The 68,881-nt window shown below is 40.5% G+C and overlaps 3 protein-coding genes and 1 long non-coding RNA gene across 6 annotated transcripts in view; 1 reads left to right on the forward strand and 3 right to left on the reverse strand.

Annotated features, from left to right (window-relative positions):
* Positions 1-15,067: 15,067 nt before the first annotated feature.
* On the reverse strand, positions 15,068-30,391 carry si:dkey-16p21.7 (serine/threonine-protein kinase BRSK1). Of its 2 annotated transcripts, none has more exons than XM_027014724.2 (19): positions 28,973-30,391; positions 27,526-27,620; positions 27,172-27,257; positions 26,704-26,844; positions 25,901-26,017; positions 25,760-25,793; positions 25,045-25,113; positions 24,314-24,460; positions 23,988-24,019; positions 23,497-23,661; positions 22,986-23,083; positions 21,619-21,769; positions 18,113-18,173; positions 16,988-17,270; positions 16,823-16,871; positions 16,597-16,720; positions 16,296-16,497; positions 16,048-16,137; positions 15,068-15,571 (listed from the first exon to the last, which is right to left on the reverse strand). In XM_027014724.2, exons 1-19 carry the CDS (start codon positions 29,058-29,060, stop codon positions 15,381-15,383), a joined length of 2,223 nt encoding a protein of 740 aa, XP_026870525.2. In that variant the 5' UTR covers positions 29,061-30,391; the 3' UTR covers positions 15,068-15,380. The 2 variants fall into 2 exon arrangements, with proteins under 2 accessions (XP_026870525.2, XP_035386310.1); XM_035530417.1 differs by having other exon boundaries at positions 16,988-17,582.
* A 3,027-nt stretch (positions 30,392-33,418) lies between these two features.
* LOC113580271 lies at positions 33,419-43,876 on the reverse strand. Its single transcript, XR_003410956.2, has 4 exons — positions 43,862-43,876; positions 41,768-41,886; positions 34,548-34,653; positions 33,419-33,851 (listed from the first exon to the last, which is right to left on the reverse strand). It is a non-coding gene; the product is annotated as an uncharacterized LOC113580271 (long non-coding RNA).
* Positions 43,877-47,160: 3,284 nt separating this feature from the next.
* prl (prolactin) lies at positions 47,161-49,522 on the forward strand. Its single transcript, XM_027014715.2, has 5 exons — positions 47,161-47,272; positions 47,487-47,608; positions 48,001-48,105; positions 48,377-48,559; positions 48,705-49,522. Exons 1-5 carry the CDS (start codon positions 47,233-47,235, stop codon positions 48,891-48,893), a joined length of 639 nt encoding a protein of 212 aa, XP_026870516.1. The 5' UTR covers positions 47,161-47,232; the 3' UTR covers positions 48,894-49,522.
* A 16,119-nt stretch (positions 49,523-65,641) lies between these two features.
* Positions 65,642-68,881, reverse strand: part of prmt1 (protein arginine methyltransferase 1) — a 5,672-nt gene continuing 2,432 nt past the window's right edge. For both annotated transcript variants that reach the window (XM_027014727.2, XM_027014726.2), the window contains exons 5-10: positions 68,839-68,881; positions 68,608-68,695; positions 68,378-68,493; positions 67,905-68,055; positions 67,318-67,439; positions 65,642-67,231 (exon numbers count right to left, since the gene is read on the reverse strand). The exon at positions 68,839-68,881 is cut by the window's right edge and continues 100 nt beyond it. In XM_027014727.2, coding sequence (XP_026870528.1) covers positions 67,148-67,231; positions 67,318-67,439; positions 67,905-68,055; positions 68,378-68,493; positions 68,608-68,695; positions 68,839-68,881 — 604 coding nt within the window. In that variant the 3' untranslated portion in view covers positions 65,642-67,147. The remainder of the gene's footprint in view (positions 67,232-67,317; positions 67,440-67,904; positions 68,056-68,377; positions 68,494-68,607; positions 68,696-68,838) is intronic.

The following is a 68,881-nucleotide window of genomic DNA, read 5'->3' on the forward strand; positions in this document are numbered from 1 at the left end:
TGAACTTGAACGCCACTGCCTGGTGGGCTTCCGCCATTACAGCAAATACAGTCGAACTTTGTGGAGTGTGCGCACACGCACCCACACACACACACACAAATACACACATATATACAGAAACGCACATGCAAAAATACATACACACAAACTTGCAAAACACACACGAATCACACACACACACATACATGCAAACATACACAAATCACACACGACATCAAAATACATTTTCTATAAGATGAAACCTTTGGCAAACAGACATGAATATCAGACAAAAAAGTGAAATCAGCCCGACAGAGTGAGACCAGCCTGGAAGAGTGAGCAAGCCTAACCAAACAGATAAACCTGGTCCAAAATAGTGAAACCATCCTAACGGAGACTGACACAAGAAAATGCTAACTTAACGCAGTGACAATAATATATCACTCTGCTTTGACTTTGCAGAGTGTATCCCTGTGTAACAGTGGTTGCTCAGTGGTTAAGGTACTTGACTTGTAATCAGAATGTTGCTGGTTCAACCCACTGCCAAGTTGCCACTGTTGGACCCCTGAGCAAGGCCCTAAGCCCTCAAGGTCTACTCAGTCATAAAAGTAAGTTTTTTTGGATAAAAGAGTCATCTAAATGCCAAAAATGTAACAGACCAGCCCAATGTCTTGGCCATCTGCTAGGCCACCTTAGGCCACCAGATGGAGGCAGAGGATAGCTGCTAGGTAATCAGGGAAATTAGTTAAACCTGTCCTCCTGGAAACTTAAGAGCAGCTCACAGGCTTTTTTGCTGCTCACTCTTTGTTCACTGTTCTGGCAAATGATTAGGTTGGTAGAGCCCTCAAGGTTTGCTTCTTGGGTCTGTGATGGAAATTATTATTTGATCATGTATTATCATGTGATTCATATATAATCATGTTAATCCTTTCTCTATGTAATCCTATATGAATAGTTTAGTCTGCACATTCTGTCTTTGTATATTGTGTGAACAAAACGACTGCTGAATCAGCTGCTTCGTGATCTTGCATGTGTCGTGCAACTAATGCTGATAAAGAGGAACTAGCAAACTGTGTCTGTCCTGGTGGAACAGAGCATCCTGGTATGTGCAAAAGTGTTTAGCACGATAAGGAGCAGGAAACGGGTAAACAGGATGATGGGACATCCCTTCCAGGATGTGAAGTTTAGGTATAAGGAGCAGAGCCAGTCTACCCCTTTAGAGCCTTTGCTTTAGAGCATTAGCTCTCACACAGCTGCGTTTTGTATGTCTTATTTTCTTTATTAAATTACTCTTTTAATCACGTCTGACTTGCTGTTTATTCAAAATTCCACCACAGGTCTTGTTTGCTCTTTCACCCAACTTCACCCAAAAACTTTAAGCCAGGAGTGTCCAAGTACTGTCCTGGAGGTCAGGTGTCCTGCAAACTTTGATTGTTCCAAGAGGGGCAGAGACCAGTGTGGTTTGATTGCATACGTAAAACACACCTGATTCAACTCATAAGGAGGTGGGATTGCATTCTCTCTTTAGACCAGCTTTGATCCTTTTTAAAATGTCATGCAAGGTTTATGATCAAATTCACTGAAGGGGTACTGGACAATTCTTTAAACAAAAACATTCACAATCATGTTCAGTAGCTAATGTCTAATGGCAGTTTCAACTGAAGTATTATACAGCTGCTCTCCAAGGAAAGTGGGGGGTTTTTTGTTTGTTTTTTTGCTCATGGCAAATTACATAATTTATTTTATTTTCCTTTAGCTATGACCATGGATTCTGAAAAAATGCAATTATTCTTGTTTGTAGAGGAGTTTATAAAATTTTACAGAAGCTTTTGATGCCATTGTTTACTAAAATATATAATTAAGCAATAGCCTTCTGGCATTGAGTCCATAAATCTATGGATTTGAAAGGGACAGCACAGATTATCTGCAACTTTGATCCCATAGTCAACAGAGCAGTAAAGTTGATGCACATATCATTAAATCATGGAATGCAGTTTTTGAGACTGCACAGGAAAGTGCCACCAAATGGCACCCAGCTGTATTACAATCACAACAACCTGCTAGGAAGGGTCTTCTGGAAACCTGCTTTGTTTGTTTTTCTGGTTCTCTAATGCTATTTGTGTAGAGTTATAACAAAATAATGAGTGTGCTATTGTCAGTACACAGTAACACATTCCTGAGAGGATTTCCTTGTTCTCTTATGCACATGCTTTAACACCTTACATTTTGTTTTTGATTAAAATATGAGATATTTAGGATCACTGTTACAAAATTGCTAGCCACACTTGCATGCAGATTGATTTTAAAACATCCTGTCAAAAGAAAGTTAGGAACAGAGACATGGTTAATTAATTCTCAGTTCTAGTCCTGTACATATAATAAACACAATTAAACTAGTTAAAACAGTTGGACAGCATCGGTTAAAACAACTGACCTGGACCTAGAAGACCGGAGTTTGATTAAAAAGAAATTAAAAAAAACACTACTAATATTTAATATGAGTCCTTCATCAAAGCTCATAATACTACAGTTCACCTACCTTTAAAACATGAGAGCATGAGCAAAGAGAATCATGATGTCACCAAGAATACACCCATCAAGCTGAATGAGCATTTGAGCACTACTCAGAAGGGAAACACCAGAGGCTCAAAGCACCACCTACTGACAGGTGGAGCTCACACCAGGACTCCAGACAGGACCAGACAGAACAACCTAAGCATTGCCTACACTGAGTATAAAAAAGCATCACAATGCAATACAGCTGGATACCTTAATGCCTGGCTATATATAAAGTCAATAAGACCACAAGAGCCTTCACCCAGAACTCAGTGGCACATGGGATGTCAACTTGAAGACAATCGCTCAGGTGACCATAAAGTGTGGTGTATATAACAAGGACATACAACTACTGTTCTGAATAGGCCAGAATCCTCTCAGCCAGATCAATAAAAGTGGGTATGGATACATATTTAGTAATGGTAACATCATCAGCCACCTCCTTTACAAGGATGACATAAAGCTGTATGCCAAGATGGAAAGGAACATTGACTGATCCAAAAATAACACTTCTCAAGATCACTGATACTGGAATGTCATTTGGGCTGGAGAAGTGAGGTCGGTCCATAGTAAAAAGAGGAAAAGTGTTCAGGACAGATGGAACTGATATACCAAAAGGCCATATAACAGTACTGGAAGACAATCACATTAATGCCAAGGTTTCCCCAGTTCTGAAAGGGGCATTTGGAGTTATGGCCCTTAAATTGGAAGAGCAGCTCCATCAGATCCCAGGAATGACATATTCAATCTCAGTCCAGAAGAGCATAATCCTAGAAACAGCAAAAATACTGTTCCACACCCTCCAACTCTTCTGGTAGAAGAGTGTGAGGAAAATGGATGACCACTCACTAGAAATTATAATATAATAATAATATATAATAATATTATACATTTTAATAAACTATAAACTAAACTATAATAAAACTATCTTAACTGTTTTTAACAGTAACTAAATTGTAAGGCTCTATTGTGTTGCTCTAGCACTATTGTGTTGCTCTAGCACTTGTCTTGATCTAACCCCCATCCATCAGGCTCACTGCTGTATATCACTACACAAAAAAAAATAGTAGTGTGTCTACCTGCCACAACAGTAGACAGAGGATGAGCCAGCACAGAAATGACAGACATAGTGCATATCTAAATTTACAGAGACAGGAAATACACTGAAATATAGGGAAAAGACACACGCAAACATAGACATACTGTTTCTTCTCTCTGCCTCTGGCTCACAGACAAGCTGCTTTGCTCTACCCATCCTAATCCTATGGTGAATTGAATAGCTCATCCACAACAAGAGACATCTGTGAGCCAGGTGGGTGGCTATGGTGATGGTATGCCAAGAGCACTAAGAATTCTTTGATACTGTCGACTGGATGCAGCCAAAGTCACTGCACATATATGGGAGGATTTGCTTGAATCACCACAGCCAGTCACCTCCAGTCACACCTTCCTCCACACAGTGTGTCATGAAGAAATGCTCTAGATGTTGTTTTTCATCAGTAAACTCATAATGGACTGGAGCAAGACTGGGAGCCAGCTGTGATCTCTGTCAAAGTCAATTGCCCAGTCTGCAAAGGGAAGGCAGTCAGCTTTCCAAACTATTGTGCCCATTAAGTGGAACAAACAAGCTGAAACTTAATACCAGGTAATACCTTCCACTGTGGGGTTTGTGAGGATTTACTGTTCATCTGATCATAGAGGTTTGCAAGATTTTAAGATGCTTTTGCGGACAACAACCTTTTTACTATCAAAAATAATATTGAATCCATACAGTAATTTTGGCTAGAACTCTTAACGAATATGAATGGCACAATACAGACCATCAGCAACGCAACAAAGTAGAGAAGGGACATCTGAAAACCTCACCTCCTGTAAACGAACAGTCTCTGGACTCCGCCTATGTAAATGACACAAAATTTTCACATTAAATTTAACAATGCGAGATAATGCTTGTAGATAATGCGCCACTGCACCAGTTACGATAATCAGTCTATAGACTTATTTTGCTTCGTTGTCGTGTAAGCATTTTACTTTTAGTAAGTTATATACATCAAAGCGATGTGTATGATGTTATCTATAGTATGCATTTGAATAAAATGTATAAAATGGTGTTGGTGCAAATTTTGTTTTCGGGAGTTTAAACTATTTGTGACTCGCATGAGAAGCAGTCACATTTCTGTTTTTGGCTAAAACATGAACTAAACATTAATTCAGATTTGAGTGTTGAAATATAGCTTACTTAAATAACCTTGTTTAAGGAACAACGCTAATTTAAGGGGGTTTTGTTGTTGTTGTTGTTGTTGTTGTTGTTGTTATTTCTGCTTTAATTTTTACTTTTTGAGGGATGGGGATTGCATACTTTTAAACGTCCTTAAAATAATTACAAGAACTATCAAAAAAGCCCCGAAAAGCAAGATCTATTTCATCCTGAAGTAATAATGAATCATTAAAAGTAGTCCGTCATACCTGTCAACCAATACGAATATCAGGACAGGAATTCCAGAAGATTGCCAAAACAGATTTTCCTTTCACACTTTCCCTCCTGCATGTAACACAAAACACAACTGAAGACTCATGGTCGATGGCCTGTCGTCGTAAAATTCACTGCGATAATTTCCTTATTTACGGTGACCCGGAAAGGCAACAAACAAACAAAAAACCACCAACTTTAGATAAAAGATCATAAACTAGGAGAAAACGAACGGAGTGCAGAATAAACACGTGACTTATATACTTTTGTATTATAGCCAGGAATCTAATAAGCTATAGCAAAAGTGGCTGCTTATTGGAACATCAAAAAGCAAAGTCTCAAACTGCTATTATCTCTCTTCTATTCAATCACTCTACAACAAATTATAGTGCAATGGCTGTGGTAGCTCAGTGGTGAAGGTACTTGACTTGTAATTGAAAGAGTGCTGGTTCAAGCCCCCCCACTGCCAAGTTGCCACTGTTAGGCCCTTGAGCAAGGCCCTTAACCCTCAAGTTGTACTTGCTCATAATTGAAATTCGCTTTGGATAAAAGCATCAGCTAAATGGAAAGTTGAACTACAATACCAATAATGTTGTTTTTATTACTGCATACATTTTATTGATTGTGCACTTAAATAAACCTGCATGTTTATACTGCATTTATCCTGCAGTACTAAAACTGCATTTTTATTTATTTTTTACTTCTGCAGTTGTGCTGTGTGCATTTTTACTACATTTCTACTGCAACCCAACTAATATCTAACCAATAACTAATAATAACTAACTAATGCTAATAAAGTAACTAAAACTAATAATAGACAATTCTGGCCTTAGATACATATAACATTTCACAATGTAATTAATTGTTCAACTAAAACTAAGCCAAACACAGTAAGCATGTGGGAAGATTAATAACACTCTTCCTGCTTCACATATTAAATTAATTAGTCACCAGATACTGCTACCACTGCACAACCTTACTGTTGCTGTGCGTCCTTCAGGCAAACATTACAAGGGCAATTCCAAGCAGTCTGAATGCTGGTACTCCAAGTCCACATATATTTCCACTTACCAGTTTCTTGGTACACACTCAACAGGTGCAGTTTCTTTAAACTTGTGTGGCCTCCTGCCTTTGAGTGAGTAACTGGCCAACACGTTCCTTCTGTCATGGCTTCCAGCTGTTCTTTGCACTATATTACCCACAAACCATTAGTTCACTCCAAGTCACCTGACAGGTGATCAGACCTATTGCTAGTTACTCTTTATCATCTCCCTATATAAGCCTAGCTTACTCTATTAAACATTGTGAAGTCTTGTCTGCCAGTCACACAGTTCTGAGCATTTGTATTTACTCCTGTAGGTATTTCTATTTCTAATACCTGTAGGTATTTATATTCTTTTGGATTTGTTTGCTCATTGCTTGCTATCGGGATTATACCCATGCCTGTATTCTGACTATATCTTTAGATTGTTCCACTGTGTCACGGCTAGTCCATCCTCGCTTCCATATTCCAGGGTTTCCCTGTTGTGTCTGTTTTCCTTTACTTCCTTGCTGTTCCGTTCCTTAGTTTCGTTTTCTCTGCCCCCTTGTCTGTTTTTCCATGCCTGTCATTACTTTCACCTATGTCTGGTTAAGAGTTGATTATTTCATGTATTTAAACCCTGTCTGGTTCCCTGTGACTTCGCTTTTCACTGGATGTAAGTCTGGATGTCTTTGAAAGACCATATTTGTATCTAGCTTTGTACTCCGTGCCTTTGTGATTCATCCCAGCCTCTATTATAGCCCACTTCCCCAATTACCTTTGTGTGTTGTTCTTTGTTTAATCATGTATCCTCGTTCTCTTTGTATTGGCTCAGTGACCCTGGACTACTCTGACGACTATGACTCTGGATTTGCTCCTAATAAATCTCGCTCTTCTCCGCACATGCGTCTGCCTCCTTACTGTTCACCAGTACTGTATCATCACTGTATCCTGTATCATCTACATACCTGCACTTGATTCTGACTCGTTCTGACAAACCTGACAGATTGAGTCGGCAGGTACGGGATCACTACCAGATACTCTAGCTGCTCAAGGTCATCTGTTGAACCAACATCATCAGAGGCTTGAATCATCAGAGACCATGGCTGATGAACTAGTGAGGCAAACCCAACAACTTACCACCTTGGTTACATTGGTAACAGAATTAACATAGCGCCTGGCAGCTTTGACGTCGAATGAGGTGAGAACTCCTAGTGTTGTGCCTCTCTCTCCCTCAACCGCTAGTCCTTCTTCTTTCCATCTGGCCAGATGAGTGTCATGGTCATTCTGCTTGCTGCAAGGGATTCTTGCTCCAATGTTTGCTGTATTTTGGCCAGCTGATAGATGGAGATATTCCTCCTAGAGTTTGTCTTTACCCCTTTGTCCGTAGCAGAGAACCAAGCCATAGAGGATTACATAACACAGGCTTTAGCGCAAGGATATATCAGACCATCCAAATCTCCTGCAGCAACTGGATTTTTTTTTTATTTTTTTTTTTTAAGAAAGACAGAGGTTTACGTCCATGTATAGATTATAGCGCGCTCAATGATGGCACAATAAAATACCCTTACCCAAATAACAGGGGTGCATTTCTTTACAAAGCTGGATTTGAGAAGTGCATATAACCTAGTGCAAAAAAAGGAGGGGATGAATGGAAAACAGACTTTGTAACGACCTCTGGACACTATGAGTACCAGGTACCATGCCTTATGGCATAACCAATGCACCTCACCAATTCACCTTCAGCCTTCCAGGCTTGCATAACTGATGTGATGAGGGACACTATTTGGAAGGTTCATTGTGGCATACATGGATGATATCTTACTCACCATCACTTTTGGAGCATGTCGATCAAGTAAGAAGGGTGCTAAAGAGACTACTGGAGACTACCAAATGTTTTTTTTCCATGCCAGGCTCGATAGTCACTGTTCTTTAATCTTTCATTTACAGATCACAGTCAGACCCGGCTCCTGGAAGCCCAAGGCAGATGCCCTCTTGCATCCACGAAATGAATAGTTCTTAAAATGTGATTGAACCATTAGCTATTTTGCCATCTGAGTGAATTATAGGAGCTGTACAATGGGACTTTGATGAGGACCTAAGGAGAGAATGACACAATACTACTGTCCCATCATCCTGTCCTGTGGAGAAGTTATATATGTTACCTTCTTTCCGAAATAGATTGATAAGTTGGGTTCACTCTTTGCTTACTGCCGGCCATCCTGGAGAGATTAAGACACAACATCTGATTGCATGCCAATACTGGTGGGAATCGATGAACAGGGACATACATGAGTTACATCTCTTCTTGTTTGGTTTGTGCCCAGTCCAAAACACCAATGACATTATCTGGTAAGCTGGTAAGTTGGTAAGCCTCTTCTCATATCAGTGAGACCTTTGTCACATACAGCTATAGATTTGCAACTGACCTCCCTAAATCAGAAAACAACACTACTGTGCTTACTGTGGTAGACCTTTTTTTTAAGGCAGTGAGATTTGTGCTTGTATCTGGTCTCCCATCTGCCTTTGAGACTACAGAGCTATGGTTCCAGCATGTGTTTAGGGTTTTGGGGATACCAGAGGATATCGTTTCTGACTGTGGACTGCAATTTACATGTCAGGTATGGCGAGTGTTTATGGAAAAGCTGGGAGTCATTGTCAGTTTAACCTCAAGTCATGACCAGCAAGGCGAGTGGTCAAAATACCTGGTGTGGACAGAGATGGCCCAAAATTCTATTGTTCATTCTACAACAGGTCTCACTCCCTTCCAGTGCATCTTAGGTTATCAGCCCCCGTTTGTGCCTTAGGACTTCAGCATCGCGTTCAGTTGATGAGTTGATGAGTGGATGCGAAAGATGAACACATATTGGACATGCCATAAGGAGATTTCAATGCAATGCAAACCATCAAAGGGCAACTGCTCCTGATTTTAAGCCTGGTGATACAGTGTGGTTATCCCCCAGAAAATTGCACCTCAAACCTGACACCTTCAAAAATGATAACCGGTAGCTCTGCAATGTACCTCCTGTAATTTGAAATATTAATGATTTAGGCCTTCTTAACCTTAAGAATCCTGTAGTTAAAGCAAACACAATCAAACATACACTCTGCTTTGAACCACAAACTTCACCTTAAGAGGAGAATTTGCACTTAGAGATAAAGAAAATGTGAGCCGTAAGTAATGTAGTAAAATGGTAAACTACAGAACAGAAATCTTTGAGATTGATGAGAAGAAGCAGGGGCAAAGAGTTTGTACATACAGGCACTAACCACTGTCCAAATTCAAAATGTGTCACTGGAGAGTGAAACCTTCTGCTTGAGTCCTTGACAAAGAAAAGTTTTCAGAAAAGCTTTGTCTAAAACTCAAGTGATTGTATAATTTACAATAGAATGCATAGAAGAATCATGGAAGGACTTAAGTAGGTTTAATAGTCTTTGGGTTTATCAGCTCTTAAATCAAAAATACTCTAAAAACTTTATTTAAAATTATTTATTTATTTTTGGAACTTTATTTGTTTATTTAAAAACCAAATTTATTACATAAAACATGTAATTGGCTCTGGAAGACTTACTATTTTAACAAACTCAATCTACAAATCAGTTCAATGTATAAAACCTTCAATCGTCACATCAGCAACACCATGCCACGCTTTACTCTGGACATACTGAAATGATCCCAAATCTTATACTGTCAGCTACAGTTGTGCTTGGAAGTTTGTGAACCCTTTTAAAGTTTATACATTTCTCAATAAATTTGACCTAAAACTTCATCAGATTGTCACACAAGTCCTAAAAGTAGATAGAGAACCAAATCAAGCAAATGAGACAAAAATATTAGACTAACACTTATTTATTGAGGAAAATGTTTCATATCTGTGTGGCAATAGTATGTGAATCTTTGCTAATCCACCTGCCCAGGATCTACATCAAAGATGTAGGAATGTCATTCGGGCTGGAGAAGTGAGGTCAGATAATAGTAAAAACAGAGAAAAAGATCAGGACTGAATTATAGCAAGGCCATATAACAGAGCTGGATGACAGCTACAAATACCTGAGGATTCTCCAATCACATGGGAACCATGAGGCTGAAACCAGAAGGACAGCAACATCCAAGTAAGATATGTCCTCAAAAGTCAGGTGAATGAGGTAACAACTTTCATTGCTTATGCTGAAAATAACATTTTCATTATAAACACATATGCCCTGCCAGTCATCCAATATTCAGCAGGTTTCCAGTGGCTGGCCAGTTGAAGAGCTGAAAGCTGCCACATCAAAACCAGAAAACCTCTCCCACAGAGCACTCTACCCCAAACTGAACATACACAGGCTACACACCAGCCGGTAGATGGGAGGAGGAATGAGGGGGGGAAAAAACCTTCAAAAGATAGGGGATATGGATACCATGGAAACAGAGGAGGTGCTATGGCAGAATAAGCCTCTCCCTGGAATGTGTCACCAGCAGATAGCAGGGGGCTGGCAAAATCCAGTCATACTAGTGGCTGGAAAAGGCAGGATTGAAGGACAGCGCATAATGTACTAATCATGGCAGCATAATATCAACACTAAGAGAAGACCCAAGATGTAGACTGTGCAATGGAGCTTTGAGAAAATTACGCACCTAGTAGCAGGACACACACTGCTAACAAGGAAAACACACACTGAGAGACACAACTAAGTGGCAGGGATCATACACAGGAACATATGCAAAGCAAATGAGTTGGACACCAACCAGTCCAAATGGAAGGAATCTTAGAGAGTGGTGGAAAATAACACACAGGAAATCCTGTGGGACCTCCAGATCCAGACAGATAAGCAGATAGTGATGAAGCAACCAGATCTCATGATAGTAGACAGGATGCAGACAACAGCAGTGGTAATAGATATGAGATTTCCAAGTGATGGAAACATCCAAGGAAAGGAAAGTGAAAAGTTAGGAAAATAATAAGGACTGAAAGAAATCGAGAGAATGTGAAAAGTTAATACCAAAGTTTTCCCAGTGGTGATAGGGGCACATGGGTCTGTAACAACTATATTGGAGGAGTGGCTCTAACAGATATCAGGAATGATAACATCATTCTCAGTCATAGAAACAGTGAAGGGTCTATGCTGTACCATCAAACTCCCTGCCTTCTGGTAGAAAAAAAGAAATTTCCACAATTTCCAATGGTGAGAAAGGAATTCTATATATTTATATATACTTCATGTTTACAACAAAGAAATAAGGACCCCCACCCCCCACCCCCACCCAAAAAGAGAGATTTCAGAAGAACACTGGGTCATTTTTATTTATGTTTATGATTCTTTATTTATCACAGGCAATAATAATAGTGCACTTTTATTTGTATTATAATACAGACATTTCTTTTTCCTCCTTAATGTGTTTTTTTCCCCAACTTAATGAATTCCATCCTCATTTGAAAAACATTGTTTCTACTGTGCGTGGGGATTGGGGGGAGAAAGAGAGTACAGATTTACAATCTTATCTGTTATAATCAATAATGATGCCGACAGTAATCAGTAATCATCAAGTAAGCATAGCATGAATAAAGAATGAAGACATGAGTAATGTTTACATCTCATAGTGATCAGATTTGGGGAGATGAGCATATATGTAGGGCAGACTGGGGGATTACAATGCTAGAAAACAGAGAAAGAGACAAAGTATACTGAGAGAGTATACTGGGAGAGTATACTGAGATAGTATACTGAGAGTATACTGAGATAGTATACTGAGAGAGTATACTTGGAGAGTATACTGAGAGAGTATACTGGGAGAGTATACTGAGATAGTATACTGAGAGAGTATACTGGGACAGTATACTGAGAGAGTATACTGAGATAGTATACTGAGAGAGTATACTTGGAGAGTATACTGAGAGAGTATACTGAGGTATATAAATTGAGCGTAAAAGAAACTGGGCTGAAGAAGCATGTGGAGCAGAGAGAATGTGAGCATGGGCATGGATTTAGTGTCCATGTGAAGGGGAAATGGGCAGGGCTAACATGGGTGAGGATAGGAAGGAAGTTGAACATTCAAACCCAAGAAAAAGTCAGACAAATGGGCAGAGTGATGGCATGTATAATTGAGCTTCACATTCACGCACACAGCCAGGGTCTCGGCCCTGAGACCCACCTCGCCACATCTCAACCCTCTGAGAGTTAACATCTATATACACTGCGTGACCTCACAGGCTTCTCCTGCTGCATTCCTTCATGTTCTTCTGGACATTTTTGTGCAAGTTTTTGCTGAACTGTGCCCATGTGTGAAGGCGGGGCGCGCGGGTGCCAACCATTTCGTGTGTCTGTGATTAAGGCATTGAGAGTATAATTCAGCCTGGACCAAATTCTCCTCTTTCTCATAACTGGTCCCCAACAGCAAACACGTCAAGCCAGCAGGTGGTGCTGGCTGTGTCAGACTTCACTGTGCCAGGCACGGTTTCCTCATTGTGCTGTTTATCATGTCTCCTCTTCATCAGAAAAACTTCATCAGTCTTTCTCTTTACATGATTTTTATTTTTTTTTTTGCCACTGTGATGGTCTGACTGTATTGCTATTGTCCAAATTTTCATTATATATGTTATTCTTAACGGTGGTATGTGTACACAGTAAAATTATAAATTATATATTAACTCATACAACCCGAATATAGTCTTCACTGTGTTTTTTTCAGTGTACACTGGAGGTGTTGATTTCAGACTAGAGGTTTTAAAATGCACACAAAAAATGTGGTGTTTGGGGGAGTGAAACAGGAAAAGAGGTGGGATCAGGATAAAAGGGTAGAAGCAAGGATGGATCTAGGAGAAAATCTTAATTTCCTTTTTCTGTTCATTGCTTTCCTTGTATGCATAAGTTCAGGGAGACATGTGTAAGAAAGAAGCTTGTTTGGGGGAGGAAGAAGGCGAGGAGTATTCTGATTGAGTCCTGAGCAACAGAACAGTAGCTCATTGGAGAAAGCAGCTTTAGGTGGATCAGTTTTCCTCCAACCCCACACCTGATTTGAGCCTAATGAACCAAAAAGCCCCTCAGATCTGCACCCAGTCGTGCACTTCACTGGTTACCATGGGAGGGACTGGGCAGGGACAATTGGATGTCTTTTTCTTTTCTTGAAACAGTGCATTCCATTTTTTAAAAGTCCAGTTATCATTTATTTCATTTCAGTTATGTGAATGTAGAGGCAGCGCTTTCTCACTGGCACCAACTTCTGTTCAATGAGACTTTGTGTGCATGTGTGTGTTGGTTTGCGTGCTGGGTGTATGTGAGAGAAGGTGAGAATACTGCTTGCATTCAGTACATGGGTCTAGCCTCACGTATGCACGAGTCCAAAGCTTTGGGTTCTTTTGGTTAACATTCTCAAAGATGGAGAGAAAACAGAGGGTTGAAATGCTGACCTCCTTCTCGACCCCCTCTCTGGGTCTCCTCTGACTCTCCGATGGTCCTTCTCTGTTTGTAATGGTTTTTATTTCTTGGAGGATCTGTGATGTTTTCCCCACCAGGGACATAAAAAGTGTGAAATTCTTACTCAGTAGCTTTCTGAAGGTTCCTTTTTTGCTATTTTTTTTCCTTGTTATTTTGTCTTGTTTTTATTTTCTTAAAAGAAATGAAGTGAAATGAAAATGAAATGAGGAAACTTTAACAAAACTGAAATGGGAGGTTTAAGAACTTTTTGCATCATTGTTTTAATATATTTGCAAAAAAACAAAAAGCAAAAACACATATAACATTTATGCATTCATTTCTCTATTCTGGTTGCTTCACTGGTGCAGTGAACCTATTGGTGTGCCTGCTATGGTAAACTAATCCGAACAAACAAACAAATAATAAATAAATAAAATTAATATAAATGTAAATATATAAATAAATATCTTTTTTGTTTGTTTTTGACATTCGCTTGGTTCAGCTGCAAACACTTTGCTCCAGGGATAACAGCAGACAAAGTGTGTTTGGACCATCATTCATTGTCAGATGCTTGCCGTTTCTCAGTGGAAGACGAAGAGAGCGTTTCCATTCTCCTCATCTTTCTCTTCTTCTCCAAAACTCATACTCTGGATTTTTGTTCGTCTCTATTAGAGCTCCTTGTTTCCCTGTTCTGTCTCATTCTGGAGGCCTGTGAGAAGCTTTAAGCCTCATGAAACCTGTTCATGTTGGGAGCTTGTTAAGACTCTGCCACAGGTTGATGAAAGTATACAACTCCCCACACTATGTTTTATGATGCCAGTTATTATTTTCGATACAGTCCTAAATCTGCTGAGCATGCTTAATGGGTCACTGTTCTCAGTAAATTCTCAATATTTGAACCACTACACTCATTTCATTACATGAAGGCTTTGGTGTACTATAGTTTTATCATTTATGTTTTTCCTATGCTGATGTAGATGCATCACACAGGATAAAATACAGAGTCTGCAGTGCTTTGTAGTCTACAGTGCGTTGTAGTCTATAGTTCCTTGTAGTCTACAGTGCTTTGTAGACTGCAGTGCCTTGTAGACTGCACTGCCGTGTATTCTACAGTGCCTTGAAGTCTACAGTGATTTGTAGACTGCACGGCTCTGTATTGTACAGTGCTTTGTAGACTTCAGTGCTCTGTAATGTACAGTGCCCTGTAGACTGCACAGCTCTGTATTGTACAGTGATTTGTAGACTGCACTGCTCTGTAATGTACACTGCCCTGTAGTGCACTGCTTTGCTTTGTTCACAGTTATTTAACTCAAGCTGCTGCTTAGGAAGTGGGGATTCACAAAATTCTCGATTCACACTGATTTCTCTATGTTGATCCAGGTCATTCTCTTTGTTTTCATGATTCCCATCATTTCTCTTCAAAAGTGCAGACTACTGTGCTAAGCGAGATTTCTGTGTTCCACTCGTGTCAAATGACAGTGATGAAAATGGTGATGATGACGATGATGAGGATAAACAAAGAAACAATCATATTTCTCCCACCTTCTGAATAATCTCCTCTGTTGACTGATAGCTAGTTTGAGGATGGTGCAGCTTACTGTTGGCTTCAGATCACATTCAGACACCCATGGACCTCAAAAGCCTCGAAAAGTCCAGTGTTTTAATGAAGTTTATAATGAGAGCCTCTGTACTTTTAAAGTGTGAGTGACATCATAGTAGTTCCAGCTCTTTGAGTGTTTCTCATATATCCAGGTCGGGGGGGCTATAGTGGGTGAATAAGAACATCCATTTCCACGTCGATATGCTCCTAGTCCTTTTATAGCTGAATCTGGAATACAGGTTTACATTAAAGATGAATGAATGGGTGTGTCTGCCTGAGGGACTGTGAACAAAGAGGAAATTTCCTGGGTAGGGGTATAGGAGGGGGGAAAGGAGCAGGTGCAGTTCTGGAAAATTCCCTCAGGGCTGTGTTCCGTTGGAGGATAGCAGGCGGGTTTTGTCCTTGCCAGATCCCCTGCGTTGTAGCACACCCCCACTGCCTCCCTCTCCACGCTCCACCCTCTCACCACGGTCCCCGCCCCCTTCGGACCGGCGAGAGTTTTGGCGGGTAGGTGTGCCGGGGGGACGAGAGGAGAGCCCATTTTTCTCATCTGAGGAAAAGAGACAGAATATCAAGATATGCTACCATGGAAGTAATGTCCAATAAGTCTGAAATTACATCCCATTGCCTATTGTATCTTTGTCTCTATCCTCAGGAAAGGAATCCACCATCCTTTGCATTTACTAAACTGACCAAATTGTGCTAGACCACTTTCCCCTGATGGGACTCGCATTTGGACACAGCTGTCAACCGGCACATTATCCTGTCCTTCAGTCACACTGTGTCTTTGTCCTGAGCTGTATTTAAACACCTCACTCAGCTGAATCTCACTGTGACCGTGTCCCATGTATGTGTTTGAATTCAAGCAGCTGCCCCAAACATCTCCTACTCTGAAGTGAATTTTCTTCCTATGTAAGTACTTATTTTTCCTCTAAAAACAGTAGATTAGGTTTTATGGGACTGCATATATTGGCTAAGTTTTGGCAACCCTATTGAAGCAAATGCAGATGTTTTGGAAGGGCTCACCAGCTAGTGCCTGCACAGACGGCTGGTCATGGGTACAGAGCAGTTGGGCCTGAATGGTCTCAACCACCCTCTTAAACCTGCGACTTGGACCTATGACAAAATAGGTCAAAAATGGGTCCAGAACAGGTCCAAAACACGTCAGATGAAATACATCCCCCCCACCCCTCGACAGAATGACTCAGACCTCATTACAATGCATCAGTGTACACAATAGCAACGAAAATGTGTCTCTTTGTGTGTTTACGTACCTGATATGAGGGTAAAGGTGACACTGTAAATGCCACTCTCCCTCTTTCCTTCTCTTTCCCTCTCTCGCGCCCTCTCTCCTTCAGAAAAGGCAATGTCCACCTGAAATTTGACAGGCTTCTGGAAGACAGATGACCCCCCCGAGGATTTGTATTCCGCCCGGAAACTGGTCTGAGAAATTACACTGTGGCTCAGGGAGGGGATCTGGAGAAGAGAGACCACATGTTTAGGGACCGCCATTCTATGTGAGTTTTGCAAATAAGATCATCCTCCATGTGAGAAGAGGAGAGGAGAGATACTAACTGATAGAAAGGCATGGACAATGTCAGCTTTGATAGAACTGAGAGGCTTGTCTCTGATCACCACAAAAATCTGCTCCTCCTTCTCCAGACTGATAAAATTCCCAAACCAAGACTTCTTAGCCAGTCTACAGGGAACAGAAGACAGCATTAACACATGGGACTCTAAGGCACATTTCAATGCAAAAAACCACACAATCATTCCACCACTCCTATTGCTAATTACTCACTCTGGGCTTGATTCTGGGGTTAGACTGGACATGTCTTCTGATGTAGGAACTACAGAAACAGAAGTGAAACAATTCTGCTATGAGCACAGAAAAATGTTATGGGTGCTGTTAAAAACAGGTAAAGCATGCTTGTGGATACGCTGGATCCCATAATGCACATCTCACCTTGCAGCTTGCGGCGGTGGAAGCGAGGTGACCCCAGCAGGTTGTTCTTGAATGAGTTGAGGCGGGTCCTCCAGTGTGCGGAGCTGCTGGCAGCCATTCCGCTCCCTCCACCAGGGCTGGTGGGTGGGGTAAGAGACAGGGAGCCACCGCCCACACCGCCGCCCCCTTCGGCCCGTGAGGAGGAGGATGAGGAAGAGGAAGAGGGTGGGGTGGGAGGGGGGTGCTGCGGGTGATGCACGGGGGTCCCCAAAGGGGTGGTGAGCGGGGAATCCTGCGGGGTGACCTGCGGTACATGGGCAGAGTTAGGATAGATGGTCTTAGTGACAGACTTCAGGACGGAGGGGGCGGGGAAGAAGAAGAAGCGGGGGATGGGGGAGAGGAGCGGAGAGGGAGAGGGGGAGGAGGAAGGGGGCGTCTGCAGAGGAAGTGACTTCATGGACTGCAGGTGGGGTCGGTCGGAGGCCGCTTTGGAGGGCAGGGTCTGGGTTTTTGGGTCGGGCACGCGTTGGGTTGCCCGGGGTGCGGTGGCGCTTCCTGCTTTGGGGTCTTTGGACTGGGTGGTGACTTCTGATTGGCTGAACGTGAAAACTGGACTCTGACATGGCGGAAGAGAAAGGACAGAAGAATGGAGGGGGCAGAAGAATGGAGAGATGGAGAGAGCAATGGTGATGAAAGTTAATGAAAGCTATGGTTTATGATTAGCAAAGAACAGAGTTAAACTGACCATGAAACTGTGTTAGGAAAATGGTACGTTTGACCAGACCAAAAACAAATAGGTCCATGAAAACAGTCATTTGTTATTGTGTTTGCTGCAAGTTAATTGATTAGTGGTAAAAGATCAAGTGTGTGTGTGTGTGTGTGTGTGTGTGTGTGTGTGTGTGTGTGTGTGTGTGTGTGTGTGTGTGTGTGTGTGTGCATGTCTGAGTCAGCAGGGTACATGGCATGAATCATGACTCCAAATGGAACAGTATGAAGTAGACACATACTAACAAAACAGAGCAACTAACCGCAGTCAGGCTTAACTGCCCTTGACAAAGGACCAAAGCCAGAGTCAATCACTGTAATTCTCTAGTTCAGTGGTGTGGAGAAGCTGCTCTAGTGCATGTAGAGGAGTCAGTAACTTACTCTGGGGCTACTGAGGGGACTGGAGGAGAGTCCCGTGGAAGCACCGCTGACGGAGCGTGATCTGCCCAAACACAGAACAAAACAATGTTACAGTAAGACAGGACACTGCCCAAACACAGATCAAAACAGTGTTACAGTGAGACAGGACACTGCCCAAACACAGATCAAAACAGTGTTACAGTGAGACAGGACACTGCCCAAACACAGATCAAAACAGTGTTACAGTGAGACAGGACACTGCCCAAACACAGATCAAAACAGTGTTACAGTGAGACAGGACACTGCCCAAACACAGATCAAAACAGTGTTGCAGACAGAGAAAGGACATACACTGATCAAAACAGTGCTGCAGTGAGACAGAACACTGCCCAAAGACAGAACAAAACAGTGCTGCAGACAGAGACAGGACATACACAGATCAAAACAGTGTCACAGTGACAGGACACTGCCCAAACACAGATCAAAACAGTGCTGCAGTGAGACAGGACACTGCCCAAACACAGATCAAAACAGTGTCGCAGTGAGACAGGACACTGCCCAAACACAGAACTAAAAAGAGTGCTGCAGTGAGACAGGACACTGCCCAAACACAGAACTAAAAAGAGTGCTGCAGTGAGACAGGACACTGCCCAAACACAGATCAAAACAGTGTCGCAGTGAGACAGGACACTGCCCAAACACAGATCAAAACAGTGCAGCAGTAAGACAGGACACTGCCCAAACACAGATCAAAACAGTGCAGCAGTGAGACAGGACACTGCCCAAACACAGATCAAAACAGTGCAGCAGTGAGACAGGACACTGCCCAAACACAGATCAAAACAGTGCAGCAGTGAGACAGGACACTGCCCAAACACAGAACTAAAAAGAGTGCTGCAGTGAGACAGGACACAGAACAAAACAGCGCTGCAGTGAGACAGGACACAGAACAAAACAGCGCTGCAGTGAGACAGGACACAGAACAAAACAGCGCTGCAGTGAGACAGGACACAGAACAAAACAGTGCTGCAGTGAGACAGGACAGTAACATACATGGTGTTTCAGATGAGGAGACAACAATGAGGTAAAGAATTTTGACTACTGATATTTGTAAGTGCATGGTTCTTTTGAACCTGGAAATGTTTTTGTTGGTTTTTGCTGGACCACCTAGCCAGCCAGCCTAGAAGTTTAGAGTTGAGCTAGAGTTAGAGGTGAAAGTTAGATAGTTAAGATGTGCTGTTTGTGTGGGTGTGTCTGCTTGCTTCAAATAAAAAGCTAAGTAAAGTGGTGCAAGGATGTGCGAGTTTGTTTCTAACAACATAGCTACTGGCCAAACTTCTCGATCATTATGTCATTTACTTTCACAAAGATAGAGAATGTTGGATATAGTTATTTCAATATTCCAACATTTTAAAATAATGTGGGATGTTTGTGACAACATAAATAGTGATATAATAATTATTAAGCATATATATTAGTATATAATAATAATGTATAATTATAACTAATAGTAATATCATTGTTATTAATTCAGCCTGTTCCACTTTGTGCAGTGTGAAAAATAATATACATGTTTGCCATTAGACAAACACAAGCCACTTTCAGGAAGTCAACAGGCATATTCATGAGTTAGTGAGCTACATAACTGTCATGATTGGTCCCTTCTTGCTTCCATGTTCCATGATTTCCTTGTCATGTTTCTTTCTCCATTTCGTTCCAGTCCTTGTTTTGGTTTTCACCGTTCATGATTTGCACCTGCGCCTTGTGTTCATTAGTTCATGTATTTAGACCCTATCTTGTTCCCAATGTCTTGGTTTTTTTAAGCCTTCGTTTATGTTAGCCCATGTGTTATTCTAACTGTTTGCTTATCATTACTACCATGTGTTATAGCCTGCTTCCCCTGTTTGCCTTTGTGTGTTTTTGGTTTGTTTATCATGTATCCTTGTACTCTCCGTAATGACTCAATGACCCTGGACCATTATAACGACTCTGAATCTAGATTTGCCCCCAATAAATCTCACTCTTCTCTGCACATGCGTCCACCCCCTTACCACTCACCGTTACAATAACAAGACACATTTTACCATATCAACTATGTGTCAGCCACTGCATTCAAGCAGTTTGGTGAAAAACCTGCTCTGTAATTATCTTATTTTCCCCAGGCTTTATGGTCTTTTTATATTCCACACCACTGCCACAGCATAAACAAGCAATCCTATTTAACATTTATTGCAAGCTGTGGTTATAACTAACTAAGTACAGAGTGGACTAATATTTTTGGCCCTCTACACAGCATATTAGCTTGCCAGATAGCAAGCCTCTTGAAACCAAGGCACAAAACTCTTCAATTCTCTCGCATTTCCGAGCTTTTCAGATGCCGTAGAGTGGATCCTTGTTTTGTTATTGAAAGTTGCTGTGCAGTGGATGGTGGTCTGGTGAAACCAGGATCATTTATATATTCATCCACACTAAAATGGTGTTTTATACCCCTGAAAACACATATTTTCAAATCAGTTCTCCAAACTGTGATATGCTGAAAATGCAGCTTTGGTGTTGGTAGTGTGGACAAGGGAAAGGTAGCTTTTAGAAAACACTTATTTACAGTGGTCATCTGACCACTTTTATTTTCAGGGGATCTGGAGCAGGAATGTGCAGCTGTCAAATCTGCAGCAATTACACGATGCAATCATGTCAACATGGATCCAAAGTTTAAAAGAATGTTTCCAACATCTTGTGGGGAATCCATAACACAAAGAATCAAGGAGGTTCAGACAACAAATGGGGTCCTACCCAGTATTGTAACGGATGCCCGAGTGCCGCAGGGTGTGGAACAGGACGCACAGACTCCCTCAACTTTGTGCAACATTTAATGACATTGAACACATAGGAAAATGGTGGCACTCACACGTAACATTAATAGTGAACATAAACACAATTAACGCTAAGCATTAACATAGGCTAGGCAAACAAATATAATGGCTACACAAACCTGGTACGCAGCTTGCCGTACCACGTGACTCTTGGGGTGGGGGGGTGGGTAGCGTCGTAACAAGTATAAGTACTGGGTTTCTAACACAGTGGTCAGTGTTAACACTAGTTAGTTGACCAGCCAACAGCTAATTGTTTAAATTATGCAGCAGTCTCTGATAACATTGAATTAATTGACATTAGCCTGTGTTACTTGCTAGCTGAAAATCACTGTTACAATTTTGGAATAAGCAAAAAAAAAATGGTTTTATGGTATTATGTTTGCCTGCATCCCTAGTACCCTTTGGAATTTAGATCTCTCTACTTACAATACAGACATATTCATGTAGTAATTTCCATCAAGATAAATTAAAGAGACCTAATCTGTATTTTATCTTACAGTATTTTCAAGAACCTACTCAGTAACATTATCAGTACTTTCATCATTCGTCATTACAATTTTTGTTACCAAAATTAACACTGACCATCTATATCTGTGTGCGTGCTTGTGTGCACGTGTGTGCTTGCGCATATGTATGTGTATGTGTGTGTGTCCGTACCTCTGGCTGTGTGCGGAGTTGTCCAGGGCCCTGCGGGGTGGGGAGGGAGATCCCTGCTCTGTCACACTCAGCACCTCTAGGCTCTTCCTCTCCGGCCGACAACGGCCATGACGGCTCAGCATGGGTGAGTCCACACGTTTACGCGGAGGATCTGAGACACATGCACACACACACACACACACACACACGTATCCATACTCTGTACCTCATACATTTACATTTACATCTACATGTACAGCATTTGGCAGTCGCCCTTATGCAGAGCGACTTACAGAAGTGCTTTGGAGTCTCTATAAAATACACATTCTCATGTGATAGTAGGTCCGTGTTAAGAATACTATCAAATCCTTTGCTCGAGTGGAAACAGTAAATGGTTTTTGTGCATATTTATGTGCTCAGTGACTTAGCGAAGAGGGGAGTCTTAAGTCTTCATTTGAAGACTGCCAGTCACTCAGTTGTACAGACAGCCAGGGGAAGTTCAGTTCATCACCTGGATGCCAGGACAGAGAAGAGTCTTGGTGCGTGTCTTCTTTAGTGCAAGCTCACTATGTCTGCGTGAGCCTCAAAGCCTGAACGTTTGCTAACAAAGTATAAGAATGCTTTTCTGACAGTGATAAGCACCTCCTCCATATGATTATGCTCATGGACTTACATGTATGTTGGATGACTTTAGTCTTTCGTTACGCAGAGACTGAAGTCTGGGATAAAGACCCTGAGGAAAATACCCCCTTTTAGCTGTCCATTCCCAAACTCCCTTCCACTCTTTGGGACCCCATCTACCCTTCTCCTCTCTATGTGAGTTTTGGCTTCTGCAGATCACGTTTAAAAATACCAGATGTGGTCATTGAAAATGTTCCACTGGCAGAGTGTTGACCCTACCTGTAACATGCTTCATGAGACTTTACTGCATTTCCTGCAAATACCTAACTGGCGGTATGTTTGGTATATGACCTTTGACCCAGCCTTCTGGTCCACATAAAACCGTGCACCAGTCAACTTGTCTCACAAATCACGCCCTTATGTCCCTGCACTCACAACTATGTTACCTCCAGAACTACAGATGGACGTACTTCTTCAGTGGCTGCATGTGTCAGCCTAGGCAGACAGAGCTCCCACCTCTGCTTACTCAGCAACTTCCATCTTTAATCTTTCTTTGATTGGTCAGTAATGTGATGTGTGGTTTTGTATTTTCTCTCTTATGAATTGTCATTTTTTATTAGTAGTAGACAAGTAACTTCTAAATATGTCTTGTCGTTTTCGTTATTTGAATATCATCCACTTAAATATCATCCACTCACTCAATTGGGGGTATGCTCTTACATAGGGTGGTGTGTCATATGTTGTCATAGCAACATCTGCTCTCTCACCAATATCATTTCTGGGAGGAAGGTCCTCATCCTCATAACTGGGGTAGCGCTCCTTCCTGTCCAGCAGCAAATAGTAGATCATCTTCTCCTGATTTTCTCTGAGAGACAGGGAGAGAGGGAGACAGAAACAGAAAGAGAGAGCAAGAGAGAGTTGAGAGGGAGGAAGTGACAGTGCTATAACAATCTATGATGTTATAATATGTGCATTTCCCATTTCACCTTGATTTCCTATTTGTGGAGACTATGGAGACTAAGCAATGTTGTGAAAAAGGTGATGTCATGCCAGGTGTCACCAGGTTAAATATCTTAAAATTGAAGATGTGATAATAAAATTATAGCCATCAAGGAATGAACACAAAAAAAAACTTTCAGAGCACAGTGTTACACACCCACATTAGTTTTAGATTCCCTTTTCTTAACCAACTAAATGTTTACAGTGATCCATGGGCTTGACTGTCTAACAGTTACCATGGCACCATAGCCGTGTGTGTAGACATAAACACAGACTCACTCTTCACACTGAAGGTCCCGGGTGAGTTTCACGCGATCTCTGAAGCAGCCCAGAGAGTGCATGCTTTCCAGTACATCAGGATCCAGCTCTGTCAAAGACAGAATCCTCCTCACACACACCCGCCTCGGAGGGGGCCGCTCGGGACATGGCTCATTCCTGCCCCCCCTGAGGGTAGGAGGTGGGTAGTGAGAGGGGGAGAAAGAGAGGAAGAGAGGTATAGTGTGAGTGAGAGATAGAGAGAGAGAGAGAGAGAGAGAGAGAGAGAGAGAGAGAGAGAGAGAGAAAGAGAGAAAGAGAGAAATATATAGTATGTGTATACTGGTACTATAAACTTAAATATTAGTCCATAGCTTCCATAAACAAACTTGGAACATGTCACTACATGTCAGAACAAATGTAATACCAAACTCAAAGGTAACTATAACTGTAACTATATATCTGCAATCTACATATGCAAACTTCAGAAACATACAGGTGTAGTCAGTACTTACTGATACCAGGGGTGTTTTTGTATTGCTTCCAGCTGTGAATAGACAAACAATAGAGTTCTTAAACATACATCATATATATTGCACAGTCACAAAGTGTGTTTTGTGTCTGTGTGTGTCTGTGTTTGTGTGTGTTTGTTTGATGAATGTATATGTATGTGTGTGTGTGTGTATATGTGTGTGTGAGAGTGTGTGTTTGATGAATGTGTGTGTGTGTGTGTGTGTGTCTGATGAATGTATGTGTATATGCGTGTGTGAGAGTGTGTGTTTGATGAATGTGTGTGTGTGTGTGTGTGTGTGCGTGTGTGTACTCGCGAGTGTGCCAGTACCGTGAGGCGTTTCTCGGGGTCCACCTCAATCATACCCCTCAGGAGGGCCTGGCAGTCCGGTGGGATGAAGTGGGGCATGTGGAACACACCACTCTTCACCTTCTCCAGCAGCTGCCGCAGGTTATCATGGTCAAAGGGCAATGCTCCCTGCAGGGGTCAGGGGTCAGAGGCCAAACACTCCTACACTCATTCTGTAAAACTAATGTGTCAGCTGGAGCCATTTGGACCAAGTTCATAAGCACATACATATGTTAGAGAGAAAGTAGAAGCAGTCATAAAGGGACATGTTAGACTGAGATGAGAGAGAGGAGAGAGAGAGGGGCGAGAGAGGGGAGAGATGAGAGAAAGAAGACAGAGGAGAGAGGAGAGAGAGATGAGAGGAGAGAGAGAGATGAGAAAGAGGGGAGAGATGAAAGATGAGAGAGAGAAGACAGAGGAGAGAGATGAGAGAGGGGAGAGATGAGAGAGAGAAGACAGAGGAGAGAGAGGAGAGAGAGGGGAGAGAGATGAGAGAAAGAAGACAGAGGAGAGAGGGGGAGAGAGGGGAGAGATGAGAGAGATGAGAGAGAGAGAGATGAGAGAGAGGGGAGAGATGAGAGAGGAGATGAAAGATGAGAGAGAGAAGACAGAGGAGAGAGAGGAGAGAGAGAGTGGAGAGAGATGAGAGAAAGAAGACAGAGGAGAGAGAGGGGAGAGAGGGGAGAGATGAGAGAGGAGAGCTGCCCACTCACCACCAGCAGAGCAAAAAGGATGACCCCACAGCTCCACACATCCGCCCTGCGGCCATCATACTTCTCCCCCTACCCCAGCACAACACACATCTGTTACACACACTTCCTCTCTTCCCCTCACACACACACACCTCCCGCTTTAACAAAAGTGTTTACTTAAAAACCACCTCATAGGTGTACAATTAGCGTTCACGACCTATGCAGTGACGTGCACATTGTGTGTTAGCTTTCTTTCAGCTTTACATCAACATGTCATCAACCTAGTAGAGACACAGACAAGCTTAATCACCAGAGAGCCTGATGAGCTCCTACCAAGTCAGGTCAGACCTCCTGATAAGCACCTACCTAATCCAGCCCCTGTACCACATCCATGCCAGAGTCAATGCTGTACTGAGAATGATCTGCCACCCAAATAGTATCTGATTCAGCGGTAGTGCTGTGACCAATTTGTCATTAATGGGAAAGAATCTTGCTGGCAAACTGCACATGCCAACAGACAAGGGTCATAGTACAGTATATAACTGCAAACTTATAAAATACACCTGTAAGAATGGTAGGTGCAAGGCAGGTGTTTCTAAATGCAGTGGGTGGTGAGTGTTCACGACTGTATATAATATTAAAATTAAAGACAAATATGCATGTAAAGTCCTGCTTGAGACTGGAGTGCAAGTAAGCACTGATTCCAGTTAAGCAACAGATGAAGGGGTGGTCTTACCCTAATGACCTCAGGGCACGCATAATGAGGAGATCTGAAATTACATAACACACAGCATGAGTGCCATTTCAGGTGTAACATTTTATTTGGCAGCCCCGGCATGGCCACACCCCCATTAGGTCGCACGCACAGAAAACTCACCCACAGCTGGTCTCCAGCAGACTGTCCCCCACCTGCAGAGAAGCCATGCCAAAGTCAGCAACCCTGATATTATTCTTTTCATCCAGCAGGAGGTTCTCTGGCTTCAGATCTCTATGACTGAGAGAGAGAGAGAGAGAGAGAGAGAGAGAAAGCCAGATAGAAAGGGAGAAAAAGGAAGGAACAGAGACAGATAGAGAGACAGACAGAGGGAAAACAGTTCAGTATAGAAGATGAGTGACAGAGAGAAAAGGTGGTAACTAGAAAAGTGTAAAGGAAAAAGAAAAATGATCAAACATAAAATGAATGTGCGTGAAAATGCTGGATCTGTACTCTCTACTGGTAGCCTTGTTTCTATAGATGAGCCCAGTAATTCCATATAAAAGTGGAATTGTTTCATTAACATGGTGCATGGTGTAAGAAAACTTTAACAAATGTTAAACATCCCTTCAAATCTGTCACATGCTGTAATGCAGAACATCATTATGAACAAAGACACAAAAATCTAATGAAAAAATAATGCTTACAGATTATCGGTTTAATAAAACCTCGCATCTCGCATGATTATATTCTGGATTTTTTTCAGCAAATAAATTAGAGTTAGTTGCATCAATTAGTAGTAGTGAGATTACCAATTCCAATTAAACAATATTACATAAAATAAATTTGCATGCACACTTCACAAACAAATTTTTTTAATAAGAACAATTAAACACAGACCAGGTCTTAAATGCAGCAGGTCTTATTTGTAGCATCTAGACACTGCTGAGATCTTTGTAAGAAAGGTTTTTATGTGCTGGATTTACCATATGGAGTGACTGTGGCAGAAGTCCAGAGCTGAGATGATTTGTCTGAAGAACTTTCTGGCCTCTTTAGGAGTCAGTCTGCCTTTCTTCACCAGGTAGTCAAAGAGCTCACCACCAGATACATGCTCCAACACTAGATACCTGAGACAGAGAGAGAGAGAGAGAGAGAGAGAGAGAGAGAGAGAGAGAGAGAGAGAGAGAGAGAGAGAGAGAGAGAGAGGAGGCAAAAGAAAGTTACAGAAAGCAAGTAAAAGAGAAGGGGAGGGAGAGCAGATGGAGGAGTGAGAGAGAGTGAGGGAGACAGGGAGACATACCACAAGGTTCCAGTAATGCACAGACAACATACAATCATACAAATTTACATGCATGAACACATGCTTAAAATCATAAGTATATATCCATACACATGCACACACACATCACACACACACATACCCACGAAGAACAGGTGTTTATATTTCTACTTACAGGTACTTGTTGTTCTCATACACGTCGTGAAGCTTAAGAACATGGGGATGCTCGATTAGTTTCAGAATGGCTATCTCTCTCTCCACCTGCCAGTATGGTGGGTGCAGAAGAGGATGGAGAGTGACGAGGGAAGAGGAAAAATAGAGAAAGCAACTACGTTGAGTGCACAGAATAACAAAGAAAGCTGAGAATGTCAGGACCACGTTTGTATTCTCAGATTTGCAAATTACTTTTAATTCCAGCAAAATATACACAGACAAAGCAGAAGTTAGTATTAATGTGTAGGCGCACGCGCGCGCGTGTGTGTGTGTGTATGTGTGTGTGTGTGTGTGTGTGTGTGTTCATAACCCCTACCTTCATTAGAACTGATTCTGATAGCTTCTCTCTGTTCACTATTTTTATAGCCACCTTCTGTCCTGTAATGCAGTGAATTCCCAGCTTCACCAGGCCTGATGAAAAAACCACAGAATCCATTCTTTAATCAGTATGCTTCTTATTACTGACTTCCCAAACTGTTTCATACACATTTTTACAGAGGACATTGGATACTGAGTCTGTACAACACAACTCATTCATTCATCATCTTCTAAATTGCTTAATCCAATCAGGTTCGCAGGGGACCAGAGCCTATCCTGGAATCACAGGGCAGAAGGTGGGAACGAATATTGGACAGGGCACGAATCACAGAGTACACGCACACACACCAGGCACATGCACCCACACACCCAGCCAATTTAGAGAGACCTAGCATGCACGCCTTTGGTACATAGGAAGACAGTGGAGTAGCTGGATGAACCTCACGCAAGCACAGTGTTAGATACCCAGATGAACCTCACGCAAGCACAGTGTGAGATACCCAGATGAACCTCACGCAAGCACAGTATGAGATACCCAGATGAACCTCACGCAAGCACAGTGTGAGATACACAGATGAACCTCACACAGGCACAGTGTAAACATGCAAACTCTAGCCATTGAGAAACCAGGCCAGGAATCGAACCCGGATCACTGGAGTTGCTCGGGAGCTGCTACAGTCTGCACATAAATACTTCAAAAGCTTCAATACAAGTGTCACATAAATACTTCAAAAGCTTCAACACAAGTGTCACATAAATACTTCATATTCTGAAGGGTCCCATCCTCCACTCCTTCACTCCTCTTCCCATAACAATGCACACACATCACTTTCAAAAGTGTTTCATGAGAAACAGATGAACTTTACTGTAATCGTGGGTTACACATGACCCCACATGTACTAATATAACCTGATCCAGGTCCTGACCATGTTGTTTGCCAAACAGAACCTCAATGTTTAAAAAAGCCACAATCTGGTACTCCCAGAACTGTCACGCTGCTAATATGGCCCACTACACGCATACTGTCATTCACTCGACTGCTGAAAGTAATTCCATACAGGCCAAAAAGTAATATTCCTTATCGTCAGCTAAATTCCACAACACGCCACACGCTGACTGCAATTGTACAGTATGGTTTCAATAAAACACCACAAGGGGTTTGGCCATTAGAAGCATTCATGAAGATGAAATACAATTTTTCATTTAAGCAGTGCTTTGCCACGCAGTTATGACTGAATAAATGAATGAGGATCAGATCTTACAGTCAACTACGCCTATATGCTGCTACCTGTACGCCCCGCCAGTTAGTCCTCCTGCAAACTATATTGTTTGATTTCTCACAAATCTATTCATGCATTAAAGGTTTGAACTTTAATTGTAATCTGCTTAATCATATTCGTTAATACTGAAATTTAATAGAGGCGGTACCAGTGATGCGTTCTTACCTGTCTGGCCTTTGCCCAGCGTCTTCTCCAGACGAAAGGGCCCTACGTACTGAGCCGGCTGACTCCCCGACAACTCCTTACTGGACATTTCGTTCAAATTCGGTTTTTATAGGGCAACACAATGCAGAGTTCACTGTATTTTCAAAATAAATCCACGACCGTCTGTCCTGCGCACGGAAGCGTACCGCCGTAACGACATTACAGACGGACGGCTCGCGATTATTCAGGGAAAGCTGGACGCTGTAGTCGCGAGATCAGTGGCCTACTCTCAAGCCCCTGCGCCGGCCTGTTCGCAGTCCATGGAAATAATTTGGTAAATATTTTAAATCAAATCTGGTTTTCCCGGACGCCGTAGTCCAAATTGCAAGTGATAAGGCAAACAGAAAGGCAAAATTACAGTTCCGAGTAAAAGTAGAGCCTGTTAAAGAGATGGAAAATAATACAGGAGACACCTTTGTGCTATATTTCATCAAACTGTAAGGCGATATAATAGGACTAGATTGAACGATTTAGATAAACCTGGTGAAGAACATTTGTAGATATTGTGGGAAATAGCTATAGGTTAATCGTTTAAAACGACAGAGGGCAGCTAATGTAGCGATAAACTGGTGAAATCAATAGTTGTTCAAATTACTTTCGCTAAACAAAGGGCGCATTTTTGTAGATCGTTTTAGTCGCGGGACACTGTGGAGTCACTAATTCAAATATCGCTAATACTATATTGGATATGATGGCTGACCTAGTTATTGACAAGCTGATCATATCACCCTAAGCGAAAAGCCTGTCATCTAATAGATAGTACCTTATCCATCTTTGACACCTCCAAATGTGTTCCGTCTCTTTTCCTTTTAACAATGCCAACAGCCCCACTCCAGGAAATAACTGAATTAGAAAGGAGATGTGCGTTATGGGCATCTAATACACCCCGGTTTATTCCAGGCCTCGCATCCGGAAATAGAGGAAAATAGTAATGTAGAAGACAACCACCCTATCGGCACTGGCGCAGACAAACATGGATTGCTCGTTCGGCAATCTATCCACTTCGAGGTGTCCAAAAACCGTCAGGTCTATTTAGACCTGTTCTGCGGGAACACTTTGACTAGAAAATGTTTCTCCGAGTGAAAGCAGCATCTCGGTATCTGGAACTGGCGTAGTAGCCTCCTCTCCCCTTTCTCCCTCTGTCTCTCCCTCCCTCCCTCGCAGCTTATGTGCATATCACAGCATCTCCTCTCGGGCTCTTCCTCGCGGAGTCGCGGTCGCAAATCTCGATCCGGTGTTTTTTTTATTGCCCTGCTACGTTCAGTTCAAATGCGTCGTGTCCGAGTCGCACGTCTCACTCCTTCTGACAGTGCTCTTTTTTTTTTCATCGCTCTTCGTCTCTCTTCCTTCTCCCCATCCGATACGAGCAGCATCAGCATCCGGGTTTCTCTCGGCCCGTGTTCCCCTCCCTTCGCGATGCCCAGTGAACCAGTAAAGGCGCCGCTCAGCCCCATACCCTGTGCACCCTCCCTACTAACCAGCGACGCTGATGGATGAGATCATCCTGCTCAGTGTTCGAGCTATTTGTCTCTTAGCATTGATTGGCACGACGCATTTACTTATTTTTACGTAGTTATTCGGAATATTATGACAGTCCTACCAGTCCTGAATGAGATGAGCTAATTGAGCAAGCCTAAGTCATCGGTAAAAATAAATAAATAAATACATTTTTAAAAAAGCATAATAAAGGCTACTGTGTGTGTGTCTTTGTGTTTGTGTGTGTGTGAGAGAGAGAGAGAGAGAGAGAGAGAGAGAGAGAGAGAGAGAGAGCGTGAGCGCACTGTTTGACCCTCTTGAGCCATTCATGGAGTGCAAATGCAATAAACCACTGGGCGCATACTGTTCTCGCTCAAGCGCCGAAATTCCGTGGTGCGGCATTTTATCCGCATGCCACGGTTCTGCGCACGACCTCTAGGTGGCAGCAGACACACGGACTTCTATCTGTGTTTAATGAAACACTCTTATAGAGAGTAAGACACAAAAGTAAAGCTTTTGAAAATATGCTCTTTATCTGAGACATATTTGATAGTCTTGTTTTGTCTGCCAGTGCTATTAATACAGCAATTTGATTTCAGACAACAGGAGGCATAACTCTCAACACTAACAATTTTCAAAAATAACATGTTTAATTGTTGTCATTTAAAGTTTAACAATAAGCAAATTTGCCTGGAAAAATGTTTATTTTTTAATTTCAACATTTAAAGATGCAAAAATATTTCAATAATAATTTAGGATCAGTAGTTTTGGGACTATCATATTGTCTACCACTGCAGTTTGAGAAAAGTATTCTGAAGAAAAACAAATGTGTTTCCACTTAATAAAAGAAACCAAAAAAATAAAACTGGATTTATATTATGAACTGCTTTGTTGATCCTTACTCAACAAACAAGTCTTCAAAATGGACACTTCTCAGACCTGTATTTTGTATATTGCTGTGGAAGCTTATAGCAAATCAGTTATTTGTACTCTGGGCCCTGCCTCTTGTGAGTTGGGGATTTCAGCAGAGTGGTCTGATTTCCTCTTAGGCCTAAATGCCAAAGCCTGCAGGGTTTCTGGCTTCCCCATCCGACTGCCAAGTGCCACAAGACGCATGGGCCCACCTTCTGCTTCAGGTAGCACCTCCGACTGGGCACAGTCTTGTAGTGTCTGGAATGCATAAATGTTTCTTTCTTCCAGAGAGGTCCCTCCATATGTACACATAGCTCTGGCCTGTGTAGGATGTAACATAGTCAGTCCAAAGTAGTTCACCTTTAATGAAATGAGTGTCCTGCATTTGTGTGCACTGGGGGGATGGTTGCATTCATACATGCAGAGCATGCTGCTGTGAAGCTGGTATAGGCCAGGATATTTACATTTGCATTTGCATTTACATTTACATTTATGGAATTTAGAAGACACTGTTATCCAGAGCAACTTACAAAAGTCCTTTGTCATTTACTCATAGAATGAATGGGTTAGTATAAGTATAAGTACATTGCACATTGTGTATATAATCATAATATACATATATTGTACATACATTGTTAATATATTTTGCACATACATAGAATATATATATTTCTCTTTGCATATATATATTTCACATATATAGAATATCTATATTTCTCTATCCATCCCTGTTTTCTTTTCCTCAGTTTGGACAGAGCACTCTCCACCATTTCATTCCGAGTTATACTGTGTATGACTATGTATGTGACGAATAAACCAAACTTGAAACTTGAAACTTGTATGCACACACTCTAACACACACACTGACATGGCCCACACAGTAACACACATAGTACCACACACAATAACACGGTTCACACAGTAACACACTAATGCACACACACACAAACACACACACTAACATGGCACACACAGTAACACGCATAGTAACACACACAATAAAACAGTCCACACAGTAACACACTCACTAACACATACACACATGCACTCCAACATGTACAATTGGATGAATGTGGTTGTGCAGATACATCCATGTATGAGTACATAGTAAAGGCACATACTCATTCACATGAACGTATTTTATGAATATGTACATTCTTTACATTCTCTTACATAAGCAACCATAGAATTATAACTCACTACTGGCTGTATGGCATTAAAACCACATTAAATGCTGACACAAACTCATTATGCTGACACTGAAAGCCCAGAGTAATGAAATGCAGGCAATATTTCCGAATTTCTGTGTGTGTGCGTGTGTGCGTGTGTGCACGCATGCATGCGTGCATTCTGCTCTATTTGTATAAAATCCCTTTCCAAACCCTTGGGGGGTTTTCTTGTTTTGTAGGGCAAGTCTTCATACGTTCGGGTTGATACCATGTGCTAGAGGTGTTGTGAGCCAGCTCACTGTTCCCCTGTGGAGGTCTTCAATTGAACGTCCACCTGACTGGTTTGACACTTGCGCTTTAATCCACACTTAGTGATTGAGGGGCACTGTGTGTCTGTGGACTTCTGAGGTACTGGTGTTCTTATGGCTGCATTAATCCACCTCATTAATCATCTCACTCCTTCTTCGGAAGCCCTAATAGTCCCTCAAGGAAATAAAAGATGGATTAAGACAATGCAAAATTAAGAATAAGGAGTGTTAAAGAGAGGACTTCATACATACCTTTTGGAGAATTAAGCCATTTAGTTTGAACGTTTACATTTGAATGTGCAAGGAAGTGTTGTCATAATCAAATATGTCCTCTGTCTTTGTCATTGATATTTTATTTTTAATCACCACTGTAATATTGGGCTATATATAGTTGTCACACACACACACACACACACACACACATATATATATATATATATATATATATATATATATATATATGTGTGTGTGTGTGTGTGTGTGTGTGTGTGACAACTAATGAGACCCAAGACAGAAAAAAAATCTGAAGTAAAAACAAGAAATATATACCACTTTTTATTAAAAAATATGGTAGGTACAAGTTCCATTATTTTTTGCCCAGTGGTTTGGTCATTATGTTGAACATTATGCACTGCAGATCACACCGCACACCAAAAGCACATGTGTCAACCTAACAATTTCGTCAAAGACAAAAGTACTAGTCTTTTAAACTTTATTACACTATTATGAAAGCTTCTCAAACAGACAATTTACATAAAATCCAAGGGCTTCCCGAAACAGCCTACAGATCAGAAGCATTTGGCCGCAAGGGAAAAAGGAGGGGCAGGAAGATGCCGTTAAAACTGCATGAAGTGGGGCAGGAGGAGAGGAGGCGAGGGGGCCGGACATATGTGTTCTGCTGCCAAGTCCCATCAGAGTCATTCAGTTCAGTGCTGAAAGGAATGCTGGGAAGGTGGAGGACCCAGTGCAGTGGACCTGTAGGACGGCGCAGAGATCAGGAGGATTATGTTATTGATGAAATGGAGCTACCAGCACAGCTAATGAGATGAGAATAACATTTTCCTTAAAACAGTCAGTGACAATAAGACATTTTTGGTCTGGAAATGTTCCACTGTGTTTTATTTATAATGCATTTTTATGTAGTGCTTTTACGCTTTGTCCACTGTTTCATCATACTCTTCCGAGCATTTTTTTGTTGTTGTTGTTGTGTACTTGTACTGTGTATTGACTTACACGTTGACTACAGTTTACACTGTGTCCACAGTTTTGGAGCACAGTTCTGTGCTCTACCCTGCTGCTGTCTTTCCTCATGAACGTATATTAATCAATCTGTCTACTTAGGAATATGCTAATCATTAGGACAGGCCACAAACTTATAAATACTATGACTTCAAATTTATACTTCATTTTATTTTTTTTTACAGTGAAAGCTTACACACTAATCCATATTGTCTGTTCATGCAAGTATCCCACTGATATGCAAAGCATATGTGCATATATGTGCATATGGGAATGTCTGTTTTAGGTTGTGCATATGACGGTGTCTGCTTTAAGGTGTGTGTATGACGGTGTCTAATTTAGGGTGTGTGTATAAAGGTGTTTGTTTTAGAGTGTGTTCGTGTGTGTGTGTGTGTGTGTGTGAGAGAGAGAGAGAGAGAGAGGGTGGTTTACATGTTCTTTGTGTAGAGCTTCTCACGATGTCTTGGCACTGCTCTTTACACAGGCGGTGAAAGCCTCCACCAGTTTGCTACATGCCACCTCCCCTTTCTCCTTTATGCTGCAACACACACAGCAATATTTATAACCATGTGCTTCTTTACACATGCAATAGCACCCTGATTTCTCATATAACACAAGCAACACAAGATTTATTGTCAAAGATATGCACATATACATACATACACACAGTCAGTTAGGGCCAGGCAGTCAATCACATGCACAGTTTGTTGCACATACTCATAAGTATATACTCAAATACAACAAACAACAAAGCTGAGGAATAACAGAGGGGCAGTTTTCACACCCAATGACTCACAAATGTGCCAGTGCAAACCCTGAAATTCCATGGAAAACTAAAGTTGGACCAGTCAATACCCAGACCTAAGACAAGTTGGAAGATATGCAAGAGAAAGCGAGCAAGCATGCAAGCATGTGTGTTGTCACATACACACACGCACACATCTGTGTGCGTGTGTGTTTGTGCATGTGTGTGTGTGTGTGTGGGTGTGTGCGTGTATGCATCTGTGTGTGTAAGTGAGCATGCCTGTGTGTGTGTGTTGGGGGGGGGGGCTTGCCTCTCTTTTGTGTGTGCATGTGTGTGTGTGTGTGTGTACATCGGTGTCTGTGTGAATACACACAGAGATTATTCCAGTCACTCAACACCCAACACAAAGGCAGGCCCTGCCACACTACATTAGTCTGATGTAGCGAAAGGGGTTGCTGGAATGACAGAGTGGATAAGGAGGAAAAAGAGAAGAAGAGAGGGGGGAACGCATCTGCACAGAGAGAGAGGAAGAGAGTGAAAAAGAGAGGGGGAGAGGGAGCGAGAGAGCGAGTGAGAGAAAGGAAGAGAGAGATTGTGTGACAGTGCAAGCCAAGCAGCGACTGCTGCCAGGTGAATGTAACCTCTCCACTGATGCTGGATACAGTGATCACATGACTTCACCCATGGCCCTCCTCTTTTATTGAAACTGTTTTGCCCCTCCCACACCAACAGATCATCCTATCCAATAAATATACATAACCCAAATACAGTTCAGTGTGCAATGATGTAACACACAGTTGGTTTAATTTAAAAGAGGTTTATGCAGAGCAGTTTGGCGATGAGGTGAAAGGTTGGAAGATGATGTAAAAAAAGACTAAACGTAAGTGTCCCAGCAGCACAGCCAGGGAGTCGTGCTAAGAAATGGGAGAACTAGTGAGAAAGAGAGGGGGTTGGTGAGAAAAGCATAATCTGAGCGTGAGACAGAATGAAAGAATAGAGAAACAGGAGTGAGAATGACAGAGAACCAGAGAAAAGGAGGGCAGACAGAGCTGAGAACGGGGAGGAGCAATGAGACAGAAAGAAATGGAGAGACAGAGAGGAGAGAAGGATGAGAGAGAGATCAGAAGAGAGAGTGCAAGTCAAGGTCATTTTAAGTAACAGTAACAGCTATTTTAATAATACACATCCAGAGGTAGGGAGAGAGAAGGAAGAGAACGGGATGGAGGGATCACTCCAGAGAAGCACGAACTACAGAACCCCAAATCATTCCAGGTCAGCATAAAAAAAAATCTTCACTCAAGGCAGGTCACTGCAAGAGCAGGTTTGAGAAGCCGCTGAAGCATGCTCTATATCACCTCCGCAAAGGTTTACATGCACACACGTACGCAAGCACACACACACACAAAAGATCTCTAAAGCAGATGAGTCATCTTGTTGAGACAACAGCCCCCCCTTACCCCCCTTGCAACCTGACACCGCCTCTCCAGCCAACACAGTGTCACTTCCTTTCCCCTTCTCTTCCCACTGGTTACTATAGCAACTAGATTTTCGGTAACAGACGCTTCAGCGATGTCATACAGCAGTGTGATAATGGCTACTGTTGGAGGGGAGGGGAGGGGGGGGCAGAACCATCTGCAAATCACAGCTGAATTATTTACATGGCCTCTCCCCAGCAAACGCCCGGGTCCCGCTCATGGCCTGTGGGCTCCTCCGCTCTGGAGAAGGTACAGAGAGGGACTGTCAAGGGCAGGAGATTTCAGAATTATTGTTCAGGCGATCCTTGGCTAGATAACACTAGGCAGCAAAACTGTAACTTTTTTTGGTCACACAGACTAAAATAGGTGAAACTTATATCACTTTTTTGTACTGAATTCCAATGTGTTTTTAGAATCCTCCTAACCATTAAACAAAATGTAGCATCGGTGAGGAAGAAGAGCTAGAAGAGAGAATTTTTGCTGAAGGAAAGAACTCTTATTTAAAGCCAGTGCAAGTACACATGTAGAAAGAGTAACACACACAGGGAAAATGAGGAGGGACCTATAAATGAGTAAGCACAGCAGGAAGACTCCAGGCACGCTTCAAACACACTGAAAATACATGGCTAGGATAACCAAGCAGACACACTCTCACACAAACCGACGATTTACCACACTGAAACCGTAAAAGTCCATGGAGAGGTGCAAGGCATTCTGGGAATCCACCATGCTCCAGTCCTCTCTCCAGCCAGACCCAGTTCTTAGGTCAGTGGTGGCTGGCACAGCAAGACAACCTCCACCCGGTTCCTACTGCAGTGATGGAACACTCAGCTGATCATTTCTGATTTAAAAAAAGGTTTATGCAGAGCGGTTTTGTGATGGGGTGAAAGGTGGGAAGGTGATGTTTGGAAATTTGAGGCGTATTTTGTGGAAGGATTAATCAGGTGATCCTAGGTGAGATTTCACTGTGCCAGAAACACTGGAAGACAAAACATATTTTCTTCCACAATTTAAAATAGGTGAACTTTTTATGCTGAATTTGTTTATAGATGACAGAGCAATTAAAATTTACATTAACTTACTTATTCATAAATAAGGGTTTTATTACACTTAAAATATGCTCAAATGTTCTTCTAAAATGTACAAGTCTTTAATTTATGCCTCTATTCAGCTTCAGGAACATCCCTCTTCAGTGTCCAGCAGTAGTCTGCCAACATAAAGGGGATCCACTCTCCTTGGTACCACTTTTCCATACTATATATAATGATATGTGAGTATACTGGAACTGGATGACAGAGGAATTCTGAAACATATTTGGATTCAGCATGCAATAACACAAAATAACAAAATCTTTTATCCAGTGCAATTTTTAAAAATGTGTTTTTGTGTTGTAAAAGTGCTTTAAGAATAGCGTGAGAAATTTGAGCCAAGTTCAAAATATCCCAGATCTTCTAACCAGGCTTAATCTGAACATATGATCTTGAAAGAAGATGAGCTTGACACAAAAAAAATAAGTAAAACCCACTGATCTGTTTATGAATCCAGCCTCAGGGGTCTGCATTATAACTGTACCAAAGCATGGCACAGGTCAGCAAGTCTCTCACGTCAACCGCATCGCCCCTCCAAGCTGCTGCAAGCATATGCACGTCTGCAGACAGGACGAGGCGTTTCATGCTGAGCAAAAGAACCCCATCTAAGGATCAGCTGGGGTCACAACAATCACAGGCTGGTCAGGAGGAGGTCTCACAGAGCAATGGTAAACCAGCTCAGTCACACACTGCCAGGTGTGTAACCTTTATAGTCATGTAAACAGAAGGATGGGCTGAATCCAACAGAGGGGTTGTATGTTCTATCTGCCCATCAGTGGGGTCCCAAAGCCCCTCCGCTGTTCATATACTGCAGCAGTGTGGATGAGATCACAAGGTCAGGAGGACTTCGCTCTCGCCCAACACATGATCCTTTTCTGTTTGGATGATCGCAACGACCATGCAGGGGGGTGGAATGAGATAGCATTATATCAGTGTCTGAGATTGTGCTTCCGCAACACAAGTACGCCTTGCAGGGCTTAAACCTGAAGCCATGACTGGCAGCTGCCCACTGAGCCTTTGGCATCATGCCTCTGTGAAGAAGCGCCATAGTTCAAAGCCTCTCCCTGTCTTCCACCTGCAGAGACGCTCAAGATGGCCAGCGCGCCAGGGTTAGCACCTGGTGTCGAGTTTACAGGCAACATGATCCAGTGGCCAGAACTTCAGACTACAGACACACTCACATGCCCTCATGCTCACATACACTGCCTATTTATACATGAGATACAAATATTGAGGTGGTAGAGAATACTCAAGTCAGCCTCCTGAGGCCTTCATTTTGTGAGCATCACTGTGCACTGTGCCCTGCAGAAGCCCCTAAGGTGTGAACACATGTGCGCAAGCAGAGGGACACATGGAGGGGTTGAAGTGCCAAGCTCCAGGAACTGGAGGGGACTGGACTGGCAAACGCTGGACATACAAAAGCAGACGTGTGTGTGTGTGTGTGTGTGTGTGTGTGTGTGTGTGTGTGTGTGTGTGTGTGTGTGTGTGTGTCTGTGTGTGTGTGTGTGCGCGTGTGTGTGTGTGTGTGTCTGTGTGTGTGTGTGTGGGGGGGGGGGGGGGGGGGGGGTTTCTTCACTGCTTGCAGATCCTTCCTCCCACAGAGAACTGATTAGTAAAACTGTTATACATAAGGTGATCGGTTAGGTCAGGACAAAAAGCATAAAGCCCATGTAAGTGTTTAACTTACACTGAGCCACCCACTAAAATCTGTCCACTGCATCAAGGCTGGAACAATCAGAAAATAGTCTTTGACTATTTGATATATGTTGGTGTCAGGAGTTGGGATTGGGGGTGGTAGGTTTAGTCAAAATTATGCACAGTTACACGTATAAACATATAAACATTACATCTCTGGACCTTCCAGCCTGCCCTCTCTACAGACTTGTTGCTATTTACAAGAAACAAATTTTATTTATGTTTTAATAAATCTGACTGGATTGTTTTGATCACCCACATACCCCACACTGGCTGTCTTTCTCTTTACCCGTGTCTTCCTCGTGATGCTGTTTTAAATTTGGTTTCTTTGTCAGGACGATGTGTTCTCTTTGAACCTTTTTGCTGTTTCTCCCCCGCTCTGAGCTGCCTGTGTTCTGTAGGAGTAGGCATTGTTAAATATGGCCCATTATAAATGTGCTGACAGCTTATTGTAAAGTAGATGTGTATGGAAGCAAACGTCTCACCAGATTTTGAAATTTAAAAGCCTTTGAATTTCTAGCACTGAATTTTTTTTCCATTATAATTATGTATCTGAATTGTTTCCTTCTGAATTCTATTTTTTTCTTGCTTTTTTCAGTGTTTCAATCCTGAATCTTTATTCTGAATTTGTTAACATTGAAAAACACAAGTGAAATGAGTTACTGAAAATTTAAGAGTTGAATTCAGAGGCAAAAAATTCAGATGCATAATTTCTATTAAACAAATTCAGTGCTAGAAATTCAAAGGCTTTTAATTTCAAAATTTGGTGAGACATTTGCTTCCAGAGAGGTGCAGCTTTCATATTTATATGCATTGCTGAATAAATAATAAATAATAAGGACATTATCTACAGCAACAAAACATATGCGTTTACAGTATGAAGTGTGATAATTAAGATATGGTCATTTTTAACCTTAGCTAGAAATAAAAATTAAAAGAAAAAAGCTTATGAGTAACACCATTACAATCTAACATCATTATACGCTTATATTCATTTCCAAATGTGTTATTGAAATGTTTTGGAGGCCTACTGTTATTAATATGTGACATACATAAGACTTTTTTAATTGGGGGCCTTGTGTGAAATGTTAGCTAACCTAATAATGTGAAAGAAATAGCCGTCGTCTATAGTATAAAGATAATGGCATAACGGTCATTGCTTTATCTTAATGGATGGTATGCTGCCTGCCGGTTCACTTACAAGGGACCTGTTGCAGTGCTGCTACCCATGTGTGCAGACTACAATCATTGTCAGCAGAAGTGCACATGATGCCAGGGTCTGTGCTCACACCCTCTAACACAGTTAACACTAAACACATCTAAACTGAATTAAGCTTGCACTTGTTTCTGGGCAAAAGTTATCAACCGCTGATTGTTTTATCCAGTTCTATTTTGTCTCATTTTAATTTTAGTTAAAAATCAGTAATCTGTAATCTAAACAAATTACTGAGGTCTGGACTTTGGTGACCTTATAACTGGCTATGGCCATGTACACACACTAAACATTCATTTCCCTTGGTGTCATTGGTAAAATCTAGAGGAGTAGGACATTTTAGAAATAAATCTAACAAACCAACACAAAATACATACACATATTGGTAAAGTTGGTTAAGCACTGGTTTAATATTATCTGTCATCTTGGTCAGACATACTGGTCAAACTGGACCACCAAGCCAGGCCCAGCCTTTAAGGTCACGCCTCACTGGAAAACATACCCCCATTATCTCAGTACCACACTAATCAGGCTTACTGTGTGTGTTGTCTTATCAGGACCCTCCAGCCTGCCATATCTACACTGCTATAGCATGTAAACACACACTCAAGGGTACGAGGGAGGTGGAAAAAGCAGGGTGTTGCCCTGGTGTCACTGTGGCCTTGAGGGCAAAATGCTGACAGAATAGGACATCACATCAAACAGCACTGGCAGTACCTATTATTTACAGTCTGCACACACAGACACACCACCACAGTGCCCATAACAAGCCTGGTGTATTTACCAGAAAATTATTCCAGAATCACTATTCTATTGACTGTTCTCAGTCAGGGATATGGGCAAGCAAGGGCTTAGCAGAGAGAAAGGCACACACACACAAATACAGAGAGGTCAGCATTAAGAGATTGTCTCCCACACATGAATGCACTGTAGCACTGCAGAGATGTTGACATAGCAAGGCATGAGGGCAGGGAGAGAGAGCAACAGAGAGACAGACCAGGATGTAGGCTTAATCCAAACAGCCAATCAAGCATAATGTAGCAGTTCGTGCTTCCCAGAATCCCCTTACCCGTGCCTCCCAGCTCTAATGAACAGACTATGAAAAATTAAAAAAAAACATTCAATTTAATCTAATACTAGCATTTTAAAAAGTGGTCTTGTACCACAGACTAGTTAACCATGTGCTGTCCATTGCTATTAAAATGTTATTCCTCCAACTGAAATCAACATCAAGATGCATGATAGTTAGGCTGATATGAATATTGATATTTAAGCCCCTGACGACATTACTCTCATCCTGGAGGTTCTACAGAAGTGCTGATCGTACCAAGGCCAGAAGGACCATCCAACACAGATGGGCCAGTACGGGGGGGTAGTACAACTGGACTGGAATGCACACACAAATGGACAACCGAGAGAGACATGGAGGCACTCACCATTTGTCCAGGTCTGCCTTGATGGTCTTACAGGCAGCAGGGACAGGGGTCTCGGCAGGAGCTGCAGCCTCTGAGTCTGACATGTTCTACAACGTTGTGTGTGTGTTATTGTGTACCCTCTGTGTGCATGAGAGAGAGAGAGAGAGAGAGAGAGAGAGAGAGAGAGAGAGAGAGAGAGAGAGAGAGAGAGAGAGAGAGAGAGAGAGAGAGGGAGGAGTGTAAGTATGAGTTGGCAGGAGGGAGGGTAGGGCACATGGGTGGTGGATATTGAGAGGGCATACTCAGGCTCACATGCACATGAGAGATGAAACAGGAGAAGAGATTTAAAGTGTTGGACATGCAATTAAGTCAATCTCAGAATGCATCGCGCAAATACTTGCAATCCTGAGCATGTCGTGTCAATAGGCGGCAGTATTGCCTCTTTACCTAGAACTTGCTGAAAAGAATATCTGCACACGCTCGCCACCTGCAGACGTCATTCTTTTACAATGAAGGCGCGCTCCCTACTGTTCCCCTCACGAGATACATACGCAGACGCGCGAGCGCACAGACACAGAGACATACACACGCACACATACATGCAGGCACATGCATCTTTGTAATTTCCAAATCTAAAGCTGTACATTTATAAAAGATCCTGTAGGTATACTTATTTGAAACATTCGGTTGCGGATATGCTACTGTGCGTTACTTGTGTTTCCTGGGCGCTGCTGAAGGTTTAAAAACCAATTACTCCGAGTTAAACAAGCGAAACGGACAGTGAAAAGTCAGAATAAGAATCACGTATGACGTGTGAAACATATACAGCCTAGGCCTTCTTACTGCAGTAATCTCGGACTTTAAAAAAACGGCTTCAAAATCGTAAAGTAAATTCAAAACTTGAAATTTAAGGTGAGGTGTAAACCTATCCAGACGTTATGAATAACTGTAATACAATTCTGATAAGACATCAAAATCTATTTCAGGAAGACACGCTAAAGGGTGTTCACTTGGAAATGGGCAGCCAAATAAATGACGGCGAAACTCGTGGCATAGCATAAATAAATAAAGCAAGCTTGCATACTTGTGTAAACTGCAAACAGGAGGTTGCGTAATTTTACCTTCCTCCGGACCCAGCACAACTGCCTTTATCGTAGCGCGCAACATCACTGAGCGTTGATTGCGGTGTATTAGTTGCGGTTTGGATATTTAAAAAAAAATATTGGAATTGCTGCGCTGTTACAGAAAGCAACAAAATTGTATCTTATTCAAGCCAAGATTAAAAAGGACGAAACAATCTGTGGCAACGTGGAAAAGGTAACTTTTCTTTCCCCTTTTCTTTCAAGCTACTTTTAGCACACAACGCCGAGACTACAGTGTATTACTGTGATGGAGAAATGCGGGTAATTGCATATTAATCGTCAATTGTTGTAGGATTTAAAAACAAAGTTGTTAAATGCAGTGACGTTCACTAATTTAAATCTCCAGCGCATCGGCAGTTCTACCACAATTCTGATTATTCATTGCTGTCGAATTCGTTTTTCTTGATTACGGTGTTCGTAAAAAGACAATGTTTGATAGGACCTATAATTAAAACATTACGCTACAATCGCTGCATCGTTTGTTTGTATTCTTTGATTCAGCAGTAAAGGACAGAGTTTCGTGCGCACGGTTTTGCACTGCAGGACCATAGCTGCTGATCTGCGAAGTTTCTTTATCGTCCATCACGAGCCCTGCGGTTAGATTTGATCCAATATTGAGCTTTGACAGCACGTCTTGTACCAGCCGCGCGAGACGCGGTCCTATAACTTGGCTCAAATCACTAATGAGTTCGCCAACTTTTAAATGTGACATGGACACGCATACACGCATAGACTTGCATACACACACCCATAAATTGTAAGAAAATTACATGTATAGTATAGTCTCCCTGTTACTTCAAAAAGCGGAATAAAGAGAGAGCAACACGGATGACCCATCTGCCAAGCAGTCTTCAATAGGGTTTTGTGTTCACAAATAATGAAAAGACCTTCTCATTCATTTAAATACATAACACGCTTAAATCCTTTAATCCTTTTAAATTAAATTAGCATCAAATGTCAACCAATTACTGACCGTGTTCTTTTGCCGAACTGACCCTAACAGGAGTAGACAGGAAAGCGTCATGGATAATTCCTAACTGCCAAGCCTCGTGGACTGCGCGCAATTCTGCGTCCGTGCACACGTGGGGAATTTCATGCATTTAGTGACAAATGCAGAGTTAGGGTGCATTTTCAAGCGCGAACTAATTAGATTATCTAAATCCTTCGTTTGTGATTATAAATCTTTCAATACAAATAATGTATAACCATTGCAATTTGATTAAACTTGATCTCCTAAATATATAGTCCACTGTCGTGTAGTCCAAAGGAAGAATATACCGACTGTATGTTTCTGTTTGAACGCTTTATTCATGTTGTTTTTGTCACATAATCTAAAGACCTGTGAGATCTGCTTGTGAAAGGATGTGTTTACAAGCGTCCTCAGCAAATTTGATTTGTTACTAAAATATGAAGCAAACCGAAAGTTTTAATGAAATTAATTTTAAGGTACTCTACGTTTAACCGGAGAACCGTGAGACTGGACAGATATGTTTGAAAAACCATTAACAATGTAACAAATTAGGCCGCTATCAACGTCATCTGCAGGGGTGTGATGTTAAATTGTGGTTTTACGTGATTAATATATTTGCCCTGCTGACCGTAATTTAATCAGGCTCTTTAGGTCTTCCTAACTTCTTATTCATCTTAGTTTTATTCTTTAGATCTAGATGTATTTGAGGTTTCCTTGATGCGCACTATTTATTTTACTTTGTAAACCTGACATTTTTGCAATTTTGCGTTTATATATGTTTCTTCTTCTTTGTGGCCTATATTGTTATCCACGCCCCATGGACGGCCCTGCCAGTGTACAGAGTCCGGTAACGATTACTTCTTGATACAGTTAAATTTATTTAACTCTTTAGTACAAAAGAAACTCAACGTTTATAAGAGTGAATAAGTGAGAAATTGAGCAAGCTGAAACCATCAGTTATACACACACACACACACACACACACACACACATATATATATATATATATATATATATATATATATATATATATATATATATATATATATATATATATATATATATATATGGATATAGTGTACTGTAGAAAGAGATGTGGAGATATGATGCTTGCACAGGTGATGAAGGACCTCTGTCCAAAATGTTCTGTTTCTCTGGAAACTCCATGTACTTTACTACAATTTTTAATCTCTCTTTCTCTCTCTCTCTCTCTCTCTCTCTCTCTCTCTCTCTCTCTCTCTCTCCCACTCTCATTTTATATATATATATATATATAATGTGTGTTGGAAGGTCATACTGTCATACTGAGAATAGTGGCTGTAGTTTCAAAGTCAGAGTTTCAGACTTGGAGGTCAAAATGTATATGGTGGGAGTGTCTGGGGAGGAGCTCACCAGTAAGCTAGACAGAAATACTATGCAGTAATACTGGTTACTGTGATCACTCATTACCTACAGAGTACAGCTGCTTTCCCATAGACAATTAGCTTTTGGTTAGTTTACCATAAACACATACATCTTTTATTATTTGGCTCCTAACCATACAGTTTATTTTGCAGTAGTCACATATATCAGCATTTGTTTACATTACCCAATATTGAGTTTTAGTAACAAGCCTAAATATGCTTTTTTTATGTTACTGATTATTGAGCTTTATTACTGGGTCTAGTTGTTGATATTATAGCCTGAATGCTCTCAATCTAGGCTTTAACAGTTCTGTAATATTAATGTAAGTATGATGTTTTATTCTCTTTTTCCCATTTACATTTCATAAAGTCTTAATTTGTTTTCATAAAGTGATTTTGTTGTTGTTGTTGTTGTTGTTGTTGTTAGGTTTTGTTTTTAAATTATGTCTCCTTTTATTGTTTTTAGATTTAGCTTTAGTAGCCACACAGCTCCCAGACCTAGACACTGATATACAGGACATGCTCTCTACCAGCATTTTTGTTGGTCATATGATACTGTGCTCATCACAACCAGAAAATACACATATGTTGTGCATTAGTGATAAATAAACAAGTAAAAAAAAATGTCCACTTTTTCATGTTTTGGTTAGGTTTAATAGCACCTGCCATTTTTTATGTTTTGTTTCAGTTTGTGGGCACTTGTTTTATTTCAGTTATAACAATATTTTTCTTCAGTGTCAGTTTTTAATTTTTTATTTAGTTTACTAATAATAGCCCTTCTCTCAACAGAGTGCAATGTTGCTGACGCAAACTGGCCCCTCATAGGTAATACACTCAGTGATGAGTGTACAACACTTCACCATGGTAACAGTAGCAGTACTTTCATTTGTACACTATGGCATCAATTCCATAAACATTTACACATTTGTATCCAAAGCAATTTACCCAACTTCAATCATGTTACAGAGGCAAATGTAGTCTCACCCAAGGACTCTTATTGGCATAGTATAGTGCCAAGAGAGGGGATTGAACCCTGGCCCCCCCATAGGGACCCACTACACTCTAGCAAACATTCACTTGGAATTTATTAGGGAGGTGGTAGGCCTTAATGCTGTACACATTGTCCACCGTCAGGAGGCTTTATTTGTCTTTGGGAGCTGCTGGAGACCAGTCTGAACTGAAAAAAAAGAGTTCCTTCAAAAGCTTTTGCAGAATATATCAGTAATTCGGGGCGACTGGTTGATGACATGGCCTAGAGTCAGAAACGTCCTGAATGAAGATGTTCTACAGGAAACATCTCCAAAATTCTCTCCCATGCAGACATACGACGACAACAACTACACACACCCCCACACACACAGTGCAGCACAATCCAGAAAAAAAAGCATACTGACTTGACCAAAAAAATGCACTGTAGCTGCACGTTCATAATTGTGACTTGTTGTGAGCATGTGATGCGTGGCTTGAATATGAGTTACAGACGTGTTTTGGTTAAAAACAATCAAAGGCAAAAGTGGTTCCCAGAACTTCACACACACATACACACACACACACACAGCTGTCCAGCTTCAGGGGACATAACACGCAAGAGCGACATTTCATTTGAATTTAATTTACATACATTAAGCATGTTGTTTAAAACCTGTTATGCTTCAGGAAACCTGCTAGATTTTCATTTCTTCATGTGGTTAGCAGAACGATGTTAGACCTTCCTGGCCACAGCCCTGCACCCCAAGCTTGGTCAAACAGCCTGTGGCTATTCATCAGTCCTGACCCCAAGACAATGTTTCTCATTATGACAATTCAGGACAGGATTAGTTTAGGGAGAATGTGAGCAAAGTGAAGGACCTACTCCATACACAAATGAAAAAAAAAAAACAAGCGTATATAATGGGGAGACACAAGAGGATGTGACAGAGAACAATTGATCATAGACAGTGGGGAAGGAAAAGAAAACTTGGAAGAAGAACAATGGTTCGACGTTCCCAAAACCACAAGCTAACCTTGGCAGGTACGTGTGTGACTATTGTTACTGTTGTCTGGAAACTGTAAGTGCACTTCAGATTCCATCTAGAAAGACATTTGGAGCTCCATGTTCATTACCCTCACCTTTTTTTCAATTTCCACAGTTCTCACCTTAATTTCAGCTTCTCATTCTCCACTGGGGTTTAGGCTCTCCTAGCTGTTATCTTTCCTCATCTTGTTTCTCTGTCTTTCTGCTCCAGTTGCCGTCTTGATGTGTGTCTTTGTCTCTATCGACGGGGTCAGCTTGAACGACCTTCTAGAGAGAGTCTCTCAGCTCTCCGACAAACTACATTCACTCAGCACCTCACTCACCAATGACCTGGTCAGTGTATCACCAGCAAGCGGCTGTGTGTCTCCGTGTTTGTCCATGGCTGGGGATGTGTGGCAGGCGTAAATCCGTAAATCTTCAGAGTAAATCCTTTACTTACTGATCAGCAACTGACGAGTGGTGGTGTGGAACAGAGGTGAAATGAAACAGCGGGAGACTGGCTGAGTTGAGGGTGGTGTCGAGATGAAGGTGATGGTGTGATTATGGGGGCTAGTCGTTGGTCTTTAGGGTGCACAGGTGGATGAACTGCAGTGATGATGTGTGGTGTTTTACTGTGTGGGAGTAGGCAGTGTAGTCTCTTCTCTTTTTCCAATTGTGATGAGGCATTAGGTATTGCCTTCATTTTGTAGTTTTCCATATTTCATTCCTCTCTTTTTCCTATCTAGGATTCTCACTTCCCACCTTATGGAGGAAGACTCATGAGACCATCTATGTGCCATACAGCTTCCCTTCAGATCCCCAATGATAAAGATCAGGCCCTCAGACTGCCGGTAACATTCTCATACTGTTAAGCTTTTATTCACCTCTCATTCATTTGATAATTCACAAGTGTTCAGTTTTATTGCTTTTGTTTTGTTTTAGTGCTCTCTGCCCTCACAAATTGACTTATTTTTAGCTCCCTCTTGTGGTCACTGTTGTAAGTCGCGGCACATTAAACATCCCTCCAGGAAAACAGAAGTGCAGTCTTAGTTCAGCCGTGTCAGTGTCTGAGGAGCGTGAGTGGTAACTAGCCCCGGCTGCTCTTTTTCTGTCTCTGTGCAGGAGAACGAGTTACTGTCTCTGGCTCGCTCGCTGCTACTGGCCTGGTCAGACCCTCTGGCCATGCTCTCGTCCGAGGCCAATACCCTGCCCCATCCAGAACGAAATGCTATCAATAGCAAGACCAGACAACTGCAGGACCAGACTAACTCCCTTGGAGCAGGCCTAGAGCGACTGGTCCACAAGGTATGAGAGTTCTGCTGGTGTGTGTGTGTGTGTCTATGTGTAAGTACCATCTTTGTGCCATGCATTAGCAGGTCTCATTGTATAGCTGACCATATATCTACAGTGCTAACCAATTGCTATTCTCCTCTCTTCTCTTCCTCCATAGATGGGGACATCCTCTGAGGTTCTTTCCTCTCTCCCTTTCAACAGTAATGACCTGGGCCATGATAAAATCTCACGCCTGGTCAACTTCCACTTCCTCTTGTCCTGCTTCCGCAGGGACTCCCACAAGATCGATAGTTTTCTTAAAGTCCTCCGATGCCGAACGTCCAAGATGCAACCAGATATGTGCTAGAGACGGAGGTGCCGTTTTGACTCGCTCCCACTCTGAGTCAGTCAGATGGGTTACTGAACCAAAATGCCAGCATGGATCACTTGGGTCAATTCTCTTTCAATTAAAAAAAAGTAGCTCTGAATATTTCTCTATGAAGTCACACATCTCAGACAGTGAATTCCTTTGGTGCGTGATCTCATAACCTATGTTCCATGTCATACTAACTTTCCTTTCATGCTTGAATAGATAATCTGGAGAGCAGGGCAGATATGCTATCCTTCCAAATATTTTTAAAAAGCCAGGATATAATTTACAGGACAGTTATAAATGCCTGAAAGAAAGGAAAGAAAACATGAACCAATGATGAGCCTACTTGTCCCCAGGTTTTAGTTTTTCTATCTAAAAACTGTGTTAGATTAGACAGATTAATATTTCAGAACATTCTGCTGTTGGCTATGGGGCTATGTAGAAATGGTATAGAAATATGATGGCATGTGTAGAAATTTGCACTTTAGATCCCACCAGTGTATTTATGAAAGTACTGAGGTAAAGGTTCTTCATTAGTTTTCCTTTACATGGTGTTCATGAACATAACACAAGCTGTCATGCAAAAATATCAATAAAGTTTCATCGTGTATGAAAAAAAAACATGAATGACTCCTTGTTAATAGTTTGGTGCAGATACAAATAAATAAAAGAATAAAGGATAATAAATCAAATTAAAAAAATACAGTGACATGCAATCAAATGACATCCCACTGTCATACTAACTTAAATTAAATCTTCTTTCCAATTACAGGTCTGGGCAAATTTAAGGAAGAAAAAGAGCTTGGCTTTATATTTAAAATTAACGGCTAGTTTAAGAATATATATTTATATGGACTCTTCCTATATTGATTTATTTATTAATATTATTATTATTATTATTTCAGCAAATTATTTTGATCAACTTCTACAGTTTTTAAGCTATATCCTTTTCAAGCTATCACACTTTCACACATTATTTGCTTATTGCACTGATTTTTGGGACCAATCTGATCAGACAGTTTTCATGCAGAGTCACATTGAAGTCAACTTTTTTTACCAGAGACCTTGATAGCTTTTAGCAGATTTTATCAGACCAACATGAATTGTATTCACAAACTTTACTTTCTAGTTTTACTGTTCCTTTGGGAGAATCTGATTCTTCCTACACTAGAGCAGAGGTTGATCTAGTCTTCCTAAATGAGGATATTCATCCTCAAGTTACTGGTGCGACTCTGTTTAAGCAGAGAGGATAAGAAGCTTCAGCATAGGGACCTAGAAAAAAAACAAACCCCCATTGTGACATCATCCAGAGAGGGGTGGAGCCTGTCGTAGGTGTTTGGTATAGCAGTACAAATCCTGAGCTCTCATTTTTGGGAAGACACACATGCACCCACTCACCATTTGAAGAGAAACGCAAAACTAAACACAAAGTAGTGAACAGGTACAGGAACAGATTTTTTATTTTATTTGGGGATAAATTTCAAATAAATCTTTAATAATATGCTTTTGCAAAGCTAAAAGTGTTTTGTAGTTTTCTGATGGACATTTTAGACTAATCACCTTCATCTAACTTTAACTATAAGTTTAATTATCACATACAACTATGACAACATGTACCTCTTTGGAATATGTGAATTTGCAAACATAAAAATCATATGTAAAAAATAAGTAAAGAATGTGGGCTCTGTGTGACAGAGGCAGTAGTGTGTTGCCTTTGTTATTTTTGCCTCTCATATAGTCAGACGTTAACCACAGTTCCCCTGCATTTCGCTTTTATTGGACTGGAGGAGCTGAGACTCATCCTGCTCGGAAAATGGGTGTGGGGAATAGTCTGTGAAGACGATTCAGGACAGTCATTTCTGCAATGCAAATAAGTCAGAAGATAAAGGTATGCACCACAGGAAGAAACTTCTGACAGAAAATGAAACTGAAGTGGCAAATGAAACAGGCAGAGAGTTGATGTGGTTTCAAGAAAAAGGGAAACTGATAAAACCGAGAATAAATGGATGAAGATCGCAAAGGGAGGAGATTGCAGAGAGAACGCGGTGCAGAGAGAAAACAGTGAGGAAAGAGACATGCTTAAACAGAGAAGCATGGAGCTGGGGGGGGAATGTAACAAGCTCAAAAAGCAATTTAATAATGACAAAAAACACTGATTCCAGAACAGCTGTCCAAACTTTCTTCTCACAGTCAAAGAAAAACATAGCAAAAAAAAGTGCTAGGTTATTATTACATAATTATTGCTTTTGTTGTCAAATGTACATTTGTGTGCTAGATGGAGGGATGTGTATGCTAGACAACTGCAGACTGATGAAATTACTCTATACGTGTAAGAACACTTTCATAAATTGTACATTAATAAAGGTACATGCTCCAGTACAAGATTCATCTCTAACATTCATGATATGAAAATCTGAAGCTATGCTCTAGGATTTATTGCATCAAGAAAGGTGGATTTACTGTATTGAACCTAGATTTCAAGTGTCTTTAAAGATCTTGAATGTTAGCCTGTGTGCACTACAGAAGAGCCTTTTTCACCCAGCCATTGTGTGATGGTTAAAATATCTTTTTAAGATTTAAGACAAATCATCCAACATTAACTTAATTTGTGTAATTCTTAAAAATATTAATTTCCTTTGATGTCAAAAAACAATATTTATTTTATTGAAACAATACCTTTTTTGCAGAGTACTACTACAGAATTTCTTTCACTGTGTAACCTGGATCTAATGAGCCCCAGTGCAACTGACATGATACTGGCCAAAGAATAACCATTGCTGCACAATGTACATATTTTGATAAAATACATATTCTGATATATTTTAATGGAATTATTTTCATGTTTTAGTGGATTACAGATGGTTACCATAAACTCAGACAGATGGGGTCCAACTGGAATTTTGGCCCAGTTGCTGCGTAAGTTGTCCTCCCCGCCTAAGCCCTCAAATCCCCCCATTCTCCTCCCCAAGTGGAAAGACATCCCTGCTTATACTCACATCGAAACAAACTATCAAAGTGAATGAATAAATGAAGCAATTAACCTCATCTTGTGTTATAATAATTACATAATTTTGAGTTTTTCCTTTTTTGTAGAATATTTAGAAATATGAAAAGAGACAAGCTAAAGAAGGAGACTTAATAAATCCCATTTATCTGAGAAATAATAGTCTAACTTGCTGTTGAATCAGTTAGTGTTTCTTGAAAATTCAGCGGAAAGCAAACAAATCATTGTAGGAGGCCGTCATGGGCCAATAAATAAAATATACTTAAATATACTTAAAATAGACAAAAAGACATAGTATAAAAAACAATTTATTTAAATTGAAAAGATAATACAAAAGCTTAATTAAAAATAATGAAATAATAAAATGAAAGAAAAAGAAACTGGAATACAACAGAATTAAGAAAAAAATAATTTACATCAAAAGGGCAGCACAAAAATAAAGTCTAGCTAAATTAAAGCATGAGTCTTAATTAAGTTAAATTATAGAGTATATAAATGTTTTAATATACGGCTATATTAAAGAGTACAGAAATGTTTTAATATGTAACTACTTAGAAATAGATGCATATAAGGTATTTCTGCTGGAAGTTGGTGGTATGTAGTATAAAAGCTATACAGTACCTCACCATGTTTAATTTGTATTTTAAGCTCTACAAGCTGACCTGTACAAGCTGACATAGATCTGAGAGACCTACTAGGTTTATACTCATCAATCATTTCAAAAATGTATTCTGAGTATTCATAGACTAGTAGTAGATCTGTAGTAGTAGTAGTAGGTCTCTGGGGGTTTTTTATACATTCTACATAGTTCTCGTTTCCAAGAGTGGCTGAATAGCAGCTGTAGTGATTTTGGGAAAATGCTGGAGAGCAGTGAATCATAAACTATGTGCTACAGAACAGCAGGTCATGTGGTACTTATTCTTAAAACCAGCAAAACTGTTTTCATGTCATACCATCTATCACCATCTAATCCAACATTACAGCCTGTTTCTTTATAAATAAATGTGGCTCTAAGATGGTAAAAATATCTTTTTAAGGGTTAAGACAAATCATCCAAACTTCATTTGTGTAGTAATTAATTTCCTTTGATATCAGAAAATGATATTTATTTTATTGAAACAATTACTTTCTTTGCAGAGCACTTTAGACAGTTCCTTTCACTGTTACCAAGACAATTTGGCTCCAGTATTGTTTACTTTTGACAAGGAAGCAACAAAATCATTTGTGACTGAGAGGTTTTATGCTGAGGACTGTGTCTGAATGTAAGACATGCATGAGTGTGCAGCTCTCTGTAATGCAGAGCATACTCACCGCATGCAAAAATGTTCCTTTTCCCTTCCCTGAGCATAAGGACACATTTGTTAAGAAACTGTCAAACTGTGCAGTATTGTGTTCCTTTTGATATGCTAAAAACCAAAACCTTAAATTCATATTCATAAATACTGGTAAATGTGCAGCAAGTCAATCATAGAAGGCAGAACAATGGTGTCTGACACATATTCCCTGAACATTTTGTATATGCGAACAGTGCACACGTGGTGCCTCTTCTCTTCTCTTGCATGTAATGATCTAGATGAGGTAATAGAAGTGGCAGAATTCATTTAAAACAGAAGGCATATTTTTCAAGCCTCACTGACAGGTAAAAAAGACAAGTGATTACGTCTTTATCACAATGAACAGACTGATTACGCATTTACCTCATGCCACATCAGAAACCCTAAATAACAACTGCAAAACAACAAGTTTGCAGATTTTCAGAATAGTTTTCATTAGGTACAACATAGCCAGTGATTATCTCCTCATCTTAGACTAATTTACCCATAGTGGGGCAAAAGCAGAATGTCAGGCTTCTCATCAATTAACTACACTAGTGGTACTAGTGGTACAGGGGAAGGATTCCACTTTGGAATATGACAAACTGGCACTTTGATCATCTACATACCAATAATTTTCCTGACCACAGGGCATGCCAGTTTAACACAAGGCATTTTTTGCTTCCTGACTGACTGAGTTCCATGACCATTACCCACTGCACAACATCTTTCATGCAAGCATCAATAGTACAACATCTGCAACACTTGGAAATGTCTGAAGGAAGCACAGAATTTGAACGATCTTCTGTGTCTTTCTGCTGAGAAAAAAATGCCTCAGGCCTGGTATCTTTCAAGTTAATCTGCTACATAGAGGGCCAAAATTGTACTTTTCAATTTTTAGTTATAGTCACAGCTAGCAATAAATATTAAACAGGACATCCTTTGGATCTTTTGTTTAAGCACATTTAAGCAATGAGGAGGTAGTCAATCAAATACACCCTAATGTTTCCCCTGAGACAATAAGATCATTGTACTGTTTCTTTGCCCTGAAGTGCTTGAAATAAAGCACAGAGAAAAGATTAATATGTTAAATTTTGATTTTTCATGATACACAGCTAGCTAACATGGGAGTCTGAAAACATTTGTCACATGTTATTCCATGCTCCATCACCCTGACCAGAGCTCATTACAAGCAGATGGTATGAAGCTCTCAGCTCCCTCTACTCATTAGTATAAACAGTCTTGACATTGGACAATGCTTTTGCCATCAGACATTTGATTGTAAGACTCCAAATAAGACATACATACTGATGTGGTATAAGCAGATGTGAAGGATATATCTAATCCTGAGGGTAAGGAACTCAAAAGAACACTTGACAACACTACTTAGCAGTAAAAAGAGAACAACCTCCAGAATCATCATATCAGGTTCTGTGCACATGTAAATTCATAAGTATTATAATAATCTATAATGACAGATAACAGTGACTGAATAACAGTAATAAAAGGTAGTCATCCATTTAAATTAAAAAAAAAATACCAGTAGTATTCATAGAATGTCAAATCACCTATAGTCAAAGTGATCGTTGGGATTTATTTAATTAGGTGCTTGTCCTTTGAAGACAAGCATGCATTTTCAGAAGATACTTCTCATAGCCAAACACTCATGCAACCTCCAAATGCTGCAGATTCTTCTCACCCCTGCCATCTCTAGAGAGGAAGTTCTGGCGAAGGATTCTATTAAACACCTCAGACAATTCCTTAGAGGATGCTGGGACCAAAGTATGATATGAGAACTTTAACTTGACCACAAAAAGGGCAATGAACCGTCATTTCCTGAGCTGTTTCTTTTATTAAGAACTGAAGATCACTGATCTGCTATTTATAGAATAAAAAAAACATTTAAGATGTTCAACGGCTGTAGCATATATTCAGTCAGTACATAGCTTACCAATTAATGATGAGAGCTCTGGACAACTGACAAAGCACAGATAAAACTTTCAACCTTGAGAGAAAGACAGCAGAGTTGCACAGTCAGGTAGTTGTGTTGCCAAAGCTGAAAAGAGTTATATAAGACTCACATTCAAGCAAACAGGCTTTCTAGGGTTAACAACTCTCATCATCATCATTAATGCAATGGGGCACCTAGTTTTCCAACTCATTGCTTTAAATGTGACAGGGATGAATATATAGCAGGCCACTGGTCTAATGACCAAAGTTCTGTCCTTATCTGCAAGAGATTAGAGACCGAGTTGAGCAATTTCAACTCAAGCAATGGACTAATGAAAAACATCAAACTTTAGCATCTCCTGTCATGGAGCAGGCAGGAGCCAGGGATCCACATGAGTCTCATCCCAGAGACGTGCCTCACATGAGGCCCAGAGAAGGGGCTTGGAACTTCCATATCCACCAGTTACTGCCTCATGGGCCACATTGCAGTACTTCAGTATGTACAGAAGGCATTCCTCTTGAGTCATTTCTTCTTTAAACTATTAATTCAGTGTTTGAAGTTGAGGGTGCTTGGGGGCAGCATGTTCTCTACCTTGGCTACATACCACACTGATCTCTTTCCCTAAAACCTTCAAAAGTTTTGCTTAAAACCTTCAAGAGTGGTAGAGAAAAATGACTTCAGTAGTGCTCATAGTTCCTGACTGCCACTTTAACAGTCAAATTCCACTACTGATTGGTACCAATGCCCCGAAGCAGCTCTATCAGCATGGAGTTGCAAGGAGGAGAGAAGCATTCTTAGAGACCTCCGATACCTCTAGGCACATCGCGTTGTTCTTTCAACATGTTGCACATGTTCATAAACACAAAAGCCAACCATCATCTGTAAGACTGCATGGAAAAGAATCCACCTCTCTCCCAGCCCAGCAGAGAGTGTCCATATTTGTCAGTGTTAGGGTGAAGAACGGGATACCATGTCAGACAGAAAATATTTAAGAGAGAATGCATCCAGTAATCTCATCCATAATTCTGCTTTCCAGGATGAGTGACTGTTGAATTATAACAGTAAAAGTCTACTAAAGAACAAAAGAAACTACCCTACACATAAACTGAAATTTTAAATCTCAGTTATCTGGTATAAATATTCAGGATGGTACGATATCTTTATTCTACTTGTGGATGCAGTAAATCATAACAAATTCTTGTATTTTAATTTCATCTTTTATATAAAGGTGTCAATTCAGGTAACTTTTACATTTCATACTTTGGTCTCAAAGCCATCATTTCATCATATTTACTAAGAACAAACTCATGCTACACCCACTTACAGTAAAAAAAAAAAAAGTGAAGGTTTTTTGTACTAAATTGGTGTCTAAAAGATTGGAATGAGAGCAACAATTCCTTTCATCCAGAACTGAGACAACATCTGGGAAACGCAGGTCTCTGACAACAAGATGGCATGCAGTGTAAGTAACAGGAGCTTTCTCATTTTACCATAGAACTTTTAAAAAGTATTATACCAAGACTTCAAATATACCAGGGTAAACCACATACCAGTTAGTAACCTATCAAATTATGTTCTGAGGGAATAATTCCCCCATCCATCCATGCACCACTGAACAAATCCCACTTAACTCTGTTAAGATGGAACTCTTTGAAACTTGTTTAATGTCACTGTTTAATGCCTTAACCCAGAGGATGTCCAAAGAAAATCCCATAATGATCTTATATGTCAGTGAAATTTAGGTTGTATGTTTATGAATAAAACATGGGGATTGTCTCACAAAGCACATTAAACCTTTCCAGTTTTCCTAAATAAATTTCAGCTTTACAAAGAATCCAGTCTAAATCAAATGATACAGTACAGAACTGTGCAAAACCATTTTATGTTATTTATCTGGGCAGTAAATGTTTATTTGCTTGTAAGACACAGTGTAACAAAAATACACTACTATTAAAAAAATGTGACTGCAAATCAATATTGTAGCGTGAGTGTGGAAGAACACTTAGAACATGACATGTCTGCCCGAGAATAATGTTCTTTATGGCAAGCTCCCACATACCGAGACTAAAGAGCAGCATGGCTAGAGGGGGAAGGACAGACACACTCGACAAGGGTGACACTTTACAAATGTTATTAAACTCAGGGAGACAGACAAAACTAATTAATGCACACACACACGCACGCACACACATACACACACACACACACACACATACACACACATACACACACATACACACACACACACAAAAAAAAACACACACACACACACACACACACAGACAAAAACACACACACGCACAATCGTTTTAAACATTAAACAGTAATTTTAAACTAAATGTACTATGTACTCTCTAGACGTGTGTGTGTGTGTGTGTGTGTGTGTGTGTGTGTGAATCAAAAATTAAAAAATACAAATATATGTTGCATTCCACGAGGTATTTCCGCTTGCTAGACTAGCAGTGATACCCTTTAGGACTCTTTCAGCATGATAACAACTCCAAACACACTGAAACAGTGGGATTTTAGTCCTCACATTTCTCTGTAAATCACATTCAGTCCATTCAGCACTGCTTAAAGCTTGAACATTCTGCTTACAATAAACCTGTACACTAAAACGATTTCCACACTTTCTGCTGAAAAGGAACCAACAGCAAGTTTGTTTTGATGACAAGGAAGGGGCCTAAGTGAAATACTGCTTGAAACTAAAGTGTCACAACTAATAAAAATGGAAGTGGAATTTTTTTGCAAGAATTTTTCATGTATCATATGTGCTATGTTTGTACTGTTAATGCATGAGATTTGGAATTACAGTACTTATTGCATTTAAAGCATGTTTTGGGACTTTTTTCAATAGATCATATCATAGAACTATAAATATCCATTTGGAGACTGTATATATATAAACTATATATATACATTGAAATGGATTAAAATTTCCATAATTCATGTTTGAAACAAAAATATACTGCTTTGAAAAATGGATATAAGCTGTATGGCAGAAGCACTCAGAGAAATGAATTTAAAGAAAGAGGACTGCTGAAAACAATTTCCTTCATAAACATCAGTGTGTACATTTTCATTTTCACATTTTCATGAAATAAACATTTTCACAGACATTGGGACTTTGTTTATTACATTTACAGTGGAAAAACAGACAGTGTTGGTACTGCAAATGCAACTAAAAATATTCTAGTCATGCACACATTTATTTTTAAAAAGGAGGTGTTGAAATGATTCTTTCAGCATGCATAACCTAAGAACATAACTCTTACCAACAAAACAACCTCAGCATTGTCACACGCTCTGCTGCCCAGAAGGCAATTTTAATGGGGTGTAACCAATGGGCACAGAGAGAGAGGGAGGGCACATACATATCTTTGCATCCTTAAATGCTGGAACAGTTGTCAACGCACTCTAGAGGCCAAATGGATCAGAGACAGCTTGGTGTGATATCAGACCTTTCCATATGTATTTAAATAGGTTCAAGGTTGATTAGGGTTTTCTATAAACTACCAGTTTGCTGTTTGTAAAATTATCAGGATTTTCAAATTTTGATATGAAACATAAGAGAACAAAGTCATGAACAGTGGGGTCAGTATTGAGGAAAACCAAACTGTCCCGAAGATCGAGAAGATCTTTAGACAAAGACGATCCAAATACATGACGGGTTTGTTCACAAGAGGAGATGACCTGGAGAAAGTGAGGGTGCTTACCATGTGTTCAATAACAGAGATCATCATCAGCAGCAGCAGCAGCAGCAGCACTTCTGCAAAAGATTCAAGATCTGGTCAAACAGAATGGAGGTGGATGCTATACTATCACAACATACCAACTTTGGGGGAATACAAGAAAAAAAGAGCTGGAGCAGCAAGCAAAAATCTGTGCATCTGGCAAAGAGATGCAAATCAGAACAGAAGAATTACTAAAAAGGCGAAAACTCATGGAGCAAAAGTTTTCCGGAGCAGGAGCAGCACATGGAGGAACTGCAGACGCATCTGCTACAGAGTGAACTCCAAAGAGCCATACCGGTTACACTGGTACAGGAAACGGAAGTCAAGGTAAAGAAGATGAGAGATCTCTTTGTCCTTGGCATCTGATGCCTATGAATCTAGTAATTACCTTTTAGATTGTACAAAAGTCAAGTTGTGGATATTTCAATTTCTTCGAATTAACTGTGACAAAGCCAAATAGGTGCATAGTTCTTTGTAAACTGTGTATCTATTTCAGTGAAGTCAACCAGCAATGTCAGGAGTGATTTTGGATAGTAATCTTAGTTTGAAAAAAACATTAGTAATGTTTGTAAGTCTGTTGATTATCATATGTGTATCATCTCTAAGATTAGTGGCTTTCTTTCTACATTTTAATTGCAAGAAATTAGTCCATGCATTTGCGTCAAGACGTGACTACCGCAATGCTTATTAATCTGCTTTAGTCAAAATCTTTGTTTTAAACCTATAGTGCGTTCAGAATGTGGAGTCCTGATGCATACTAGGATGAGAGCCCATGTTATGTTTATTCTTAGAGCCTTGTCTAAGCTCAAAACTTCTCTGCCTATCAATTTGGGTTCTTTTAATACACGCAGCACTTTTAAAAAGAAAATCAGACACATCCATGCATCACTGCTTTTAGCTAGGTTCTATTTTGTTACATCTTGTGTTTATGTTTACCCATGTGTAGCTAACTCTGTATATTTTTATATTTATTATTTTTGTATTGTAAGCCCTCTTTAAAAATCAGAAAGATGTATTATTATTATTATTATTATTATTATTATAGTCTCCATCTTAAATTGCATCTTATCATTCATCGGATGGGGTCATCTTAATTGTTTCAGTGTTGCACATGATCTGGACTGAAAAAAGTTTTTGGCCTCTAGTATAAAGACAAATCAGAATGAAGTGGTTTGGTAAAAGATTAGATAATTAGGGCAATACTGCGTTCAGTCAGAAACGTGTAATATGGGAAGTCCTACAGATACAACAATATACTGTAGCATGGCTATGAAGTCTCTAAGAAAAATACATTATGCATATGTCCTATGAAAAACTGGAAAAGTTTCTCTGCTCTTAAAGGGGAGCATGGAAGACTACTTTTGGCTCGGAGGATGAAAGTTGGAATATCATGTTTTAAAGTTGTTTTAAATTTGCTTTCAATGTTTCAAAGCTGTTTTTGAAACATGTGTTTAATAAGCTGAATATGAAATGAACATATTGATCTGCTAAAAATGCACTTCTACAAAGTCTGTCTGTCATAACAAAATAAATATGATTCTCTACTGAATCCAAGGAAAAAACATTATTGACTTTTCCTTGAAGGACATGGATGATGTATAAGCAAGAATTGCCTTGCTTATATCTTGTTGCCAGCAACTGAGCCAACTCACTTCGAGAAGTAGCCAGTGAATCACGTTCATGTCAGTTAGATCCGCTTACAGTGCTTACAGGCATAATCCTGAGAGCCATTACTACGTGACATGCATGTTCTCCTAAAATACATATTTTGATATATTTTAATAGAACTTTCATGTTTTATGAGTTTAGAGTTAGAAATAATGAATATATAATGAAAGATCAGTTTGTCTACCATGGCTGAGACAGATTTGGTTTGAAAGGTCTCTTTGTCTACCATGGATGAGATACATTATAAAGAATAGAAATATATTTGAATGTCAGTGTGTGTAAAGCAGCGTGTGTTTAGACTGGCTGCAGATGGATATTGGCAAGTTAAAGGATCTGTTCATGAATTATAGATGCGTAGCGGAGTTCCCGATGGAAAGAGCACAACTGGAACTGTAGGAAACCCAGTCACTCGAGGCTGTACTGCACCATGAGAGCCAGTGGAACTGCCTGCACCCCCCCCCCCCGCCCCGCCCCGCCCTGCCCTGCCCTGCCGCAACTTCAGAACTTACACCACCGTCTGAAATCGTTTTAGACATGACAAGAAGAGGATTATCTTCCACAACAAAATGGCATGATTATAGGGAAGAGAGGTTTTTCCTAAAGTAGTACTGCTCCAAAAACATGCATTGCTCTATCCTGACTATAACAAGGGTAGGTTACTCCTATTCCTGTGCCTGCCAATGACTGAAGAATTTCTTGTTTCAGAAAAATGAAGACAGACCGATTTTCTGTTTTTGTTTCCTGGAAATGTTGTTTTATTTTTGAAGGAAGAACAAATAGAATTTCTTTACATTTTCCACCTGTTATTTCTGACAATGAAAATGAAAAATTACTTGTGCCTGTTTATCTGTTTCTTGTATTTTGAAGCGAAAATCTAATAACCACCTGTTTTGTTTTGTTTTTATTTTGTGAAGCAAAAATGCTCTCCAAAATATAAAATTCAACAGGCAAGCTTAAAATTCAGCATTACTTCATGATAAATAAAATTCCCGTTAAAAATGTTTTCATATGTTCACTTGAGTGTCTATAAATATTTGTCTAAATTTACTTTTTCTCTTTCAGATGTCTGCAGGACTCTTAAGACTGCTAGCAAAAAGAGAGAGCAATTGCCAGGAAATGCTCACAGCTTCCAAGCTATGACCTGACAAGCCCACACCATTTAAAATACATTTCAAATAAAAACAAAAACAAGGAAAAGCAAACAGTGAGAAAAATACATCCATGCAAGTTGGATATTTATGTGTACGGAGATCACAGTGAATCAAAGGCCTCAAAATGGTTTTGTGAACTGGGAGGAAGGAAGAAGGATCTACAGAGATGATGGATCTCACTGTGAAGGCTGCATTTCAAAAGTGACAACGTGCACACAGATGTCCATGAGCTGGAATGACTTTCATTGTTTAAAAGCTCTCTTACACTCTTTCCCATAACCTTTTTCTGAGAGGTTTAGATGCTTCATATTGCATATTGGTTTTACATTTACTCTTGGTAGACTTTTGACGCACTTTGTTTATCTATTCTTGAAACTGGAACCTTTATAAATACAATTATTATTTTTAAATATACACTATTTTCTTGTGTTCTAATGAAATTCAAATAAAGCATACTTTGCCCATTTTACTTGATCACAGCCGGGGGGCCTGGACGGAGTGTCTGACAATTAAACATCACTAGAATGTAAAAAATAAAATAAAATAAAATTTTAAAATTAAATAATGACTAAGTATTCAAAAATAAGAACAATAGAGAAGTCACTTAAGGAAAGTGACAACTTTTTTTGGAAGTTTTGATTACAGCTCTATCATTAGATGGCCCACAAAGAGAGATGAAAGATTAATGCAGGAAAAACAAGATAGTCATAACAATAATTATGCCTGACATGGTTATAGTGAGGAGCACAGGCCAAAAGGATCTGATGAGGTGTATATGGGAGGAGGCTGCAAAGGGCAGAAAGCATTATGGGAGTGTTTAAGGAGGACACTGCAGATGATAATGCAATTCCTCTAGAGCTGAGTGATAGTGTAGATATTTCTGAGGAAGCGTCTGACTTTGATCAGCCTTGCACCCTTAGTGGCACTGACATTTAGGGGTTCCCTTATAGCATTGCTTGGGTTGATCATATTTTACCACTCTGATCTTCCAAAGGATGTCAGAACCCTTCTGAAAACAAACACCAATCTCAGCATGGGGTGGACTATATTATTACTTTCGCATTCTGTCTTCCATCAGGAACATGTCTCAGGCCATTGAATCAACTGAGGATGGTTTTACCTTAAAACTGCAGATAAACATACCTCTGTGTAAGAGCTGTGTAGTCCAGCTGTGGGACTCTTCGTGTTCCAATTTAAGAGCCAGCTGTTATCGTTTATTCTGTGGATCAAGTAGACCAAACTCAGCTGAGGTGTACTGGGGAGATTTTGTTAACTCCAGCCGTTTGGAGTTAAAGGGCTCGGTGAGAGGATTTGAGTTTAATGGCAAAAGCTGTTCTTAAAACTACATTCTGTGATATGTGATTCACCTGCCAGGACATTTGGGAAAAATATCAAGTCTCACAATGAGTAATGGGTTTGCCAACAGCAATATATAAATAAAGAATAACATTGCCTTTCACAAACTGCATACCCAGAACAGATTTTTCAGAGATGCAATGAGGAACACTAACATTGGTCAATGCTTCTGTTCAGGTATCGTTCATGGTGTCTCAGTTTCCACTTCACTACACACATCTAGCTTGTTTGGGGGTAGTCTGTTAATCCTCTGGTTAAGGCAGCCTCTGAAATTCAGTTTTCCAGCCAATATTATGATCAGAATGTCTGACTGCCTAAATGATATAAGGAAATTTCTCCGAATGGAGATCATTTTTTTTATTAATCAAAACAAAAATATATGAAGCAGGGGTAAATGCCTGTCAAACAGAAATGTGGCAAACTTGGCATCAGCTTGGAGTCTTTTTACCCTCCAAAACTGCACTCTAATTATCCTTGTTCTATCTTGGGCACAATGGAGTTCTCTCTTTTGAGCTTGCTTTACTTAATTTGTCATCCTGTGTTTATTTCCTTTTGTCGTGTAAGCTGTTGTTGGCGATGGAGGGGTGGGCAGCTTCTTCACTGATGAGGCTTGTCTATGCACTATTGCTTTTCTCAAATTCCTGAGCTCAACTGAATGAGTGCATGTACATGCACTGGCAGTGATTGACACTCCGTCAAACTGTCCTCCTGGGTCTGATTGGCTGTTGTGATTCAGGTATAGTGTATGCTTACAGGTAGCATTAGGAGTAGGCGGAGCCAGAAGAGGCTAATTTTTTTTTTCCAAAAATGATACGTCTCATACTACTGTCAGGGAAAAGTGAGTTTTAGCAAATGAGTCATTGTGGGGTTGCTTAGCAGTGTTTAAAGTATGGCATTTGTCAGCAAAACTATTATGTCATGTTTTTATCTTACAGATAAATACAAGAGAAAGGAATTGTAATTATCCTTTTGATGTCTGGTAAAAAAACCACTGCAATCTTTTCAATTTTCAGAATGATTGAACAGCACCTACTCACCCACTACATTCCTTCAGATCAAACATCAGAAAAACAAGAAACGAGACAAAAGAAAGAAACAAAGATAAAGAACCAGTTTGCTACCTCATGCCTCAAATGTTCCAGTTCACTACCACTAGAAGCAAGCAGCTTCTCTGAGATGCCCTTCACGACTCCAGTTGTTTCCCTGATTTTTCATAGAACTTTTTCCAACCAAAACCTAATAATGGGGGGGGGGGGGGGAAAGAAAAAAACACACACCTAGCAATCAGTATCTTTATACTTAGGCTAAAATAGTACAACATGAAAAAAAAACTCATCTGAAACACACACAGCAAAAGTTAAAGACCGAGAAGAATGGCTGAAAAAGTAATGCAGTCACTACACATGTAAATAAATAAATAAATAAATAAATAAATAGAATGTATATATATGACCTTTACATTAGCAATGTTCTGATCAATTGGGTATGCATTTCGTTGTGGCAAGAAAACCATGAAATCCAATTTATGGTCACAAAAAGTGACTGACCACGGCGGAGATGTAGATGTCAGATGGGCTGGTTTAAGTGTTTCAGAAACTGGGTCTGCTGGGACCTTCTCACACTAGTTCCTAGAGTTTATATAGAATGGGACAAAAACTAAATCCTTTAGTGGTAGTTCTGCAGATGAAAATGCCTTGCTGATGAGAGGTCAAAGGAGAATGGTCACTCCTGTCAGCCTAAAACAGGAATAGAGAGGATCAGTGGACACAGGCTCAGAAACTGGACAGTTGGAGGGGGGTTTCACTGACAAATCTGTTTCTGCTGCGACTAAAACTGGAACGGAATTTGGTATAGTCTGCATGGAACCTGACCTACCTTATGTGAACAACTCAGACTGGGGCCAGTTTTAGTTTAATGGTTCTGGGAATTGTTTTTTTTTGGGGGGGGGGGGGGGTTTACACACTGTGCCTACTGATATAAATCAGGAGTTATTTGAATGTACCAGCCTGAGGATTCAGCCTGAACTCATGCATCCTTTTTTGCCTACTTCCCACATGCTGATGAGCCAGGTCACAAAGCACAAATCATCTCAGATCTGGTTCCAGGACTAGGACCATGAGTTCAGTTCTCTTCAGTGGCCTCCCCAGTCACCATATCTGATTCAAATAAAGCTTCACAGCATCAGCATGCAGCCAAGTCTGCAACATGGCCCAAAAAACACCTTGTGGAATCTGAACCACAGACACATGACTGTTCTGAATAAATGATGTGAAATGAAGTGAAAGTGACAGGTAAGCGTATAATGTGGTATAGGAATAGGGCACAGCAAAGCCTATTGTTTACCCATCAGGCTGAGCTGGTAGAAGCATCACCATTTGCCAGTGAAAAATTGACCATTGATGAACATGAAAGTTTAAAAAAAATTAAATTAAAAATTAAAAATCTGCATAGCAATTGATTGGCTACAGATTAACTACACAACCAAAAACATCCACTTCTAATAAAGTGGCTGCTGATATTATATTTGGCATTGAGAAACAGGTGTTGAGACATGTAGCAACAAAGTAATGTTTTCACCCCAAATTTTATTTTCTTAAAAAATAATAATAAAGCAGGAAAAATGAACACATCCTATTGGGTATAATGCAACCCAGCTGTACCCAGATCAGTGATCAACCTAAATGACTATTTATTCAGCCCCTGCACCTTTTTGTTCACAATAACATGCAGTGCAAGTTTTGCTGAAATTGGCTAAGCCTAATCCAAGGAAAAAACATTAACCTACCACTAGGCTTAATCAGTGTTTAGCACTCTGGCTTATTTAGAGGTAACAAGTGTCAGTTTCTCAGTCACACACAAAGCCTAGGCATAGCAAAGTAGGAAGTAAGGCCCAAAAAAAAAAAACCCCAAAAGACACCCCAGTGGTGTAGCCTAAGACTAGACTTAATCAGTATGAAAAAATGACTTTACACATCACAAAATGGGGCAGTATCTAAGTCCATTTGAAGTTCATGCATAATCAGCATTAAAAAAAAACAAAAAAAAAAAAACTTAACATCTAAGTGCTCACAGCACAAAAGATGAAAAACCATGAGTCAGAGGGGGACCGAGCTGCAGACCTCAACAGTGAAAAGGTCCAATATTACAGCAGCCATGACTGCATTTGAGAAGATTACACTAAACTCTGCAGCTTCCATCCAGCCATCGCAGTTTCTACCTACAACTCAAGATGTAAAAAGCAGAATCACTATCATCAGAAAATAAAACCAGAATGAACCCGCAAAGAAACCATTTTATTATGGCGCCCTCTACTGGCAACAAGCAAGGTTCTTTAGCACAGCCAGGATAAAAGTCCAAGCAAGACTGTGAGCACATGCAGCCAATCACAAGGTTTGAAACTGCTGCCTAATTTAGAACAATACTTTATTTTTATTTACTGTGAACACAGAGGACTCCTCACATGGAACTGCAAAAATATGCCAACGATCAGCATTTGTCCCTGCACGCAGACGCATGCCGATTGGCTGATGGAGTGTCGTTGGGCAATGAAACACTCAAGAGGCTTTATCTTAAAACAAAAAACAAACAAAACAAAAAAAAAAGTTTTAAAAGTAAAGAAAAACGAAGGGGGTGATTCATGGACATGTTGCTGTATTGACAGGCTTAAAGACTGCACAACACGGTCAAAGTGAGTGAACTTGAAGACGATGTACAGGCAAGAGGGATGCAGTGCATGTTTGTGTGCATGTCTTAATTGACGCCCCCCCCATCATTTCACACCAGGCAGTTAATTCCTTCATGACAAGTGACCCAACGACTATAATACAGGTAAAACAAAAAATGTTGTGTGAGTATTGCACAATAAAAAAAGCGCCACCTCTCCTCTCGCGCCATCATTGAATACAAACTCAGTGTCCATATAAAAGCCAGAAACTTTCCCTCTCCATCAATAATGGATTCCATAACCATAAGACACAGATCTAAAACTAACCAGGCCACGCACACAATACATGCACTGATGTCCCTCAAGAGTTGCCCAAAACACATACATACGTACACACACACACGGTTCTAACGCATTCTATATTCTGATGTCTTGGACATCTCACAGAGTTGACCCTTGAAGTCAATATCTACAGTGAAGTCCAGGTCTCTCTGTAGAACAGACAAAAAGAAAGATGATCAGATGATGGCACAGCAAAAATAATTAATGCAGTCATCCCCAGGGGTGTGGGGCTTACGTTGTTCTTGACGTTGGGTTTCATGCTGATGGTGCCAAATATCTCCTCTCCAGTCTTTACCGTCAGATAGTCATCAAGATAAAACACAGTCTGCTTCCAATGAGTGTAAGGAGACTCAGGACCTGATAAAGAGAATTTAATTTAAATCCAAGAGAAAAAAAAAAAAAAAGATTCTCATTTAGATAGAATATATTCACTGCAAATTTATTGTAGCTATTTGACATCCTCAGGTATTCTCAATCACAACCAATAACACGGAATGATTTAAAACAGTGAATGCACTTGTGTAAGCTCCAGGATAACAGTGTAGGCAGACATGATGCTGACTTGGGTCGAAGATTTTAACAAAAAGCCACCAGACTATACTATATAAACCTGAACATATAGTTAAAGCCTGAGTGGACTCAGCCAATCTCCATCCACATTCGCATACCTATTAAACTTAACCAGGAATGCTTGGTTTAGTGACTCCAGCAATTTTCAGCAAAGCCTGATTACGTTAGGCCTGCTCCACAGCTCGTCTCCAGGACAACACAACCATGTGCATCAGCTCCAGGAGCAGGCAGACGCTGCATACAGCCACTCACTGGTGGAAAAGCCGGTCCTCTTGTGGCAGCGTGTGAACTCAATGTTGAAGTAGGTGACCAGCGCATGGATGTAATCGTTCCGCTTCACCTGCAGGCAGAAGGGTGAGGTGAAGGACAGGTCCTCGATCTTCACCGTGTAGATGTCCACTTCCTGACACACACACACACACACACACACACACACACACAACAAAAAATTGGCATTTACTTCTTAAGTTTTTGTATTGTTTGTATTTCCACAGACCTTTTTTCCCCCCAAACAAATGAGCCAAGTTTCAAGTATGGCATTGAATACTCATCAAAAAAAAAAATTTTTTTTTTGAGCATGATACTTACCATGTTCTGTCACACTAATGACACCACCCCACCAATATTTATACATGTAAATTTAAAAACACCAATATAAAAATTGCCCTAAACAAAAGGATGAACCCAGATCTAGAGAGAGACATCGGGTCTACCCGTGAACTCACCTTAATGAGGCAGGCACTGCTCACAAGCTGTTTGGGGTCAACGACATCCACCAACGGCTCCTTAATGGCAACCTCTTTAATACAGGACATGTCAAACCCATACACGTTCTCCCACCCTGATAAAAGAATCAAGGAGTCATTAAAACAGTATTTACTTGCACAACAGGATGAGAAAACCAGATAACTACATGCAGAATTCGGCAAACTGAGCACACAAGCCAAAAACTCACAGTGGATTTTGTAATCCTTGTACTGTCGATCCTCGATAGCCGTGATGTAAAGGGTAGCCCGATCAGGGAAGATAAGCCCATCGGGTTTCTGTCAAGGATGAAATGACCATTATAAAAAGGTATTAACCAACATTGAATTTAAGCTTACATTCAACGGTATCAATAGGTTGACTGGCAACAGGTGGGAGCATTCTGGCACTCTTGGGGAAAGGAATCATTGTACACCCTCACCAGCCACTTGTCCCGTGCATAGATGACGGTGTTGAGCATTGAC

Source organism: Electrophorus electricus, chromosome 1 (genome assembly GCF_013358815.1).
Source record: "Electrophorus electricus isolate fEleEle1 chromosome 1, fEleEle1.pri, whole genome shotgun sequence".
NCBI classification, from domain to species: domain Eukaryota; kingdom Metazoa; phylum Chordata; class Actinopteri; order Gymnotiformes; family Gymnotidae; genus Electrophorus; species Electrophorus electricus.

Bases quoted from the DNA above. Each gene is read 5' to 3' on its own strand.
- si:dkey-16p21.7 (XM_035530417.1), bottom strand. From the start codon at position 29,060: ATGTCCAGTAAGGAGTTGTCGGGGAGTCAGCCGGCTCAGTACGTAGGG. The intron at 27,621-28,972 runs GTAAGAACGCAT...TTTTTTCATCAG, and splicing joins GCTGGGCAAAGGCCAGACAG to GCCTGGTGAAGCTGGGAATT. The intron at 26,018-26,703 runs GTAAATCCAGCA...TCTCTCTCTCAG, and splicing joins TGCCACAGTCACTCCATATG to TCATAGAGATCTGAAGCCAG.
- prl (XM_027014715.2), top strand. From the start codon at position 47,233: ATGGTTCGACGTTCCCAAAACCACAAGCTAACCTTGGCAG. The intron at 47,609-48,000 runs GTCAGTGTATCA...TTTCCTATCTAG, and splicing joins CCTCACTCACCAATGACCTG to GATTCTCACTTCCCACCTTA. The intron at 48,560-48,704 runs GTATGAGAGTTC...CTTCCTCCATAG, and splicing joins TAGAGCGACTGGTCCACAAG to ATGGGGACATCCTCTGAGGT.